Source organism: Amblyomma maculatum, chromosome 1 (genome assembly GCF_055883805.1).
Source record: "Amblyomma maculatum isolate TAMU_Amacu chromosome 1, ASM5588380v1, whole genome shotgun sequence".
Taxonomy (NCBI): domain Eukaryota; kingdom Metazoa; phylum Arthropoda; class Arachnida; order Ixodida; family Ixodidae; genus Amblyomma; species Amblyomma maculatum.
The window spans coordinates 494,111,022-494,183,110 of record NC_139344.1 but is presented as its reverse complement, the minus strand read 5'-3'; positions in this window follow the sequence as shown (position 1 = coordinate 494,183,110).

Below are 72,089 nucleotides of genomic sequence, written 5' to 3'. Positions count from 1 at the left end.
GGCATGATGTGCAAATAGGTGTCACTCAAGATTGCGCGGGTTAGGCTCAGAACTGCGATTCAAGATAGCACATAGCGGCTAAAACGAATCGCAACAAGATAATACACACAACGCCTTACAGGCACTTTTAGGCATGATGTGCAAATAGGGGTCAATCAAGCTTGCGCGCGTTAGGCTCAGAAATGCGATTCAAGTTTGCACATAGCGGCTAAAGAATCGCAACAAGTTAATACACCCTAAACCTTACAGGCAATTTTAGGCATGATGTGCAAATAGGTGTCACTCAAGCTTGCGCCGGATTAGGCCCAGAACTGCGATTCAAGATTGCACATAGCGGCTAAAACGAATCGCAACAAGTAATACACACAACGCCTTACAGGCACTTTTAGGCATGATGTGCAAATAGGGGTCACTCAAGCTTGCGCGGGTTAGGCTCAGAAATGCGATTCAAGTTTGCACATAGCGGCTTAAGAATCGCAACAAGTTAATACACACAACGCCTTACAGGCACTTTTAGGCATGAATGGCAAATAGGTGTCACTCAAGCTTGCGCAGGTTAGGCTCACAACAATACACACAAAGCCTTACAGGTACTTTTAGGCATGATGTGCAAATAGGCGTCACTCAAGCTTGCGAGCGTTAGGCTCGGAACTGCGATTCAAGTTTGCACACGGCGGCTAAAACGAATCGCAACAAGTTAATACACGAAAAGCCTTACAGGCACTTTTAGGCATGATGTGCAAATAGGTATCACTCAAGCTTGCGCGGGTTAGGCTCAGAACTGCGATTCAAGTTTGCACACGGCGGCTAAAACGAATCGCAACAAGTTAATACACGAAAAGCCTTACAGGCACTTTTAGGCATGATGTGCAAATAGGTGTCACTCAAGCTTGCGCGGGTTAGGCTCACAACTGCGATTCAAGTTTGCACATAGCGGCTAAAACGAATCGCAACAAGTTAATGCACACAACGCCTTACAGGCACTTTTAGGCGTGATGTGCAAATAGGTGTCAAACAAGCTTGCGCGGGTTAGGCTCTGAAATGCGATTCGAGTTTGCACATAGCGGCTAAAACGAATCGCGAATCGCAATACACACAACAACTTAGAGGCACTTTTAGGCATGATGTGCTAATAGGGGTCACTCAAGATTGCGCGTGTTAGGCTCAGAAATGCGATTCAAGTTTGCACATAGCGGCTAAAGAATCGCAACAAGTTAATACACACAACGCCTTACAGGCAATTTTAGGCATGATGTGCAAATAGGTGTCACTCAAGCTTGAGCGGGTTAGGCTCAGAAATGCGATTCAAGTTTGCACATAGCTGCTAAAGAATCTCAACAAGTTAATACACACAACGCCTTACAGGCACTTTTATTCATGAATGGCAAATAGGTGTCACTCAAGCTTGAGCAGGTTAGGCTCACAACAATACACACAAAGCCTTACAGGCACTTTTAGGCATGATGTGCAAATAGGCGTCACTCAAGCTTGCGCGCGTTAGGCTCAGAAATGCGATTCAAGTTTGCACATAGCGGCTAAAGAATCGAAACAAGTTACTACACCCTACACCTTACAGGCACTTTTAGGGATGATGTGCAAATAGGTGTCACTCAAGCTTGCGCGGATTAGGCCCAGAACTGCGATTCAAGATTACACATAGCGGCTAAAACGAATCGCAACAAGTTAATACACACAACGCCTTACAGGCACTTTTAGGCATGATGTGCAAATAGGGGTCACTCAAGCTTGCGCGGGTTAGGTTCAGAAATGCGATTCAAGTTTGCACATAGCGGCTTAAGAATCGCAACAAGTTATTACACACAACGTCTTACAGGCACTTTTAGGCATGAATGGCAAATAGGTGTCACTCAATCTTGCGCGGGTTAGGCTCACAACTGCGATTCAAGTTTGCACATAGCGGCTAAAAAGAATCGCAACAATTTAATACACACAACGACTTACAGGCACTTTTAGGCATGATGTGCAAACAGGGGTCTCAAGCTTGCGGCGTTAGGCTCAGAAATGCGATTCAAGTTTGCACATAGCGGCTAAAGAATCGCAACAAGTTAATACACACAACGGCTTACAGGCACTTTTAGGCATGAATGGCAAATAGGTGTCACTCAAGATTGCGCAGGTTAGGCTCACAACAATACACACAAAGCCTTACAGGTACTTTTAGGCATGATGTGCAAATAGGCGTCACTCAAGCTTGCGCGCGTTAGGCTCGGAACTGCGATTCAAGATTGCACATAGCGGCTAAAACGAATCGCAACAAGTTAATACACGCAACGCCTTACAGGCACTTTTAGGCATGATGTGCAAATAGGTGTCACTCAAGCTTGCGCGGGTTAGGCTCACAACTGCGATTCAAGTTTGCACATAGCGGCTAAAACGAATCGCAACAAGTTAATACACACAACGCCTTACAGGAACTTTTAGGCATGATGTGCAAATAGGTGTCAAACAAGCTTGCGCGGGTTAGGCTCAGAAATGCGATTCGAGTTCGCACATAGCGGCTAAAACGAATCGCAAAGGGTTAATACACACAACAACTTAGAGGCACTTTTAGGCATGATGTGCTAATAGGGGTCACTCAAGATTGCGCGTGTTAGGCTCAGAAATGCGATTCAAGTTTGCACATAGCGGCTAAAGAATCGCAAAAAGTTAATACACACAACGCCTTACAGGCACGTTTAGGCATGATGTGCAAATAGGTATCACTCAAGCTTGCGCGGGTTAGGCTCAGAAATGCGATTCAAGTTTGCACATAGCTGCTAAAGAGTCGCAACAAGTTAATACACACAACGCCTTACAGGCACTTTTAGGCATGAATGGCAAATAGGTGTCACTCAAGCTTGCGCAGGTTAGGCTCACAACAATACACACAAAGCCTTACAGGTACTTTTAGGCATGATGTGCAAATAGGCGTCACTCAAGCTTGCGCGCGTTAGGCTCGGAACTGCGATTCAAGATTGCACAGAGCGGCTAAAACGAATCGCAACAAGTTAATACACGCAACGCCTTACAGGCACTTTTAGGCATGATGTGCAAATAGGTGTCACTCAAGCTTGCGCGGGTTAGGCTCACAACTGCGATTCAAGTTTGCACATAGCGGCTAAAACGAATCGCAACAAGTTAATACACACAACGCCTTACAGGAACTTTTAGGCATGATGTGCAAATAGGTGTCAAACAAGCTTGCGCGGGTTAGGCTCAGAAATGCGATTCGAGTTCGCACATAGCGGCTAAAACGAATCGCAAAGGGTTAATACACACAACAACTTAGAGGCACTTTTAGGCATGATGTGCTAATAGGGGTCACTCAAGATTGCGCGTGTTAGGCTCAGAAATGCGATTCAAGTTTGCACATAGCGGCTAAAGAATCGCAACAAGTTAATACACACAACGCCTTACAGGCAATTTTAGGCATGATGTGCAAATAGGTATCACTCAAGCTTGCGCGGGTTAGGCTCAGAAATGCGATTCAAGTTTGCACATAGCTGCTAAAGAGTCGCAACAAGTTAATACACACAACGCCTTACAGGCACTTTTAGGCATGAATGGCAAATAGGTGTCACTCAAGCTTGCGCAGGTTAGGCTCACAACAATACACACAAAGCCTTACAGGCACTTTTAGGCATGATGTGCAAATAGGCGTCACTCAAGCTTGCGCGGGTTAGGCTCAGAACTGCGATTCAAGATAGCACATAGCGGCTAAAACGAATCGCAACAAGTTAATACACACAAGGCCTTACAGGCACTTTTAGGCATGATGTGCAAATAGGGGTCAATCAAGCTTGCGCGCGTTAGGCTCAGAAATGCGATTCAAGTTTGCACATAGCGGCTAAAGAATCGCAACAAGTTAATACACCCTACACCTTACAGGCACTTTTAGGCATGATGTGCAAATAGGTGTCACTCAAGCTTGCGCGGATTAGGCCCAGAACTGCGATTCAAGTTTGCACATAGCGGCTAAAATGAATCGCAACAAGTTAATACACACAACGCCTTACAGGCACTTTTAGGCATGATGTGCAAATTGGGGTCACTCAAGCTTGCGCTGGTTAGGCTCAGAAATGCGATTCAAGTTTGCACATAGCGGCTTAAGAATCGCAACAAGTTAATACACATAACGACTTACAGGCACTTTTAGGCATGATGTGCAAATAGGGGTCTCAAGCTTGCGGTGTTAGGCTCAGAAATGCGATTCAAGTTTGCACATAGCGGCTAAAGAGTCGCAACAAGTTAATACACATAACACCTTACAGGCACTTTTAGGCATGAATGGCAAATAGGTGTCACTCAAGCTTGCGCGGGTTAGGCTCACAACAATACACACAAAGCCTTACAGGCACTTTTAGGCATGATGTCCAAATCGGTGTCACTCAATGTTGCGCGGGTTAGGCTCAGAAATGCGATTCAAGTTTGCACATAGCTGCTAAAGAATCGCAACAAGTTAATACGCACAACGCCTTACAGGCACTTTTAGGCATGATGTGCAAATAGGTATCACACAAGCTTGTGCGGGTTAGGCTCAGAACTGCGATTCAAATTTGCATATAGTGGCTAAAACGAATCGCAACAAGTTAACACACAACACCTTTCAGGCACTTTTAGGCATGATGTGCAAATAGGGGTCACTCAAGCTTGCGCGCGTTAGGCTCAGAATTGCGATTCAAGTTTGCACATAGCGGCTAAAGAATCGCAACAAGTTAATACACACAACGCCTTACAGGCACTTTTAGGCATGATATGCAAATAGGTGTCACTCAAGCTTGCGCGGGTTAGGCTCAGAAATGCGATTCAAGTTTGCACATAGCTGCTAAAGAATTGCAACAAGTTAATACACACAATGCCTTACAGGCACTTTTAGGCATGAATGGCAAATAGGTGTCACTCAAGCTTGCGCAGGTTAGGCTCACAACAATGCACACAAAGCCTTACAGGTACTTTTAGGCATGATGTGCAAATAGGCATCACTCAAGCTTGCGCACGTTAGGCTCGGAACTGCGATTCAAGATTGCACATAGCGACTAAAACGAATCGCAACAAGTTAATACACGCAACGCCTTACAGGCACTTTTAGGCATGATGTGCAAATAGGTGTCACTCAAGATTGCGCGGGTTAGGCTCAGAACTGCGATTCAAGATAGCACATAGCGGCTAAAACGAATCGCAACAAGATAATACACACAACGCCTTACAGGCACTTTTAGGCATGATGTGCAAATAGGGGTCAATCAAGCTTGCGCGCGTTAGGCTCAGAAATGCGATTCAAGTTTGCACATAGCGGCTAAAGAATCGCAACAAGTTAATACACCCTAAACCTTACAGGCAATTTTAGGCATGATGTGCAAATAGGTGTCACTCAAGCTTGCGCCGGATTAGGCCCAGAACTGCGATTCAAGATTGCACATAGCGGCTAAAACGAATCGCAACAAGTAATACACACAACGCCTTACAGGCACTTTTAGGCATGATGTGCAAATAGGGGTCACTCAAGCTTGCGCGGGTTAGGCTCAGAAATGCGATTCAAGTTTGCACATAGCGGCTTAAGAATCGCAACAAGTTAATACACACAACGCCTTACAGGCACTTTTAGGCATGAATGGCAAATAGGTGTCACTCAAGCTTGCGCAGGTTAGGCTCACAACAATACACACAAAGCCTTACAGGTACTTTTAGGCATGATGTGCAAATAGGCGTCACTCAAGCTTGCGAGCGTTAGGCTCGGAACTGCGATTCAAGTTTGCACACGGCGGCTAAAACGAATCGCAACAAGTTAATACACGAAAAGCCTTACAGGCACTTTTAGGCATGATGTGCAAATAGGTATCACTCAAGCTTGCGCGGGTTAGGCTCAGAACTGCGATTCAAGTTTGCACACGGCGGCTAAAACGAATCGCAACAAGTTAATACACGAAAAGCCTTACAGGCACTTTTAGGCATGATGTGCAAATAGGTGTCACTCAAGCTTGCGCGGGTTAGGCTCACAACTGCGATTCAAGTTTGCACATAGCGGCTAAAACGAATCGCAACAAGTTAATGCACACAACGCCTTACAGGCACTTTTAGGCATGATGTGCAAATAGGTGTCAAACAAGCTTGCGCGGGTTAGGCTCTGAAATGCGATTCGAGTTTGCACATAGCGGCTAAAACGAATCGCGAATCGCAATACACACAACAACTTAGAGGCACTTTTAGGCATGATGTGCTAATAGGGGTCACTCAAGATTGCGCGTGTTAGGCTCAGAAATGCGATTCAAGTTTGCACATAGCGGCTAAAGAATCGCAACAAGTTAATACACACAACGCCTTACAGGCAATTTTAGGCATGATGTGCAAATAGGTGTCACTCAAGCTTGAGCGGGTTAGGCTCAGAAATGCGATTCAAGTTTGCACATAGCTGCTAAAGAATCTCAACAAGTTAATACACACAACGCCTTACAGGCACTTTTATTCATGAATGGCAAATAGGTGTCACTCAAGCTTGAGCAGGTTAGGCTCACAACAATACACACAAAGCCTTACAGGCACTTTTAGGCATGATGTGCAAATAGGCGTCACTCAAGCTTGCGCGCGTTAGGCTCAGAAATGCGATTCAAGTTTGCACATAGCGGCTAAAGAATCGAAACAAGTTACTACACCCTACACCTTACAGGCACTTTTAGGGATGATGTGCAAATAGGTGTCACTCAAGCTTGCGCGGATTAGGCCCAGAACTGCGATTCAAGATTACACATAGCGGCTAAAACGAATCGCAACAAGTTAATACACACAACGCCTTACAGGCACTTTTAGGCATGATGTGCAAATAGGGGTCACTCAAGCTTGCGCGGGTTAGGTTCAGAAATGCGATTCAAGTTTGCACATAGCGGCTTAAGAATCGCAACAAGTTATTACACACAACGTCTTACAGGCACTTTTAGGCATGAATGGCAAATAGGTGTCACTCAATCTTGCGCGGGTTAGGCTCACAACTGCGATTCAAGTTTGCACATAGCGGCTAAAAAGAATCGCAACAATTTAATACACACAACGACTTACAGGCACTTTTAGGCATGATGTGCAAACAGGGGTCTCAAGCTTGCGGCGTTAGGCTCAGAAATGCGATTCAAGTTTGCACATAGCGGCTAAAGAATCGCAACAAGTTAATACACACAACGGCTTACAGGCACTTTTAGGCATGAATGGCAAATAGGTGTCACTCAAGATTGCGCAGGTTAGGCTCACAACAATACACACAAAGCCTTACAGGTACTTTTAGGCATGATGTGCAAATAGGCGTCACTCAAGCTTGCGCGCGTTAGGCTCGGAACTGCGATTCAAGATTGCACATAGCGGCTAAAACGAATCGCAACAAGTTAATACACGCAACGCCTTACAGGCACTTTTAGGCATGATGTGCAAATAGGTGTCACTCAAGCTTGCGCGGGTTAGGCTCACAACTGCGATTCAAGTTTGCACATAGCGGCTAAAACGAATCGCAACAAGTTAATACACACAACGCCTTACAGGAACTTTTAGGCATGATGTGCAAATAGGTGTCAAACAAGCTTGCGCGGGTTAGGCTCAGAAATGCGATTCGAGTTCGCACATAGCGGCTAAAACGAATCGCAAAGGGTTAATACACACAACAACTTAGAGGCACTTTTAGGCATGATGTGCTAATAGGGGTCACTCAAGATTGCGCGTGTTAGGCTCAGAAATGCGATTCAAGTTTGCACATAGCGGCTAAAGAATCGCAAAAAGTTAATACACACAACGCCTTACAGGCACTTTTAGGCATGAATGGCAAATAGGTGTCACTCAAGCTTGCGCAGGTTAGGCTCACAACAATACACACAAAGCCTTACAGGTACTTTTAGGCATGATGTGCAAATAGGCGTCACTCAAGCTTGCGCGCGTTAGGCTCGGAACTGCGATTCAAGATTGCACATAGCGGCTAAAACGAATCGCAACAAGTTAATACACGCAACGCCTTACAGGCACTTTTAGGCATGATGTGCAAATAGGTGTCACTCAAGCTTGCGCGGGTTAGGCTCACAACTGCGATTCAAGTTTGCACATAGCGGCTAAAACGAATCGCAACAAGTTAATACACACAACGCCTTACAGGAACTTTTAGGCATGATGTGCAAATAGGTGTCAAACAAGCTTGCGCGGGTTAGGCTCAGAAATGCGATTCGAGTTCGCACATAGCGGCTAAAACGAATCGCAAAGGGTTAATACACACAACAACTTAGAGGCACTTTTAGGCATGATGTGCTAATAGGGGTCACTCAAGATTGCGCGTGTTAGGCTCAGAAATGCGATTCAAGTTTGCACATAGCGGCTAAAGAATCGCAACAAGTTAATACACACAACGCCTTACAGGCAATTTTAGGCATGATGTGCAAATAGGTATCACTCAAGCTTGCGCGGGTTAGGCTCAGAAATGCGATTCAAGTTTGCACATAGCTGCTAAAGAGTCGCAACAAGTTAATACACACAACGCCTTACAGGCACTTTTAGGCATGAATGGCAAATAGGTGTCACTCAAGCTTGCGCAGGTTAGGCTCACAACAATACACACAAAGCCTTACAGGCACTTTTAGGCATGATGTGCAAATAGGCGTCACTCAGGCTTGCGCGGGTTAGGCTCAGAACTGCGATTCAAGATAGCACATAGCGGCTAAAACGAATCGCAACAAGTTAATACACACAAGGCCTTACAGGCACTTTTAGGCATGATGTGCAAATAGGGGTCAATCAAGCTTGCGCGCGTTAGGCTCAGAAATGCGATTCAAGTTTGCACATAGCGGCTTAAGAATCGCAACAAGTTAATACACATAACGACTTACAGGCACTTTTAGGCATGATGTGCAAATAGGGGTCTCAAGCTTGCGGTGTTAGGCTCAGAAATGCGATTCAAGTTTGCACATAGCGGCTAAAGAGTCGCAACAAGTTAATACACATAACACCTTACAGGCACTTTTAGGCATGAATGGCAAATAGGTGTCACTCAAGCTTGCGCGGGTTAGGCTCACAACAATACACACAAAGCCTTACAGGCACTTTTAGGCATGATGTCCAAATCGGTGTCACTCAATGTTGCGCGGGTTAGGCTCAGAAATGCGATTCAAGTTTGCACATAGCTGCTAAAGAATCGCAACAAGTTAATACGCACAACGCCTTACAGGCACTTTTAGGCATGATGTGCAAATAGGTGTCACACAAGCTTGTGCGGGTTAGGCTCAGAACTGCGATTCAAATTTGCATATAGTGGCTAAAACGAATCGCAACAAGTTAACACACAACACCTTACAGGCACTTTTAGGCATGATGTGCAAATAGGGGTCACTCAAGCTTGCGCGCGTTAGGCTCAGAATTGCGATTCAAGTTTGCACATAGCGGCTAAAGAATCGCAACAAGTTAATACACACAACGCCTTACAGGCACTTTTAGGCATGATATGCAAATAGGTGTCACTCAAGCTTGCGCGGGTTAGGCTCAGAAATGCGATTCAAGTTTGCACATAGCTGCTAAAGAATTGCAACAAGTTAATACACACAATGCCTTACAGGCACTTTTAGGCATGAATGGCAAATAGGTGTCACTCAAGCTTGCGCAGGTTAGGCTCACAACAATGCACACAAAGCCTTACAGGTACTTTTAGGCATGATGTGCAAATAGGCATCACTCAAGCTTGCGCACGTTAGGCTCGGAACTGCGATTCAAGATTGCACATAGCGACTAAAACGAATCGCAACAAGTTAATACACGCAACGCCTTACAGGCACTTTTAGGCATGATGTGCAAATAGGTGTCACTCAAGATTGCGCGGGTTAGGCTCAGAACTGCGATTCAAGATAGCACATAGCGGCTAAAACGAATCGCAACAAGATAATACACACAACGCCTTACAGGCACTTTTAGGCATGATGTGCAAATAGGGGTCAATCAAGCTTGCGCGCGTTAGGCTCAGAAATGCGATTCAAGTTTGCACATAGCGGCTAAAGAATCGCAACAAGTTAATACACCCTAAACCTTACAGGCAATTTTAGGCATGATGTGCAAATAGGTGTCACTCAAGCTTGCGCCGGATTAGGCCCAGAACTGCGATTCAAGATTGCACATAGCGGCTAAAACGAATCGCAACAAGTAATACACACAACGCCTTACAGGCACTTTTAGGCATGATGTGCAAATAGGGGTCACTCAAGCTTGCGCGGGTTAGGCTCAGAAATGCGATTCAAGTTTGCACATAGCGGCTTAAGAATCGCAACAAGTTAATACACACAACGCCTTACAGGCACTTTTAGGCATGAATGGCAAATAGGTGTCACTCAAGCTTGCGCAGGTTAGGCTCACAACAATACACACAAAGCCTTACAGGTACTTTTAGGCATGATGTGCAAATAGGCGTCACTCAAGCTTGCGAGCGTTAGGCTCGGAACTGCGATTCAAGTTTGCACACGGCGGCTAAAACGAATCGCAACAAGTTAATACACGAAAAGCCTTACAGGCACTTTTAGGCATGATGTGCAAATAGGTATCACTCAAGCTTGCGCGGGTTAGGCTCAGAACTGCGATTCAAGTTTGCACACGGCGGCTAAAACGAATCGCAACAAGTTAATACACGAAAAGCCTTACAGGCACTTTTAGGCATGATGTGCAAATAGGTGTCACTCAAGCTTGCGCGGGTTAGGCTCACAACTGCGATTCAAGTTTGCACATAGCGGCTAAAACGAATCGCAACAAGTTAATGCACACAACGCCTTACAGGCACTTTTAGGCATGATGTGCAAATAGGTGTCAAACAAGCTTGCGCGGGTTAGGCTCTGAAATGCGATTCGAGTTTGCACATAGCGGCTAAAACGAATCGCGAATCGCAATACACACAACAACTTAGAGGCACTTTTAGGCATGATGTGCTAATAGGGGTCACTCAAGATTGCGCGTGTTAGGCTCAGAAATGCGATTCAAGTTTGCACATAGCGGCTAAAGAATCGCAACAAGTTAATACACACAACGCCTTACAGGCAATTTTAGGCATGATGTGCAAATAGGTGTCACTCAAGCTTGAGCGGGTTAGGCTCAGAAATGCGATTCAAGTTTGCACATAGCTGCTAAAGAATCTCAACAAGTTAATACACACAACGCCTTACAGGCACTTTTATTCATGAATGGCAAATAGGTGTCACTCAAGCTTGAGCAGGTTAGGCTCACAACAATACACACAAAGCCTTACAGGCACTTTTAGGCATGATGTGCAAATAGGCGTCACTCAAGCTTGCGCGCGTTAGGCTCAGAAATGCGATTCAAGTTTGCACATAGCGGCTTAAGAATCGCAACAAGTTATTACACACAACGTCTTACAGGCACTTTTAGGCATGAATGGCAAATAGGTGTCACTCAATCTTGCGCGGGTTAGGCTCACAACTGCGATTCAAGTTTGCACATAGCGGCTAAAAAGAATCGCAACAATTTAATACACACAACGACTTACAGGCACTTTTAGGCATGATGTGCAAACAGGGGTCTCAAGCTTGCGGCGTTAGGCTCAGAAATGCGATTCAAGTTTGCACATAGCGGCTAAAGAATCGCAACAAGTTAATACACACAACGGCTTACAGGCACTTTTAGGCATGAATGGCAAATAGGTGTCACTCAAGATTGCGCAGGTTAGGCTCACAACAATACACACAAAGCCTTACAGGTACTTTTAGGCATGATGTGCAAATAGGCGTCACTCAAGCTTGCGCGCGTTAGGCTCGGAACTGCGATTCAAGATTGCACATAGCGGCTAAAACGAATCGCAACAAGTTAATACACGCAACGCCTTACAGGCACTTTTAGGCATGATGTGCAAATAGGTGTCACTCAAGCTTGCGCGGGTTAGGCTCACAACTGCGATTCAAGTTTGCACATAGCGGCTAAAACGAATCGCAACAAGTTAATACACACAACGCCTTACAGGAACTTTTAGGCATGATGTGCAAATAGGTGTCAAACAAGCTTGCGCGGGTTAGGCTCAGAAATGCGATTCGAGTTCGCACATAGCGGCTAAAACGAATCGCAAAGGGTTAATACACACAACAACTTAGAGGCACTTTTAGGCATGATGTGCTAATAGGGGTCACTCAAGATTGCGCGTGTTAGGCTCAGAAATGCGATTCAAGTTTGCACATAGCGGCTAAAGAATCGCAAAAAGTTAATACACACAACGCCTTACAGGCACGTTTAGGCATGATGTGCAAATAGGTATCACTCAAGCTTGCGCGGGTTAGGCTCAGAAATGCGATTCAAGTTTGCACATAGCTGCTAAAGAGTCGCAACAAGTTAATACACACAACGCCTTACAGGCACTTTTAGGCATGAATGGCAAATAGGTGTCACTCAAGCTTGCGCAGGTTAGGCTCACAACAATACACACAAAGCCTTACAGGTACTTTTAGGCATGATGTGCAAATAGGCGTCACTCAAGCTTGCGCGCGTTAGGCTCGGAACTGCGATTCAAGATTGCACATAGCGGCTAAAACGAATCGCAACAAGTTAATACACGCAACGCCTTACAGGCACTTTTAGGCATGATGTGCAAATAGGTGTCACTCAAGCTTGCGCGGGTTAGGCTCACAACTGCGATTCAAGTTTGCACATAGCGGCTAAAACGAATCGCAACAAGTTAATACACACAACGCCTTACAGGAACTTTTAGGCATGATGTGCAAATAGGTGTCAAACAAGCTTGCGCGGGTTAGGCTCAGAAATGCGATTCGAGTTCGCACATAGCGGCTAAAACGAATCGCAAAGGGTTAATACACACAACAACTTAGAGGCACTTTTAGGCATGATGTGCTAATAGGGGTCACTCAAGATTGCGCGTGTTAGGCTCAGAAATGCGATTCAAGTTTGCACATAGCGGCTAAAGAATCGCAACAAGTTAATACACACAACGCCTTACAGGCAATTTTAGGCATGATGTGCAAATAGGTATCACTCAAGCTTGCGCGGGTTAGGCTCAGAAATGCGATTCAAGTTTGCACATAGCTGCTAAAGAGTCGCAACAAGTTAATACACACAACGCCTTACAGGCACTTTTAGGCATGAATGGCAAATAGGTGTCACTCAAGCTTGCGCAGGTTAGGCTCACAACAATACACACAAAGCCTTACAGGCACTTTTAGGCATGATGTGCAAATAGGCGTCACTCAAGCTTGCGCGGGTTAGGCTCAGAACTGCGATTCAAGATAGCACATAGCGGCTAAAACGAATCGCAACAAGTTAATACACACAAGGCCTTACAGGCACTTTTAGGCATGATGTGCAAATAGGGGTCAATCAAGCTTGCGCGCGTTAGGCTCAGAAATGCGATTCAAGTTTGCACATAGCGGCTAAAGAATCGCAACAAGTTAATACACCCTACACCTTACAGGCACTTTTAGGCATGATGTGCAAATAGGTGTCACTCAAGCTTGCGCGGATTAGGCCCAGAACTGCGATTCAAGTTTGCACATAGCGGCTAAAATGAATCGCAACAAGTTAATACACACAACGCCTTACAGGCACTTTTAGGCATGATGTGCAAATTGGGGTCACTCAAGCTTGCGCTGGTTAGGCTCAGAAATGCGATTCAAGTTTGCACATAGCGGCTTAAGAATCGCAACAAGTTAATACACATAACGACTTACAGGCACTTTTAGGCATGATGTGCAAATAGGGGTCTCAAGCTTGCGGTGTTAGGCTCAGAAATGCGATTCAAGTTTGCACATAGCGGCTAAAGAGTCGCAACAAGTTAATACACATAACACCTTACAGGCACTTTTAGGCATGAATGGCAAATAGGTGTCACTCAAGCTTGCGCGGGTTAGGCTCACAACAATACACACAAAGCCTTACAGGCACTTTTAGGCATGATGTCCAAATCGGTGTCACTCAATGTTGCGCGGGTTAGGCTCAGAAATGCGATTCAAGTTTGCACATAGCTGCTAAAGAATCGCAACAAGTTAATACGCACAACGCCTTACAGGCACTTTTAGGCATGATGTGCAAATAGGTGTCACACAAGCTTGTGCGGGTTAGGCTCAGAACTGCGATTCAAATTTGCATATAGTGGCTAAAACGAATCGCAACAAGTTAACACACAACACCTTACAGGCACTTTTAGGCATGATGTGCAAATAGGGGTCACTCAAGCTTGCGCGCGTTAGGCTCAGAATTGCGATTCAAGTTTGCACATAGCGGCTAAAGAATCGCAACAAGTTAATACACACAACGCCTTACAGGCACTTTTAGGCATGATATGCAAATAGGTGTCACTCAAGCTTGCGCGGGTTAGGCTCAGAAATGCGATTCAAGTTTGCACATAGCTGCTAAAGAATTGCAACAAGTTAATACACACAATGCCTTACAGGCACTTTTAGGCATGAATGGCAAATAGGTGTCACTCAAGCTTGCGCAGGTTAGGCTCACAACAATGCACACAAAGCCTTACAGGTACTTTTAGGCATGATGTGCAAATAGGCATCACTCAAGCTTGCGCACGTTAGGCTCGGAACTGCGATTCAAGATTGCACATAGCGACTAAAACGAATCGCAACAAGTTAATACACGCAACGCCTTACAGGCACTTTTAGGCATGATGTGCAAATAGGTGTCACTCAAGATTGCGCGGGTTAGGCTCAGAACTGCGATTCAAGATAGCACATAGCGGCTAAAACGAATCGCAACAAGATAATACACACAACGCCTTACAGGCACTTTTAGGCATGATGTGCAAATAGGGGTCAATCAAGCTTGCGCGCGTTAGGCTCAGAAATGCGATTCAAGTTTGCACATAGCGGCTAAAGAATCGCAACAAGTTAATACACCCTAAACCTTACAGGCAATTTTAGGCATGATGTGCAAATAGGTGTCACTCAAGCTTGCGCCGGATTAGGCCCAGAACTGCGATTCAAGATTGCACATAGCGGCTAAAACGAATCGCAACAAGTAATACACACAACGCCTTACAGGCACTTTTAGGCATGATGTGCAAATAGGGGTCACTCAAGCTTGCGCGGGTTAGGCTCAGAAATGCGATTCAAGTTTGCACATAGCGGCTTAAGAATCGCAACAAGTTAATACACACAACGCCTTACAGGCACTTTTAGGCATGAATGGCAAATAGGTGTCACTCAAGCTTGCGCAGGTTAGGCTCACAACAATACACACAAAGCCTTACAGGTACTTTTAGGCATGATGTGCAAATAGGCGTCACTCAAGCTTGCGAGCGTTAGGCTCGGAACTGCGATTCAAGTTTGCACACGGCGGCTAAAACGAATCGCAACAAGTTAATACACGAAAAGCCTTACAGGCACTTTTAGGCATGATGTGCAAATAGGTATCACTCAAGCTTGCGCGGGTTAGGCTCAGAACTGCGATTCAAGTTTGCACACGGCGGCTAAAACGAATCGCAACAAGTTAATACACGAAAAGCCTTACAGGCACTTTTAGGCATGATGTGCAAATAGGTGTCACTCAAGCTTGCGCGGGTTAGGCTCACAACTGCGATTCAAGTTTGCACATAACGGCTAAAACGAATCGCAACAAGTTAATGCACACAACGCCTTACAGGCACTTTTAGGCATGATGTGCAAATAGGTGTCAAACAAGCTTGCGCGGGTTAGGCTCTGAAATGCGATTCGAGTTTGCACATAGCGGCTAAAACGAATCGCGAATCGCAATACACACAACAACTTAGAGGCACTTTTAGGCATGATGTGCTAATAGGGGTCACTCAAGATTGCGCGTGTTAGGCTCAGAAATGCGATTCAAGTTTGCACATAGCGGCTAAAGAATCGCAACAAGTTAATACACACAACGCCTTACAGGCAATTTTAGGCATGATGTGCAAATAGGTGTCACTCAAGCTTGAGCGGGTTAGGCTCAGAAATGCGATTCAAGTTTGCACATAGCTGCTAAATAATCGCAACAAGTTAATACACACAACGCCTTACAGGCACTTTTAGGCATGAATGGCAAATAGGTGTCACTCAAGCTTGTGCAGGTTAGGCTCACAACAATACACACAAAGCCTTACAGGCACTTTTAGGCATGAAGTGCAAATAGGCGTCACTCAAGCTTGCGCGCGTTAAGCTCGGAACTGCGATTCAAGATTGCACATAGCGGCTAAAACGAATCGTAACAAGTTAATACACGCAACGCCTTACAGGCACTTTTAGGCATGATGTGCAAATAGGTGTCACTCAAGCTTGCGCGGGTTAGGCTCAGAACTGCGATTCAAGATAGCACATAGCGGCTAAAACGAATCGCAACAAGTTAATACTGTGAGACAGCACTTGCACAAAACGTCTGTTCTATTCCAGAGCCAGCTGGCACACAGCGCGCGACGCTCCGAGCAGCAGTCAGCGATGATGATGATAATGATGATGGATCTATACAGATGAAAGAGGTGAAAGTTCACGCGTTGCGCTCACACAAATCCCCCCGACAAAAGAGCGGCCACCCTGGTCGCTGATTACAGGGATGAGGGACGACGGGCATAGGGCTTCATGCGCGAGGCGTGGACGATCTCTTCGGAGCGACGACGTCGATCTGCGACGGTGTGCGAGGGAATAACGCGATAGTTCACCGGAGACGTTTGTTGGAGTACTGTATAAGGGCCAATGTAACGATGGAGAAACTTCTCACATAGACCAGGAATGCGGATTGGTGTCCACAGGAGAACTTCATCACCGGGGTAAAAGCAGGGAGTTCGATGGCGTTGATCATACAGGGCTTTGCGTTCCTGTTGAGCATCTTCAGTGTTCAAACGGGCAAGTTGGCGACACTGGGCCATACGAGTGGCAAACTCTTCGCCCAGAGATTCAGACGTAGAGGGAGCAGAGAAGAAAGTAGTGTCCAGTACTGTCGATGGTTGACGGCCATAAACTAAAAAGAAAGGGCTATAACCAGTAGTGCGCTGAACAGCGGAATTGTAGGCGTAGGTGACGAAAGGTAAAACGTTGTCCCAGTTCCGGTGATCAGGAGCGATATACATGGATATCATGTCGGACAAAGTGCGATGAAACCGCTCGATGAGTCCGTTGGTCTGAGGGTGGTAGCTAGAAGAAGTCTTATGGACGGTGTTGGCTGCGCGCAGTACTTCCTCAAGGACTTGAGAAAGAAATGTCTTTCCACGGTCGCTAATGAGAATACGAGGAGCACCATGACGCAAAACTATCGCACGCAGGAAAAAATCGGCGACTTCAGAGGCGGCACCGGAGCGAAGAGGTGCGGTTTCAGCGTACCGCGTTAGATGGTCGATGGCAGTGACAACAAAACGGTTGCCGTCTGACGTCAAAGGGAGAGGACCAAATAAGTCAATGGCGACCGTGTCAAAAGGCACAGATGGGCAAGGTAGAGGTTGCAGTAGGCCAGCAGGAGGGGATGTTGAACGCTTGCGATGCTGGCAAGACGGACATGATGAAATGTATTTGGCGACGCTGGCAGAAAGCCCAGGCCAGAAGTAGCGGCTCTTGATACGGTCGTAAGTTTTAAAGTGGCCTAAATGTCCAGCAGTGGGGTCGTCGTGGTAAGCCTCCATAATTTTAAAACGAAGGGAGCGAGGGGCAACGGGTACCCAGCGTTGACCCGTAGGGTGATAAACGTCGCGGTAAAGTGTTCCATGGTGAAATCGGAACCGACGAAGCTGACGGCGCAAGCGACTGTTTGGGACAACTGATTCTCCACGGAGGCGAGCGATGATTGTGCGGCAGTAAGGGTCAGTCAGCTGCAGGGACGAGAAATCAGCATTGTTGTCGAGTGGAGCTATAGTGATGGGTGCAACATTCAGGTGGCCAGAAGAAGGCTGACTCGGATGGCAGCAGGGAGAGGAGACCGTATGTGGGGCCGCGTCAGTAGGTAGCAATGGGCAGCGGGAGAGGGCGTCAGCGTCGAGGTGTTTTCGCCCAGATTTATAAGTGATGGTGAAGGTGTATTCTTGAAGACGTAGTACCCAGCGACCCAGTCGACCCGATAAGTTCTTCAGCGATGACAGCCAACAGAGTGCGTGATGGTCTGTGACAATGGTGAAGTGGCGGCCATACAAATAAGGTCGAAATTTTTGAACCGACCAAACAACAGCGAGGCACTCTTGCTCGGTAATAGTATAATTACGCTCAGCTGCAGTAAGCGTACGACTGGCGTATGCGACGACTTGCTCTTCAGACACTGCGTTGCGTTGCAAGAGAACCGCGCCAATACCGTGGCCACTGGCGTCTGTGTGAAGTATGGTGGGCGCGTCAGCGTCAAAATGGCGAAGCACAGGGGTGGAAGTGAGTGCCTGCTTGAGAGCTTTGAAGGCGTCTTCACATTCAGTGGACCAGGTGTAAACCACTTGGGAAGACACGAGCTTGTGTAGCGGGGCAGCAATTGTTGCAAAGTTCCGAATAAAACGGCGGAAGTAGGAGGCTAAGCCAAGGAAGCTGCGAAGATCTTTCTGACGTTGGGGCCGAGGAAAATTAACGACAGCCGTAATTTTTTCGGGATCAGGCTGGATTCCTGCCTTACTGACGACATGGCCGAGTACTTTGATGGTCTTACTGGCAAAGTGGCACTTCTTGGTATTCAGCTGAAGCCCCGCCTGGGCAAGGGACGTGAGGACATCAGTGAGACGCTGCAAGTGCTGAGTGAAGTTTGACGAGAAGACAATGATGTCGTCGAGATAACATAGGCATGTTTTCCATTTCATGCCGCGAAGCACGGTATCAATCATGCGCTCAAAGGTGGCCGGCGCATTGCAGAGTCCGAAAGGCATCACGTTAAATTCGTAGAGACCGTCGGGGGTAGAAAAGGCAGTCTTGTCCTTGTCTGCATCGTGCATAGGAATTTGCCAGTATCCCGAGCGGAGATCGAGACTGGAGAAATACTCAGCGCCTTGAAGACAGTCTAATGCGTCATCAATACGAGGCAAAGGGTAAACATCCTTGCGCGTGATCTTGTTAAGTGCCCGGTAATCCACGCAGAAGCGGACTGAGCCATCTTTTTTGCGAACGAGGACCACAGGTGAGGACCAAGAGCTCGTGGATGGTCGGATGACATTTCGAGCAAGCATGTCAGCAACTTGCTCCTCAATGATTTTGCGTTCTGCTGCTGAAACGCGATACGGCCTTCGTCGAACAATAGCAGAGCCGTCCGTCTCTATGCGATGAGAGGTGACGGAGGTCTTCCCCAACGCTGAGGCGCACACATCAAAAGACTCTCGGTGCCGCAGGAGGACGTCTAGCAGAGCTGTGGACTGCTCGGATGTAAGGTCAGGGCTGATGGCGGCTGCGAGCGCAGAGGATGTCGGAAATTGAGGCTTGGCAGGAGGCGGTGGTGCGCTGGAAAGTGTGTTGAGGGGAACGGGATCGCAGTCAAAAATAAACCCAACTGTGGCTCCTCTGGGCAGTAAGAACGGCTGGAGAGTTGTATTAAGGGCCGCAACGACCGCGCAACCGCGGGTGAAGGAGGTGAGGCACGAGGCAAGAGCTAGGCCGTCGGAGGTCCACCGAGGAGCGGGCATAACGAAGGCTTCGCCATCGAGAGGGTAGTCCAATGCCACGATGATCAGCTGCTCGCGTCCTGGGGGCAAAACGAAATCAACTGCTGCGAACACGTGTGGTGGTGAACAATCAGAAGTCGGTAATGTATCGGGGTCCGCAAGATGAATAAGGCGCTCACGGCAAGAGATGAGGGCGGACGCCGACGATAAGAAATCCCACCCCAATATCATGAGATGAACGCACGTGGGGAGCACAATAAATTCGATATGGTGCCGCTGGTTATCGATGAGGACACGTGCTGTGCATTGGCCGGTGGGTTTCATAAGAGTTCCATTAGCTCCACGAAGTGGCGGACCGATGTATGGCGTTATAACTTTGCGCAGATGAGAACACAGAGAGAAATGCATGACGGAATAAGCGGCGCCGGTGTCGATGAGGGCCTCAACGTACAATCCTTCAACAATCACTACTAACATATTCGACGGTCGCCCAGGAGGAATTGTAGATTTCGAACTCGAAGCAGCTTTCCCTCCAAAAACTGCTTCGGTTAGTTTTCCGTTATAGGTTGGAAGGGTTGCGAGGCAGGACGAAGCGGTGACGTGCGGCGAAAAGGCGAAGGGGATCGGCGTCGGGAAGGACGCGAGGGCCGTGAAACATTGGTGGAATTCGGAGGAGAGGAAGAACGCCGGTAAAAGTCTGAGTAGGGCAGTGCAGAATCATCAGGCTGGCGCACGCGGGCACGTTCAAAGGGAGCATAACCCCGTTGCTCGTCTTGTTGGCGGCGGCGACAGACACGGGCAATGTGGCCACGTATCCCACAATAGTAGCACACAGGGCGGGAGGGGCGCCAGGCTGTAACAGGACGATGCACTGTAGGATATGGTGCCATTGCCGCGACGTGACCGCACACGGGTGCCGAACAAGTCGGGGAAGGCGGAGTGGGTTGCCGTGAAGTAATCTCGGCATAGGTTGGCAAGGAATGTTGGGGGGCGTTGGGAGGCGGCGAGGGAGGTTGGGAGGCAATGGGAGGTGGGGCAGGTGCCACAGTGCAGTTGAAATTCGTCAGTTCGTCTTTGATGATGCTGCGCAAATTCACCGTTGCTGGCGGAAGAGTTGGAGATACTGCAGAGGGGTTGGTGAGGCCGTAGAGCTCCTCCCGGATCATGGTGCGGATTAGGGACCGCAAATTTCCATCTATGAGGGAGCCACCATCACTGGGGTCTTGCACGAGGCGGCAGGACTGTAGCTGGTCCAGACGTTGACATGTGGATGTGATGTCAGATACGGACGACGGGTTTTTAAACACGAAGGCATTGATAGCAGCAGTGTTGATGCCCTTAATTAAGTGGCGAACACGCTCAGATTCAGGCATAGCAGCGTCGACACGGCGACAAAGGGCCAGAACGTCCTCGATGTACGACGTATAGGACTCGCCGGGCTGCTGGAGACGAGCTTCAAGTTTTTTCTTTGCCTGCTCTGAGCGACCAGCCGGAGTGCCGAAAATTTTCTTTAGCTGGTCCGTGAATGTAGGCCAGTCAGCGATGTCATCCTCGTGATTGAGGAACCAGGTTTTGGCGACGTCAGCCAAGTAGAAGACGACGTTTAGCAGTTTATGAGCGTCATCCCAGCGGTTAAATGCACTGACCCTGTTGTAGTTGTCGAGCCAGTCGTCGACATCTTCACCGCGAAGGCCAGCAAAGATTTGGGGATCGCGCTGGCGGCTGGTGACAGTCCAGGCAGGGGCAGCCGCAGTAGGAGGAGGAGACGCCGGGGGTGAGCGAGCACCGTTGCCCTCATCCATAGCACAGGACCGTGGACGCAAGCGAAGGCCTGAACGGAGCTCCAGGGAGAACGGTAGGCGGGTCTAAAGCGAGAGGTGGGGAATACGAATCGCACCTCCGCCACTTGTGAGACAGCACTTGCACAAAACGTCTGTTCTATTCCAGAGCCAGCTGGCACACAGCGCGCGACGCTCCGAGCAGCAGTCAGCGATGATGATGATAATGATGATGGATCTATACAGATGAAAGAGGTGAAAGTTCACGCGTTGCGCTCACAATACACACAATGCCTTACAGGCACTTTTAGGCGTGATGTGCAAATAGGGGTCAATCAAGCTTGCGCGCGCTAGGCTCAGAAATGCGATTCAAGTTTGCACATAGCGGCTAAAGAATCGCAACAAGTTAATACACCCTACACCTTACAGGCACTTTTAGGCATGATGTGCAAATAGGTGTCACTCAAGCTTGCGCGGGTTAGGCCCAGAACTGCGATTCAAGATTGCACATAGCGGCTAAAACGAATCGCAACAAGTTAATACACACAACGCCTTACAGGCACTTTTAGGCATGATGTGCAAATAGGGGTCACACAAGCTTGCGCGGGTTAGGCTCAGAAATGCGATTCAAGTTTGCACATAGCGGCTTAAGAATCGCAACAAGTTAATACACACAACGCCTTACAGGCACTTTTAGGCATGATGTGCAAATAGGTGTCACTCAAGCTTGCGCGGGTTAGGCTCACAACTGCGATTCAAGTTTGCACATAGCGGCTAAAACGAATCGCAACAAGTTAATACACACAACGCCTTACAGGCACTTTTAGGCATGATGTGCAAATAGGTGTCAAACAAGCTTGCGCGGGTTAGGCTCAGAAATGCGATTCGAGTTTGCACATAGCGGCTAAAACGAATCGCAAAGGGTTAATACACACAACAACTTAGAGGCACTTTTAGGCATGATGTGCTAATAGGGGTCACCCAAGATTGCGCGTGTTAGGCTCAGAAATGCGATTCAAGTTTGCACATAGCGGCTAAAGAATCGCAACAAGTTAATACACACAACGCCTTACAGGCAATTTTAGGCATGATGTGCAAATAGGTATCACTCAAGCTTGCGCGGGTTAGGCTCAGAAATGCGATTCAAGTTTGCACATAGCTGCTAAAGAGTCGCAACAAGTTAATACACACAACGCCTTACAGGCACTTTTAGGCATGAATGGCAAACAGGTGTCACTCAAGCTTGCGCAGGTTAGGCTCACAACAATACACAAAAAGCCTTACAGGCACTTTTAGGCATGATGTGCAAATAGGGGTCAATCAAGCTTGCGCGCGTTAGGCTCAGAAATGCGATTCAAGTTTGCACATAGCGGCTAAAGAATCGCAACAAGTTAATACACCCTACACCTTACAGGCACTTTTAGGCATGATGTGCAAATAGGTGTCACTCAAGCTTGCGCGGATTAGGCCCAGAACTGCGATTCAAGATTGCACATAGCGGCTAAAATGAATCGCAACAAGTTAATACACACAACGCCTTACAGGCACTTTTAGGCATGATGTGCAAATTGGGGTCACTCAAGCTTGCGCTGGTTAGGCTCAGAAATGCGATTCAAGTTTGCACATAGCGGCTTAAGAATCGCAACAAGTTAATACACATAACGACTTACAGGCACTTTTAGGCATGATGTGCAAATAGGGGTCTCAAGCTTGCGGTGTTAGGCTCAGAAATGCGATTCAAGTTTGCACATAGCGGCTAAAGAGTCGCAACAAGTTAATACACATAACACCTTACAGGCACTTTTAGGCATGAATGGCAAATAGGTGTCACTCAAGCTTGCGCGGGTTAGGCTCACAACAATACACACAAAGCCTTACAGGCACTTTTAGGCATGATGTCCAAATCGGTGTCACTCAAGCTTGCGCGGGTTAGGCTCAGAACTGCGATTCAAATTTGCATATAGCGGCTAAAACGAATCGCAACAAGTTAACACACAACACCTTACAGGCACTTTTAGGCATGATGTGCAAATAGGGGTCACTCAAGCTTGCGCGCGTTAGGCTCAGAAATGCGATTCAAATTTGCATATAGCGGCTAAAACGAATCGCAACAAGTTAACACACAACACCTTACAGGCACTTTTAGGCATGATGTGCAAATAGGGGTCACTCAAGCTTGCGCGCGTTAGGCTCAGAAATGCGATTCAAGTTTGCACATAGCGGCTAAAGAATCGCAACAAGTTAATACACACAACGCCTTACAGGCACTTTTAGGCATGATGTGCAAATAGGTGTCACTCAAGCTTGCGCGGGTTAGGCTCAGAAATGCGATTCAAGTTTGCACATAGCTGCTAAAGAATCGCAACAAGTTAATACACACAATGCCTTACAGGCACCTTTAGGCATGAATGGCAAATAGGTGTCACTCAAGCTTCCGCAGGTTAGGCTCACAACAATACACACAAAGCCTTACAGGTACTTTTAGGCATGATGTGCAAATAGGCGTCACTCAAGCTTGCGCGCGTTAGGCTCAGAAATGCGATTCAAGTTTGCACATAGCGGCTAAAACGAATCGCAACAAGTTAATACACACAACGCCTTACAGACACTTTTAGGCATGATGTGCAAATAGGGGTCAATCAAGCTTGCGCGCGTTAGGCTCAGAAATGCGATTCAAGTTTGCACATAGCGGCTAAAGAATCGCAACAAGTTAATACACCCTACACCTTACAGGCACTTTTAGGCATGATGTGCAATAGGTGTCACTCAAGCTTGCGCGGATTAGGCCCAGAACTGCGATTCAAGATTGCACATAGCGGCTAAAATGAATCGCAACAAGTTAATACACACAACGCCTTACAGGCACTTTTAGGCATGATGTGCAAATTGGGGTCACTCAAGCTTGCGCTGGTTAGGCTCAGAAATGCGATTCAAGTTTGCACATAGCGGCTTAAGAATCGCAACAAGTTAATACACATAACGACTTACAGGCACTTTTAGGCATGATGTGCAAATAGGGGTCTCAAGCTTGCGGTGTTAGGCTCAGAAATGCGATTCAAGTTTGCACATAGCGGCTAAAGAGTCGCAACAAGTTAATACACATAACACCTTACAGGCACTTTTAGGCATGAATGGCAAATAGGTGTCACTCAAGCTTGCGCGGGTTAGGCTCACAACAATACACACAAAGCCTTACAGGCACTTTTAGGCATGATGTCCAAATCGGTGTCACTCAAGCTTGCGCGGGTTAGGCTCAGAACTGCGATTCAAATTTGCATATAGCGGCTAAAACGAATCGCAACAAGTTAACACACAACACCTTACAGGCACTTTTAGGCATGATGTGCAAATAGGGGTCACTCAAGCTTGCGCGCGTTAGGCTCAGAAATGCGATTCAAATTTGCATATAGCGGCTAAAACGAATCGCAACAAGTTAACACACAACACCTTACAGGCACTTTTAGGCATGATGTGCAAATAGGGGTCACTCAAGCTTGCGCGCGTTAGGCTCAGAAATGCGATTCAAGTTTGCACATAGCTGCTAAATAATCGCAACAAGTTAATACACACAACGCCTTACAGGCACTTTTAGGCATGAATGGCAAATAGGTGTCACTCAAGCTTGTGCAGGTTAGGCTCACAACAATACACACAAAGCCTTACAGGCACTTTTAGGCATGAAGTGCAAATAGGCGTCACTCAAGCTTGCGCGCGTTAAGCTCGGAACTGCGATTCAAGATTGCACATAGCGGCTAAAACGAATCGTAACAAGTTAATACACGCAACGCCTTACAGGCACTTTTAGGCATGATGTGCAAATAGGTGTCACTCAAGCTTGCGCGGGTTAGGCTCAGAACTGCGATTCAAGATAGCACATAGCGGCTAAAACGAATCGCAACAAGTTAATACACACAATGCCTTACAGGCACTTTTAGGCGTGATGTGCAAATAGGGGTCAATCAAGCTTGCGCGCGCTAGGCTCAGAAATGCGATTCAAGTTTGCACATAGCGGCTAAAGAGTCGCAACAAGTTAATACACATAACACCTTACAGGCACTTTTAGGCATGAATGGCAAATAGGTGTCACTCAAGCTTGCGCGGGTTAGGCTCAAAACAATACACACAAAGCCTTACAGGCACTTTTAGGCATGATGTCCAAATCGGTGTCACTCAATGTTGCGCGGGTTAGGCTCAGAAATGCGATTCAAGTTTGCACATAGCTGCTAAAGAATCGCAACAAGTTAATACGCACAACGCCTTACAGGCACTTTTAGGCATGATGTGCAAATAGGTGTCACACAAGCTTGTGCGGGTTAGGCTCAGAACTGCGATTCAAATTTGCATATAGTGGCTAAAACGAATCGCAACAAGTTAACACACAACACCTTACAGGCACTTTTAGGCATGATGTGCAAATAGGGGTCACTCAAGCTTGCGCGCGTTAGGCTCAGAATTGCGATTCAAGTTTGCACATAGCGGCTAAAGAATCGCAACAAGTTAATACACACAACGCCTTACAGGCACTTTTAGGCATGATATGCAAATCGGTGTCACTCAAGCTTGCGCGGGTTAGGCTCAGAAATGCGATTCAAGTTTGCACATAGCTGCTAAAGAATTGCAACAAGTTAATACACACAATGCCTTACAGGCACTTTTAGGCATGAATGGCAAATAGGTGTCACTCAAGCTTGCGCAGGTTAGGCTCACAACAATGCACACAAAGCCTTACAGGTACTTTTAGGCATGATGTGCAAATAGGCATCACTCAAGCTTGCGCACGTTAGGCTCGGAACTGCGATTCAAGATTGCACATAGCGACTAAAACGAATCGCAACAAGTTAATACACGCAACGCCTTACAGGCACTTTTAGGCATGATGTGCAAATAGGTGTCACTCAAGATTGCGCGGGTTAGGCTCAGAACTGCGATTCAAGATAGCACATAGCGGCTAAAACGAATCGCAACAAGATAATACACACAACGCCTTACAGGCACTTTTAGGCATGATGTGCAAATAGGGGTCAATCAAGCTTGCGCGCGTTAGGCTCAGAAATGCGATTCAAGTTTGCACATAGCGGCTAAAGAATCGCAACAAGTTAATACACCCTAAACCTTACAGGCAATTTTAGGCATGATGTGCAAATAGGTGTCACTCAAGCTTGCGCCGGATTAGGCCCAGAACTGCGATTCAAGATTGCACATAGCGGCTAAAACGAATCGCAACAAGTAATACACACAACGCCTTACAGGCACTTTTAGGCATGATGTGCAAATAGGGGTCACTCAAGCTTGCGCGGGTTAGGCTCAGAAATGCGATTCAAGTTTGCACATAGCGGCTTAAGAATCGCAACAAGTTAATACACACAACGCCTTACAGGCACTTTTAGGCATGAATGGCAAATAGGTGTCACTCAAGCTTGCGCAGGTTAGGCTCACAACAATACACACAAAGCCTTACAGGTACTTTTAGGCATGATGTGCAAATAGGCGTCACTCAAGCTTGCGAGCGTTAGGCTCGGAACTGCGATTCAAGTTTGCACACGGCGGCTAAAACGAATCGCAACAAGTTAATACACGAAAAGCCTTACAGGCACTTTTAGGCATGATGTGCAAATAGGTGTCACTCAAGCTTGCGCGGGTTAGGCTCAGAACTGCGATTCAAGTTTGCACACGGCGGCTAAAACGAATCGCAACAAGTTAATACACGAAAAGCCTTACAGGCACTTTTAGGCATGATGTGCAAATAGGTGTCACTCAAGCTTGCGCGGGTTAGGCTCACAACTGCGATTCAAGTTTGCACATAGCGGCTAAAACGAATCGCAACAAGTTAATGCACACAACGCCTTACAGGCACTTTTAGGCATGATGTGCAAATAGGTGTCAAACAAGCTTGCGCGGGTTAGGCTCTGAAATGCGATTCGAGTTTGCACATAGCGGCTAAAACGAATCGCGAATCGCAATACACACAACAACTTAGAGGCACTTTTAGGCATGATGTGCTAATAGGGGTCACTCAAGATTGCGCGTGTTAGGCTCAGAAATGCGATTCAAGTTTGCACATAGCGGCTAAAGAATCGCAACAAGTTAATACACACAACGCCTTACAGGCAATTTTAGGCATGATGTGCAAATAGGTGTCACTCAAGCTTGAGCGGGTTAGGCTCAGAAATGCGATTCAAGTTTGCACATAGCTGCTAAAGAATCTCAACAAGTTAATACACACAACGCCTTACAGGCACTTTTATTCATGAATGGCAAATAGGTGTCACTCAAGCTTGAGCAGGTTAGGCTCACAACAATACACACAAAGCCTTACAGGCACTTTTAGGCATGATGTGCAAATAGGCGTCACTCAAGCTTGCGCGCGTTAGGCTCAGAAATGCGATTCAAGTTTGCACATAGCGGCTAAAGAATCGAAACAAGTTACTACACCCTACACCTTACAGGCACTTTTAGGGATGATGTGCAAATAGGTGTCACTCAAGCTTGCGCGGATTAGGCCCAGAACTGCGATTCAAGATTACACATAGCGGCTAAAACGAATCGCAACAAGTTAATACACACAACGCCTTACAGGCACTTTTAGGCATGATGTGCAAATAGGGGTCACTCAAGCTTGCGCGGGTTAGGTTCAGAAATGCGATTCAAGTTTGCACATAGCGGCTTAAGAATCGCAACAAGTTATTACACACAACGTCTTACAGGCACTTTTAGGCATGAATGGCAAATAGGTGTCACTCAATCTTGCGCGGGTTAGGCTCACAACTGCGATTCAAGTTTGCACATAGCGGCTAAAAAGAATCGCAACAATTTAATACACACAACGACTTACAGGCACTTTTAGGCATGATGTGCAAACAGGGGTCTCAAGCTTGCGGCGTTAGGCTCAGAAATGCGATTCAAGTTTGCACATAGCGGCTAAAGAATCGCAACAAGTTAATACACACAACGGCTTACAGGCACTTTTAGGCATGAATGGCAAATAGGTGTCACTCAAGATTGCGCAGGTTAGGCTCACAACAATACACACAAAGCCTTACAGGTACTTTTAGGCATGATGTGCAAATAGGCGTCACTCAAGCTTGCGCGCGTTAGGCTCGGAACTGCGATTCAAGATTGCACATAGCGGCTAAAACGAATCGCAACAAGTTAATACACGCAACGCCTTACAGGCACTTTTAGGCATGATGTGCAAATAGGTGTCACTCAAGCTTGCGCGGGTTAGGCTCACAACTGCGATTCAAGTTTGCACATAGCGGCTAAAACGAATCGCAACAAGTTAATACACACAACGCCTTACAGGAACTTTTAGGCATGATGTGCAAATAGGTGTCAAACAAGCTTGCGCGGGTTAGGCTCAGAAATGCGATTCGAGTTCGCACATAGCGGCTAAAACGAATCGCAAAGGGTTAATACACACAACAACTTAGAGGCACTTTTAGGCATGATGTGCTAATAGGGGTCACTCAAGATTGCGCGTGTTAGGCTCAGAAATGCGATTCAAGTTTGCACATAGCGGCTAAAGAATCGCAAAAAGTTAATACACACAACGCCTTACAGGCACTTTTAGGCATGAATGGCAAATAGGTGTCACTCAAGCTTGTGCAGGTTAGGCTCACAACAATACACACAAAGCCTTACAGGCACTTTTAGGCATGAAGTGCAAATAGGCGTCACTCAAGCTTGCGCGCGTTAAGCTCGGAACTGCGATTCAAGATTGCACATAGCGGCTAAAACGAATCGTAACAAGTTAATACACGCAACGCCTTACAGGCACTTTTAGGCATGATGTGCAAATAGGTGTCACTCAAGCTTGCGCGGGTTAGGCTCAGAACTGCGATTCAAGATAGCACATAGCGGCTAAAACGAATCGCAACAAGTTAATACACACAATGCCTTACAGGCACTTTTAGGCATGATGTGCAAATAGGGGTCAATCAAGCTTGCGCGCGCTAGGCTCAGAAATGCGATTCAAGTTTGCACATAGCGGCTAAAGAATCGCAACAAGTTAATACACCCTACACCTTACAGGCACTTTTAGGCATGATGTGCAAATAGGTGTCACTCAAGCTTGCGCGGGTTAGGCCCAGAACTGCGATTCAAGATTGCACATAGCGGCTAAAACGAATCGCAACAAGTTAATACACACAACGCCTTACAGGCACTTTTAGGCATGATGTGCAAATAGGGGTCACACAAGCTTGCGCGGGTTAGGCTCAGAAATGCGATTCAAGTTTGCACATAGCGGCTTAAGAATCGCAACAAGTTAATACACACAACGCCTTACAGGCACTTTTAGGCATGAATGGCAAATAGGTGTCACTCAAGCTTGCGCAGGTTAGGCTCACAACAATACACACAAAGCCTTACAGGTACTTTTAGGCATGATGTGCAAATAGGCGTCACTCAAGCTTGCGAGCGTTAGGCTCGGAACTGCGATTCAAGTTTGCACACGGCGGCTAAAACGAATCGCAACAAGTTAATACACGAAAAGCCTTACAGGCACTTTTAGGCATGATGTGCAAATAGGTGTCACTCAAGCTTGCGCGGGTTAGGCTCAGAACTGCGATTCAAGTTTGCACACGGCGGCTAAAACGAATCGCAACAAGTTAATACACGAAAAGCCTTACAGGCACTTTTAGGCATGATGTGCAAATAGGTGTCACTCAAGCTTGCGCGGGTTAGGCTCACAACTGCGATTCAAGTTTGCACATAGCGGCTAAAACGAATCGCAACAAGTTAATGCACACAACGCCTTACAGGCACTTTTAGGCATGATGTGCAAATAGGTGTCAAACAAGCTTGCGCGGGTTAGGCTCTGAAATGCGATTCGAGTTTGCACATAGCGGCTAAAACGAATCGCGAATCGCAATACACACAACAACTTAGAGGCACTTTTAGGCATGATGTGCTAATAGGGGTCACTCAAGATTGCGCGTGTTAGGCTCAGAAATGCGATTCAAGTTTGCACATAGCGGCTAAAGAATCGCAACAAGTTAATACACACAACGCCTTACAGGCAATTTTAGGCATGATGTGCAAATAGGTGTCACTCAAGCTTGAGCGGGTTAGGCTCAGAAATGCGATTAAGTTTGCACATAGCTGCTAAAGAATCTCAACAAGTTAATACACACAACGCCTTACAGGCACTTTTATTCATGAATGGCAAATAGGTGTCACTCAAGCTTGAGCAGGTTAGGCTCACAACAATACACACAAAGCCTTACAGGCACTTTTAGGCATGATGTGCAAATAGGCGTCACTCAAGCTTGCGCGCGTTAGGCTCAGAAATGCGATTCAAGTTTGCACATAGCGGCTAAAGAATCGAAACAAGTTACTACACCCTACACCTTACAGGCACTTTTAGGGATGATGTGCAAATAGGTGTCACTCAAGCTTGCGCGGATTAGGCCCAGAACTGCGATTCAAGATTACACATAGCGGCTAAAACGAATCGCAACAAGTTAATACACACAACGCCTTACAGGCACTTTTAGGCATGATGTGCAAATAGGGGTCACTCAAGCTTGCGCGGGTTAGGTTCAGAAATGCGATTCAAGTTTGCACATAGCGGCTTAAGAATCGCAACAAGTTATTACACACAACGTCTTACAGGCACTTTTAGGCATGAATGGCAAATAGGTGTCACTCAATCTTGCGCGGGTTAGGCTCACAACTGCGATTCAAGTTTGCACATAGCGGCTAAAAAGAATCGCAACAATTTAATACACACAACGACTTACAGGCACTTTTAGGCATGATGTGCAAACAGGGGTCTCAAGCTTGCGGCGTTAGGCTCAGAAATGCGATTCAAGTTTGCACATAGCGGCTAAAGAATCGCAACAAGTTAATACACACAACGGCTTACAGGCACTTTTAGGCATGAATGGCAAATAGGTGTCACTCAAGATTGCGCAGGTTAGGCTCACAGCAATACACACAAAGCCTTACAGGTACTTTTAGGCATGATGTGCAAATAGGCGTCACTCAAGCTTGCGCGCGTTAGGCTCGGAACTGCGATTCAAGATTGCACATAGCGGCTAAAACGAATCGCAACAAGTTAATACACGCAACGCCTTACAGGCACTTTTAGGCATGATGTGCAAATAGGTGTCACTCAAGCTTGCGCGGGTTAGGCTCACAACTGCGATTCAAGTTTGCACATAGCGGCTAAAACGAATCGCAACAAGTTAATACACACAACGCCTTACAGGAACTTTTAGGCATGATGTGCAAATAGGTGTCAAACAAGCTTGCGCGGGTTAGGCTCAGAAATGCGATTCGAGTTCGCACATAGCGGCTAAAACGAATCGCAAAGGGTTAATACACACAACAACTTAGAGGCACTTTTAGGCATGATGTGCTAATAGGGGTCACTCAAGATTGCGCGTGTTAGGCTCAGAAATGCGATTCAAGTTTGCACATAGCGGCTAAAGAATCGCAAAAAGTTAATACACACAACGCCTTACAGGCACGTTTAGGCATGATGTGCAAATAGGTGTCACTCAAGCTTGCGCGGGTTAGGCTCAGAAATGCGATTCAAGTTTGCACATAGCTGCTAAATAATCGCAACAAGTTAATACACACAACGCCTTACAGGCACTTTTAGGCATGAATGGCAAATAGGTGTCACTCAAGCTTGTGCAGGTTAGGCTCACAACAATACACACAAAGCCTTACAGGCACTTTTAGGCATGAAGTGCAAATAGGCGTCACTCAAGCTTGCGCGCGTTAAGCTCGGAACTGCGATTCAAGATTGCACATAGCGGCTAAAACGAATCGTAACAAGTTAATACACGCAACGCCTTACAGGCACTTTTAGGCATGATGTGCAAATAGGTGTCACTCAAGCTTGCGCGGGTTAGGCTCAGAACTGCGATTCAAGATAGCACATAGCGGCTAAAACGAATCGCAACAAGTTAATACACACAATGCCTTACAGGCACTTTTAGGCGTGATGTGCAAATAGGGGTCAATCAAGCTTGCGCGCGCTAGGCTCAGAAATGCGATTCAAGTTTGCACATAGCGGCTAAAGAATCGCAACAAGTTAATACACCCTACACCTTACAGGCACTTTTAGGCATGATGTGCAAATAGGTGTCACTCAAGCTTGCGCGGGTTAGGCCCAGAACTGCGATTCAAGATTGCACATAGCGGCTAAAACGAATCGCAACAAGTTAATACACACAACGCCTTACAGGCACTTTTAGGCATGATGTGCAAATAGGGGTCACACAAGCTTGCGCGGGTTAGGCTCAGAAATGCGATTCAAGTTTGCACATAGCGGCTTAAGAATCGCAACAAGTTAATACACACAACGCCTTACAGGCACTTTTAGGCATGATGTGCAAATAGGTGTCACTCAAGCTTGCGCGGGTTAGGCTCACAACTGCGATTCAAGTTTGCACATAGCGGCTAAAACGAATCGCAACAAGTTAATACACACAACGCCTTACAGGCACTTTTAGGCATGATGTGCAAATAGGTGTCAAACAAGCTTGCGCGGGTTAGGCTCAGAAATGCGATTCGAGTTTGCACATAGCGGCTAAAACGAATCGCAAAGGGTTAATACACACAACAACTTAGAGGCACTTTTAGGCATGATGTGCTAATAGGGGTCACCCAAGATTGCGCGTGTTAGGCTCAGAAATGCGATTCAAGTTTGCACATAGCGGCTAAAGAATCGCAACAAGTTAATACACACAACGCCTTACAGGCAATTTTAGGCATGATGTGCAAATAGGTATCACTCAAGCTTGCGCGGGTTAGGCTCAGAAATGCGATTCAAGTTTGCACATAGCTGCTAAAGAGTCGCAACAAGTTAATACACACAACGCCTTACAGGCACTTTTAGGCATGAATGGCAAACAGGTGTCACTCAAGCTTGCGCAGGTTAGGCTCACAACAATACACAAAAAGCCTTACAGGCACTTTTAGGCATGATGTGCAAATAGGCGTCACTCAAGCTTGCGCGGGTTAGGCTCAGAACTGCGATTCAAGATAGCACATAGCGGCTAAAACGAATCGCAACAAGTTAATACACACAAGGCCTTACAGGCACTTTTAGGCATGATGTGCAAATAGGGGTCAATCAAGCTTGCGCGCGTTAGGCTCAGAAATGCGATTCAAGTTTGCACATAGCGGCTAAAGAATCGCAACAAGTTAATACACCCTACACCTTACAGGCACTTTTAGGCATGATGTGCAAATAGGTGTCACTCAAGCTTGCGCGGATTAGGCCCAGAACTGCGATTCAAGATTGCACATAGCGGCTAAAATGAATCGCAACAAGTTAATACACACAACGCCTTACAGGCACTTTTAGGCATGATGTGCAAATTGGGGTCACTCAAGCTTGCGCTGGTTAGGCTCAGAAATGCGATTCAAGTTTGCACATAGCGGCTTAAGAATCGCAACAAGTTAATACACATAACGACTTACAGGCACTTTTAGGCATGATGTGCAAATAGGGGTCTCAAGCTTGCGGTGTTAGGCTCAGAAATGCGATTCAAGTTTGCACATAGCGGCTAAAGAGTCGCAACAAGTTAATACACATAACACCTTACAGGCACTTTTAGGCATGAATGGCAAATAGGTGTCACTCAAGCTTGCGCGGGTTAGGCTCACAACAATACACACAAAGCCTTACAGGCACTTTTAGGCATGATGTCCAAATCGGTGTCACTCAAGCTTGCGCGGGTTAGGCTCAGAACTGCGATTCAAATTTGCATATAGCGGCTAAAACGAATCGCAACAAGTTAACACACAACACCTTACAGGCACTTTTAGGCATGATGTGCAAATAGGGGTCACTCAAGCTTGCGCGCGTTAGGCTCAGAAATGCGATTCAAATTTGCATATAGCGGCTAAAACGAATCGCAACAAGTTAACACACAACACCTTACAGGCACTTTTAGGCATGATGTGCAAATAGGGGTCACTCAAGCTTGCGCGCGTTAGGCTCAGAAATGCGATTCAAGTTTGCACATAGCGGCTAAAGAATCGCAACAAGTTAATACACACAACGCCTTACAGGCACTTTTAGGCATGATGTGCAAATAGGTGTCACTCAAGCTTGCGCGGGTTAGGCTCAGAAATGCGATTCAAGTTTGCACATAGCTGCTAAAGAATCGCAACAAGTTAATACACACAATGCCTTACAGGCACCTTTAGGCATGAATGGCAAATAGGTGTCACTCAAGCTTCCGCAGGTTAGGCTCACAACAATACACACAAAGCCTTACAGGTACTTTTAGGCATGATGTGCAAATAGGCGTCACTCAAGCTTGCGCGCGTTAGGCTCAGAAATGCGATTCAAGTTTGCACATAGCGGCTAAAACGAATCGCAACAAGTTAATACACACAACGCCTTACAGACACTTTTAGGCATGATGTGCAAATAGGGGTCAATCAAGCTTGCGCGCGTTAGGCTCAGAAATGCGATTCAAGTTTGCACATAGCGGCTAAAGAATCGCAACAAGTTAATACACCCTACACCTTACAGGCACTTTTAGGCATGATGTGCAATAGGTGTCACTCAAGCTTGCGCGGATTAGGCCCAGAACTGCGATTCAAGATTGCACATAGCGGCTAAAATGAATCGCAACAAGTTAATACACACAACGCCTTACAGGCACTTTTAGGCATGATGTGCAAATTGGGGTCACTCAAGCTTGCGCTGGTTAGGCTCAGAAATGCGATTCAAGTTTGCACATAGCGGCTTAAGAATCGCAACAAGTTAATACACATAACGACTTACAGGCACTTTTAGGCATGATGTGCAAATAGGGGTCTCAAGCTTGCGGTGTTAGGCTCAGAAATGCGATTCAAGTTTGCACATAGCGGCTAAAGAGTCGCAACAAGTTAATACACATAACACCTTACAGGCACTTTTAGGCATGAATGGCAAATAGGTGTCACTCAAGCTTGCGCGGGTTAGGCTCACAACAATACACACAAAGCCTTACAGGCACTTTTAGGCATGATGTCCAAATCGGTGTCACTCAAGCTTGCGCGCGTTAAGCTCGGAACTGCGATTCAAGATTGCACATAGCGGCTAAAACGAATCGTAACAAGTTAATACACGCAACGCCTTACAGGCACTTTTAGGCATGATGTGCAAATAGGTGTCACTCAAGCTTGCGCGGGTTAGGCTCAGAACTGCGATTCAAGATAGCACATAGCGGCTAAAACGAATCGCAACAAGTTAATACACACAATGCCTTACAGGCACTTTTAGGCGTGATGTGCAAATAGGGGTCAATCAAGCTTGCGCGCGCTAGGCTCAGAAATGCGATTCAAGTTTGCACATAGCGGCTAAAGAATCGCAACAAGTTAATACACCCTACACCTTACAGGCACTTTTAGGCATGATGTGCAAATAGGTGTCACTCAAGCTTGCGCGGGTTAGGCTCAGAACTGCGATTCAAATTTGCATATAGCGGCTAAAACGAATCGCAACAAGTTAACACACAACACCTTACAGGCACTTTTAGGCATGATGTGCAAATAGGGGTCACTCAAGCTTGCGCGCGTTAGGCTCAGAAATGCGATTCAAATTTGCATATAGCGGCTAAAACGAATCGCAACAAGTTAACACACAACACCTTACAGGCACTTTTAGGCATGATGTGCAAATAGGGGTCACTCAAGCTTGCGCGCGTTAGGCTCAGAAATGCGATTCAAGTTTGCACATAGCTGCTAAATAATCGCAACAAGTTAATACACACAACGCCTTACAGGCACTTTTAGGCATGAATGGCAAATAGGTGTCACTCAAGCTTGTGCAGGTTAGGCTCACAACAATACACACAAAGCCTTACAGGCACTTTTAGGCATGAAGTGCAAATAGGCGTCACTCAAGCTTGCGCGCGTTAAGCTCGGAACTGCGATTCAAGATTGCACATAGCGGCTAAAACGAATCGTAACAAGTTAATACACGCAACGCCTTACAGGCACTTTTAGGCATGATGTGCAAATAGGTGTCACTCAAGCTTGCGCGGGTTAGGCTCAGAACTGCGATTCAAGATAGCACATAGCGGCTAAAACGAATCGCAACAAGTTAATACACACAATGCCTTACAGGCACTTTTAGGCGTGATGTGCAAATAGGGGTCAATCAAGCTTGCGCGCGCTAGGCTCAGAAATGCGATTCAAGTTTGCACATAGCGGCTAAAGAATCGCAACAAGTTAATACACCCTACACCTTACAGGCACTTTTAGGCATGATGTGCAAATAGGTGTCACTCAAGCTTGCGCGGGTTAGGCCCAGAACTGCGATTCAAGATTGCACATAGCGGCTAAAACGAATCGCAACAAGTTAATACACACAACGCCTTACAGGCACTTTTAGGCATGATGTGCAAATAGGGGTCACACAAGCTTGCGCGGGTTAGGCTCAGAAATGCGATTCAAGTTTGCACATAGCGGCTTAAGAATCGCAACAAGTTAATACACACAACGCCTTACAGGCACTTTTAGGCATGATGTGCAAATAGGTGTCACTCAAGCTTGCGCGGGTTAGGCTCACAACTGCGATTCAAGTTTGCACATAGCGGCTAAAACGAATCGCAACAAGTTAATACACACAACGCCTTACAGGCACTTTTAGGCATGATGTGCAAATAGGTGTCAAACAAGCTTGCGCGGGTTAGGCTCAGAAATGCGATTCGAGTTTGCACATAGCGGCTAAAACGAATCGCAAAGGGTTAATACACACAACAACTTAGAGGCACTTTTAGGCATGATGTGCTAATAGGGGTCACCCAAGATTGCGCGTGTTAGGCTCAGAAATGCGATTCAAGTTTGCACATAGCGGCTAAAGAATCGCAACAAGTTAATACACACAACGCCTTACAGGCAATTTTAGGCATGATGTGCAAATAGGTATCACTCAAGCTTGCGCGGGTTAGGCTCAGAAATGCGATTCAAGTTTGCACATAGCTGCTAAAGAGTCGCAACAAGTTAATACACACAACGCCTTACAGGCACTTTTAGGCATGAATGGCAAACAGGTGTCACTCAAGCTTGCGCAGGTTAGGCTCACAACAATACACAAAAAGCCTTACAGGCACTTTCAGGCATGATGTGCAAATAGGCGTCACTCAAGCTTGCGCGGGTTAGGCTCAGAACTGCGATTCAAGATAGCACATAGCGGCTAAAACGAATCGCAACAAGTTAATACACACAAGGCCTTACAGGCACTTTTAGGCATGATGTGCAAATAGGGGTCAATCAAGCTTGCGCGCGTTAGGCTCAGAAATGCGATTCAAGTTTGCACATAGCGGCTAAAGAATCGCAACAAGTTAATACACCCTACACCTTACAGGCACTTTTAGGCATGATGTGCAAATAGGTGTCACTCAAGCTTGCGCGGATTAGGCCCAGAACTGCGATTCAAGATTGCACATAGCGACTAAAATGAATCGCAACAAGTTAATACACACAACGCCTTACAGGCACTTTTAGGCATGATGTGCAAATTGGGGTCACTCAAGCTTGCGCTGGTTAGGCTCAGAAATGCGATTCAAGTTTGCACATAGCGGCTTAAGAATCGCAACAAGTTAATACACATAACGACTTACAGGCACTTTTAGGCATGATGTGCAAATAGGGGTCTCAAGCTTGCGGTGTTAGGCTCAGAAATGCGATTCAAGTTTGCACATAGCGGCTAAAGAGTCGCAACAAGTTAATACACATAACACCTTACAGGCACTTTTAGGCATGAATGGCAAATAGGTGTCACTCAAGCTTGCGCGGGTTAGGCTCACAACAATACACACAAAGCCTTACAGGCACTTTTAGGCATGATGTCCAAATCGGTGTCACTCAAGCTTGCGCGGGTTAGGCTCAGAACTGCGATTCAAATTTGCATATAGCGGCTAAAACGAATCGCAGCAAGTTAACACACAACACCTTACAGGCACTTTTAGGCATGATGTGCAAATAGGGGTCACTCAAGCTTGCGCGCGTTAGGCTCAGAAATGCGATTCAAATTTGCATATAGCGGCTAAAACGAATCGCAACAAGTTAACACACAACACCTTACAGGCACTTTTAGGCATGATGTGCAAATAGGGGTCACTCAAGCTTGCGCGCGTTAGGCTCAGAAATGCGATTCAAGTTTGCACATAGCGGCTAAAGAATCGCAACAAGTTAATACACACAACGCCTTACAGGCACTTTTAGGCATGATGTGCAAATAGGTGTCACTCAAGCTTGCGCGGGTTAGGCTCAGAAATGCGATTCAAGTTTGCACATAGCTGCTAAAGAATCGCAACAAGTTAATACACACAATGCCTTACAGGCACCTTTAGGCATGAATGGCAAATAGGTGTCACTCAAGCTTCCGCAGGTTAGGCTCACAACAATACACACAAAGCCTTACAGGTACTTTTAGGCATGATGTGCAAATAGGCGTCACTCAAGCTTGCGCGCGTTAGGCTCAGAAATGCGATTCAAGTTTGCACATAGCGGCTAAAACGAATCGCAACAAGTTAATACACACAACGCCTTACAGACACTTTTAGGCATGATGTGCAAATAGGGGTCAATCAAGCTTGCGCGCGTTAGGCTCAGAAATGCGATTCAAGTTTGCACATAGCGGCTAAAGAATCGCAACAAGTTAATACACCCTACACCTTACAGGCACTTTTAGGCATGATGTGCAAATAGGTGTCACTCAAGCTTGCGCGGATTAGGCCCAGAACTGCGATTCAAGATTGCACATAGCGGCTAAAATGAATCGCAACAAGTTAATACACACAACGCCTTACAGGCGCTTTTAGGCATGATGTGCAAATTGGGGTCACTCAAGCTTGCGCTGGTTAGGCTCAGAAATGCGATTCAAGTTTGCACATAGCGGCTTAAGAATCGCAACAAGTTAATACACATAACGACTTACAGGCACTTTTAGGCATGATGTGCAAATAGGGGTCTCAAGCTTGCGGTGTTAGGCTCAGAAATGCGATTCAAGTTTGCACATAGCGGCTAAAGAGTCGCAACAAGTTAATACACATAACACCTTACAGGCACTTTTAGGCATGAATGGCAAATAGGTGTCACTCAAGCTTGCGCGGGTTAGGCTCACAACAATACACACAAAGCCTTACAGGCACTTTTAGGCATGATGTCCAAATCGGTGTCACTCAATGTTGCGCGGGTTAGGCTCAGAAATGCGATTCAAGTTTGCACATAGCTGCTAAAGAATCGCAACAAGTTAATACACACAATGCCTTACAAACACTTTTAGGCATGAATGGCAAATAGGTGTCACTCAAGCTCTCGCGGGTTAGGCTCAGAACTGCGATTCAAATTTGCATATAGCGGCTAAAACGAATCGCAACAAGTTAACACACAACACCTTACAGGCACTTTTAGGCATGATGTGCAAATAGGGGTCACTCAAGCTTGCGCGCGTTAGGCTCAGAAATGCGATTCAAGTTTGCACATAGCGGCTAAAGAATCGCAACAAGTTAATACACACAACGCCTTACAGGCACTTTTAGGCATGATGTGCAAATAGGTGTCACTCAAGCTTGCGCGGGTTAGGCTCAGAAATGCGATTCAAGTTTGCACATAGCTGCTAAAGAATCGCAACAAGTTAATACACACAATGCCTTACAGGCACCTTTAGGCATGAATGGCAAATAGGTGTCACTCAAGCTTCCGCAGGTTAGGCTCACAACAATACACACAAAGCCTTACAGGTACTTTTATGCATGATGTGCAAATAGGCGTCACTCAAGCTTGCGCGCGTTAGGCTCAGAAATGCGATTCAAGTTTGCACATAGCGGCTAAAACGAATCGCAACAAGTTAATACACACAACGCCTTACAGACACTTTTAGGCATGATGTGCAAATAGGGGTCACTCAAGCTTGCGCGGGTTAGGCTCAGAAATGCGATTCAAGTTTGCACATAGCTGCTAAAGAATCGCAACAAGTTAATACACACAACGCCTTACAGGCACTTTTAGGCATGAATGGCAAATAGGTGTCACTCAAGCTTGCGCGGGTTAGGCTCACAACAATACACACAAAGCCTTACAGGCACTTTTAGGCATGATGTACAAATAGGCGTCACCCAAGCTTGCGCGCGTTAGGCTCGGAACTGCGATTCAAGATTGCATATAGCGGCTAAAACGAATCGCAACAAGTTAATACACGGAACGCCTTACAGGCACTTTTAGGCATGATGTGCAAATAGGTGTCAATGTTGCGCGGGTTAGGCTCAGAAATGCGATTCAAGTTTGCACATAGCTGCTAAAGAATCGCAACAAGTTAATACACACAATGCCTTACAGGCACTTTTAGGCATGAATGGCAAATAGGTGTCACTCAAGCTTGCGCGGGTTAGGCTCAGAACTGCGATACAAATTTGCATATAGCGGCTAAAACGAATCGCAACAAGTTAACACACAACACCTTACAGGCACTTTAGGCATGATGTGCAAATAGGGGTCACTCAAGCTTGCGCGCGTTAGGCTCAGAAATGCGATTCAAGTTTGCACATAGCGGCTAAAGAATCGCAACAAGTTAATACACACAACGCCTTACAGGCACTTTTAGGCATGATGTGCAAATAGGTGTCACTCAAGCTTGCGCGGGTTAGGCTCAGAAATGCGATTCAAGTTTGCACGTAGCTGCTAAAGAATCGCAACAAGTTAGTACACACAATGCCTTACAGGCACCTTCAGGCATGAATGGCAAAAAGGTGTCACTCAAGCTTCCGCAGGTTAGGCTCACAACAATACACACAAAGCCTTACAGGTACTTTTAGGCATGATGTGCAAATAGGCGTCACTCAAGCTTGCGCGCGTTAGGCTCAGAAATGCGATTCAAGTTTGCACATAGCGGCTAAAACGAATCGCAACAAGTTAATACACACAACGACCTACAGGCACTTTTAGGCATGATGTGCAAATAGGTGTCACTCAAGCTTGCGCGGGTTAGGCTCACAACTGCGATTCAAGTTTGCACATAGCGGCTAAAACGAATCGCAACAAGTTAATACACACAACGCCTTACAGGCACTTTTAGGCATGATGTGCAAATAGGTGTCAAACAAGCTTGCGCGGGTTAGGCTCTGAAATGCGATTCGAGTTTGCACATAGCGGCTAAAACGAATCGCGAATCGCAATACACACAACAACTTAGAGGCATTTTTAGGCATGATGTGCTAATAGGGGTCACTCAAGATTGCGCGTGTTAGGCTCAGAAATGCGATTCAAGTTTGCACATAGCGGCTAAAGAATCGCAACAAGTTAATACACACAACGCCTTACAGGCAATTTTAGGCATGATGTGCAAATAGGTGTCACTCAAGCTTGAGCGGGTTAGGCTCAGAAATGCGATTCAAGTTTGCACATAGCTGCTAAAGAATCTCAACAAGTTAATACACACAACGCCTTACAGGCACTTTTATTCATGAATGGCAAATAGGTGTCACTCAAGCTTGAGCAGGTTAGGCTCACAACAATACACACAAAGCCTTACAGGCACTTTTAGGCATGATGTGCAAATAGGCGTCACTCAAGCTTGCGCGCGTTAGGCTCAGAAATGCGATTCAAGTTTGCACATAGCGGCTAAAGAATCGAAACAAGTTACTACACCCTACACCTTACAGGCACTTTTAGGGATGATGTGCAAATAGGTGTCACTCAAGCTTGCGCGGATTAGGCCCAGAACTGCGATTCAAGATTACACATAGCGGCTAAAACGAATCGCAACAAGTTAATACACACAACGCCTTACAGGCACTTTTAGGCATGATGTGCAAATAGGGGTCACTCAAGCTTGCGCGGGTTAGGTTCAGAAATGCGATTCAAGTTTGCACATAGCGGCTTAAGAATCGCAACAAGTTATTACACACAACGTCTTACAGGCACTTTTAGGCATGAATGGCAAATAGGTGTCACTCAATCTTGCGCGGGTTAGGCTCACAACTGCGATTCAAGTTTGCACATAGCGGCTAAAAAGAATCGCAACAATTTAATACACACAACGACTTACAGGCACTTTTAGGCATGATGTGCAAACAGGGGTCTCAAGCTTGCGGCGTTAGGCTCAGAAATGCGATTCAAGTTTGCACATAGCGGCTAAAGAATCGCAACAAGTTAATACACACAACGGCTTACAGGCACTTTTAGGCATGAATGGCAAATAGGTGTCACTCAAGATTGCGCAGGTTAGGCTCACAACAATACACACAAAGCCTTACAGGTACTTTTAGGCATGATGTGCAAATAGGCGTCACTCAAGCTTGCGCGCGTTAGGCTCGGAACTGCGATTCAAGATTGCACATAGCGGCTAAAACGAATCGCAACAAGTTAATACACGCAACGCCTTACAGGCACTTTTAGGCATGATGTGCAAATAGGTGTCACTCAAGCTTGCGCGGGTTAGGCTCACAACTGCGATTCAAGTTTGCACATAGCGGCTAAAACGAATCGCAACAAGTTAATACACACAACGCCTTACAGGAACTTTTAGGCATGATGTGCAAATAGGTGTCAAACAAGCTTGCGCGGGTTAGGCTCAGAAATGCGATTCGAGTTCGCACATAGCGGCTAAAACGAATCGCAAAGGGTTAATACACACAACAACTTAGAGGCACTTTTAGGCATGATGTGCTAATAGGGGTCACTCAAGATTGCGCGTGTTAGGCTCAGAAATGCGATTCAAGTTTGCACATAGCGGCTAAAGAATCGCAAAAAGTTAATACACACAACGCCTTACAGGCACGTTTAGGCATGATGTGCAAATAGGTGTCACTCAAGCTTGCGCGGGTTAGGCTCAGAAATGCGATTCAAGTTTGCACATAGCTGCTAAATAATCGCAACAAGTTAATACACACAACGCCTTACAGGCACTTTTAGGCATGAATGGCAAATAGGTGTCACTCAAGCTTGTGCAGGTTAGGCTCACAACAATACACACAAAGCCTTACAGGCACTTTTAGGCATGAAGTGCAAATAGGCGTCACTCAAGCTTGCGCGCGTTAAGCTCGGAACTGCGATTCAAGATTGCACATAGCGGCTAAAACGAATCGTAACAAGTTAATACACGCAACGCCTTACAGGCACTTTTAGGCATGATGTGCAAATAGGTGTCACTCAAGCTTGCGCGGGTTAGGCTCAGAACTGCGATTCAAGATAGCACATAGCGGCTAAAACGAATCGCAACAAGTTAATACACACAATGCCTTACAGGCACTTTTAGGCGTGATGTGCAAATAGGGGTCAATCAAGCTTGCGCGCGCTAGGCTCAGAAATGCGATTCAAGTTTGCACATAGCGGCTAAAGAATCGCAACAAGTTAATACACCCTACACCTTACAGGCACTTTTAGGCATGATGTGCAAATAGGTGTCACTCAAGCTTGCGCGGGTTAGGCCCAGAACTGCGATTCAAGATTGCACATAGCGGCTAAAACGAATCGCAACAAGTTAATACACACAACGCCTTACAGGCACTTTTAGGCATGATGTGCAAATAGGGGTCACACAAGCTTGCGCGGGTTAGGCTCAGAAATGCGATTCAAGTTTGCACATAGCGGCTTAAGAATCGCAACAAGTTAATACACACAACGCCTTACAGGCACTTTTAGGCATGATGTGCAAATAGGTGTCACTCAAGCTTGCGCGGGTTAGGCTCACAACTGCGATTCAAGTTTGCACATAGCGGCTAAAACGAATCGCAACAAGTTAATACACACAACGCCTTACAGGCACTTTTAGGCATGATGTGCAAATAGGTGTCAAACAAGCTTGCGCGGGTTAGGCTCAGAAATGCGATTCGAGTTTGCACATAGCGGCTAAAACGAATCGCAAAGGGTTAATACACACAACAACTTAGAGGCACTTTTAGGCATGATGTGCTAATAGGGGTCACCCAAGATTGCGCGTGTTAGGCTCAGAAATGCGATTCAAGTTTGCACATAGCGGCTAAAGAATCGCAACAAGTTAATACACACAACGCCTTACAGGCAATTTTAGGCATGATGTGCAAATAGGTATCACTCAAGCTTGCGCGGGTTAGGCTCAGAAATGCGATTCAAGTTTGCACATAGCTGCTAAAGAGTCGCAACAAGTTAATACACACAACGCCTTACAGGCACTTTTAGGCATGAATGGCAAACAGGTGTCACTCAAGCTTGCGCAGGTTAGGCTCACAACAATACACAAAAAGCCTTACAGGCACTTTTAGGCATGATGTGCAAATAGGCGTCACCCAAGCTTGCGCGGGTTAGGCTCAGAACTGCGATTCAAGATAGCACATAGCGGCTAAAACGAATCGCAACAAGTTAATACACACAAGGCCTTACAGGCACTTTTAGGCATGATGTGCAAATAGGGGTCAATCAAGCTTGCGCGCGTTAGGCTCAGAAATGCGATTCAAGTTTGCACATAGCGGCTAAAGAATCGCAACAAGTTAATACACCCTACACCTTACAGGCACTTTTAGGCATGATGTGCAAATAGGTGTCACTCAAGCTTGCGCGGATTAGGCCCAGAACTGCGATTCAAGATTGCACATAGCGGCTAAAATGAATCGCAACAAGTTAATACACACAACGCCTTACAGGCACTTTTAGGCATGATGTGCAAATTGGGGTCACTCAAGCTTGCGCTGGTTAGGCTCAGAAATGCGATTCAAGTTTGCACATAGCGGCTTAAGAATCGCAACAAGTTAATACACATAACGACTTACAGGCACTTTTAGGCATGATGTGCAAATAGGGGTCTCAAGCTTGCGGTGTTAGGCTCAGAAATGCGATTCAAGTTTGCACATAGCGGCTAAAGAGTCGCAACAAGTTAATACACATAACACCTTACAGGCACTTTTAGGCATGAATGGCAAATAGGTGTCACTCAAGCTTGCGCGGGTTAGGCTCACAACAATACACACAAAGCCTTACAGGCACTTTTAGGCATGATGTCCAAATCGGTGTCACTCAAGCTTGCGCGGGTTAGGCTCAGAACTGCGATTCAAATTTGCATATAGCGGCTAAAACGAATCGCAACAAGTTAACACACAACACCTTACAGGCACTTTTAGGCATGATGTGCAAATAGGGGTCACTCAAGCTTGCGCGCGTTAGGCTCAGAAATGCGATTCAAATTTGCATATAGCGGCTAAAACGAATTGCAACAAGTTAACACACAACACCTTACAGGCACTTTTAGGCATGATGTGCAAATAGGGGTCACTCAAGCTTGCGCGCGTTAGGCTCAGAAATGCGATTCAAGTTTGCACATAGCGGCTAAAGAATCGCAACAAGTTAATACACACAACACCTTACAGGCACTTTTAGGCATGATGTGCAAATAGGTGTCACTCAAGCTTGCGCGGGTTAGGCTCAGAAATGCGATTCAAGTTTGCACATAGCTGCTAAAGAATCGCAACAAGTTAATACACACAATGCCTTACAGGCACCTTTAGGCATGAATGGCAAATAGGTGTCACTCAAGCTTCCGCAGGTTAGGCTCACAACAATACACACAAAGCCTTACAGGTACTTTTAGGCATGATGTGCAAATAGGCGTCACTCAAGCTTGCGCGCGTTAGGCTCAGAAATGCGATTCAAGTTTGCACATAGCGGCTTAAGAATCGCAACAAGTTAATACACACAACGCCTTACAGACACTTTTAGGCATGATGTGCAAATAGGGGTCAATCAAGCTTGCGCGCGTTAGGCTCAGAAATGCGATTCAAGTTTGCACATAGCGGCTAAAGAATCGCAACAAGTTAATACACCCTACACCTTACAGGCACTTTTAGGCATGATGTGCAAATAGGTGTCACTCAAGCTTGCGCGGATTAGGCCCAGAACTGCGATTCAAGATTGCACATAGCGGCTAAAATGAATCGCAACAAGTTAATACACACAACGCCTTACAGGCGCTTTTAGGCATGATGTGCAAATTGGGGTCACTCAAGCTTGCGCTGGTTAGGCTCAGAAATGCGATTCAAGTTTGCACATAGCGGCTTAAGAATCGCAACAAGTTAATACACATAACGACTTACAGGCACTTTTAGGCATGATGTGCAAATAGGGGTCTCAAGCTTGCGGTGTTAGGCTCAGAAATGCGATTCAAGTTTGCACATAGCGGCTAAAGAGTCGCAACAAGTTAATACACATAACACCTTACAGGCACTTTTAGGCATGAATGGCAAATAGGTGTCACTCAAGCTTGCGCGGGTTAGGCTCACAACAATACACACAAAGCCTTACAGGCACTTTTAGGCATGATGTCCAAATCGGTGTCACTCAATGTTGCGCGGGTTAGGCTCAGAAATGCGATTCAAGTTTGCACATAGCTGCTAAAGAATCGCAACAAGTTAATACACACAATGCCTTACAAACACTTTTAGGCATGAATGGCAAATAGGTGTCACTCAAGCTCTCGCGGGTTAGGCTCAGAACTGCGATTCAAATTTGCATATAGCGGCTAAAACGAATCGCAACAAGTTAACACACAACACCTTACAGGCACTTTTAGGCATGATGTGCAAATAGGGGTCACTCAAGCTTGCGCGCGTTAGGCTCAGAAATGCGATTCAAGTTTGCACATAGCGGCTAAAGAATCGCAACAAGTTAATACACACAACGCCTTACAGGCACTTTTAGGCATGATGTGCAAATAGGTGTCACTCAAGCTTGCGCGGGTTAGGCTCAGAAATGCGATTCAAGTTTGCACATAGCTGCTAAAGAATCGCAACAAGTTAATACACACAATGCCTTACAGGCACCTTTAGGCATGAATGGCAAATAGGTGTCACTCAAGCTTCCGCAGGTTAGGCTCACAACAATACACACAAAGCCTTACAGGTACTTTTATGCATGATGTGCAAATAGGCGTCACTCAAGCTTGCGCGCGTTAGGCTCAGAAATGCGATTCAAGTTTGCACATAGCGGCTAAAACGAATCGCAACAAGTTAATACACACAACGCCTTACAGGCACTTTTAGGCATGAATGGCAAATAGGTGTCACTCAAGCTTGCGCGGGTTAGGCTCACAACAATACACACAAAGCCTTACAGGCACTTTTAGGCATGATGTACAAATAGGCGTCACCCAAGCTTGCGCGCGTTAGGCTCGGAACTGCGATTCAAGATTGCATATAGCGGCTAAAACGAATCGCAACAAGTTAATACACGGAACGCCTTACAGGCACTTTTAGGCATGATGTGCAAATAGGTGTCAATGTTGCGCGGGTTAGGCTCAGAAATGCGATTCAAGTTTGCACATAGCTGCTAAAGAATCGCAACAAGTTAATACACACAATGCCTTACAGGCACTTTTAGGCATGAATGGCAAATAGGTGTCACTCAAGCTTGCGCGGGTTAGGCTCAGAACTGCGATACAAATTTGCATATAGCGGCTAAAACGAATCGCAACAAGTTAACACACAACACCTTACAGGCACTTTAGGCATGATGTGCAAATAGGGGTCACTCAAGCTTGCGCGCGTTAGGCTCAGAAATGCGATTCAAGTTTGCACATAGCGGCTAAAGAATCGCAACAAGTTAATACACACAACGCCTTACAGGCACTTTTAGGCATGATGTGCAAATAGGTGTCACTCAAGCTTGCGCGGGTTAGGCTCAGAAATGCGATTCAAGTTTGCACGTAGCTGCTAAAGAATCGCAACAAGTTAGTACACACAATGCCTTACAGGCACCTTCAGGCATGAATGGCAAAAAGGTGTCACTCAAGCTTCCGCAGGTTAGGCTCACAACAATACACACAAAGCCTTACAGGTACTTTTAGGCATGATGTGCAAATAGGCGTCACTCAAGCTTGCGCGCGTTAGGCTCAGAAATGCGATTCAAGTTTGCACATAGCGGCTAAAACGAATCGCAACAAGTTAATACACACAACGACCTACAGGCACTTTTAGGCATGATGTGCAAATAGGTGTCACTCAAGCTTGCGCGGGTTAGGCTCACAACTGCGATTCAAGTTTGCACATAGCGGCTAAAACGAATCGCAACAAGTTAATACACACAACGCCTTACAGGCACTTTTAGGCATGATGTGCAAATAGGTGTCAAACAAGCTTGCGCGGGTTAGGCTCTGAAATGCGATTCGAGTTTGCACATAGCGGCTAAAACGAATCGCGAATCGCAATACACACAACAACTTAGAGGCATTTTTAGGCATGATGTGCTAATAGGGGTCACTCAAGATTGCGCGTGTTAGGCTCAGAAATGCGATTCAAGTTTGCACATAGCGGCTAAAGAATCGCAACAAGTTAATACACACAACGCCTTACAGGCAATTTTAGGCATGATGTGCAAATAGGTGTCACTCAAGCTTGAGCGGGTTAGGCTCAGAAATGCGATTCAAGTTTGCACATAGCTGCTAAAGAATCTCAACAAGTTAATACACACAACGCCTTACAGGCACTTTTATTCATGAATGGCAAATAGGTGTCACTCAAGCTTGAGCAGGTTAGGCTCACAACAATACACACAAAGCCTTACAGGCACTTTTAGGCATGATGTGCAAATAGGCGTCACTCAAGCTTGCGCGCGTTAGGCTCAGAAATGCGATTCAAGTTTGCACATAGCGGCTAAAGAATCGAAACAAGTTACTACACCCTACACCTTACAGGCACTTTTAGGGATGATGTGCAAATAGGTGTCACTCAAGCTTGCGCGGATTAGGCCCAGAACTGCGATTCAAGATTACACATAGCGGCTAAAACGAATCGCAACAAGTTAATACACACAACGCCTTACAGGCACTTTTAGGCATGATGTGCAAATAGGGGTCACTCAAGCTTGCGCGGGTTAGGTTCAGAAATGCGATTCAAGTTTGCACATAGCGGCTTAAGAATCGCAACAAGTTATTACACACAACGTCTTACAGGCACTTTTAGGCATGAATGGCAAATAGGTGTCACTCAATCTTGCGCGGGTTAGGCTCACAACTGCGATTCAAGTTTGCACATAGCGGCTAAAAAGAATCGCAACAATTTAATACACACAACGACTTACAGGCACTTTTAGGCATGATGTGCAAACAGGGGTCTCAAGCTTGCGGCGTTAGGCTCAGAAATGCGATTCAAGTTTGCACATAGCGGCTAAAGAATCGCAACAAGTTAATACACACAACGGCTTACAGGCACTTTTAGGCATGAATGGCAAATAGGTGTCACTCAAGATTGCGCAGGTTAGGCTCACAACAATACACACAAAGCCTTACAGGTACTTTTAGGCATGATGTGCAAATAGGCGTCACTCAAGCTTGCGCGCGTTAGGCTCGGAACTGCGATTCAAGATTGCACATAGCGGCTAAAACGAATCGCAACAAGTTAATACACGCAACGCCTTACAGGCACTTTTAGGCATGATGTGCAAATAGGTGTCACTCAAGCTTGCGCGGGTTAGGCTCACAACTGCGATTCAAGTTTGCACATAGCGGCTAAAACGAATCGCAACAAGTTAATACACACAACGCCTTACAGGAACTTTTAGGCATGATGTGCAAATAGGTGTCAAACAAGCTTGCGCGGGTTAGGCTCAGAAATGCGATTCGAGTTCGCACATAGCGGCTAAAACGAATCGCAAAGGGTTAATACACACAACAACTTAGAGGCACTTTTAGGCATGATGTGCTAATAGGGGTCACTCAAGATTGCGCGTGTTAGGCTCAGAAATGCGATTCAAGTTTGCACATAGCGGCTAAAGAATCGCAAAAAGTTAATACACACAACGCCTTACAGGCACGTTTAGGCATGATGTGCAAATAGGTGTCACTCAAGCTTGCGCGGGTTAGGCTCAGAAATGCGATTCAAGTTTGCACATAGCTGCTAAATAATCGCAACAAGTTAATACACACAACGCCTTACAGGCACTTTTAGGCATGAATGGCAAATAGGTGTCACTCAAGCTTGTGCAGGTTAGGCTCACAACAATACACACAAAGCCTTACAGGCACTTTTAGGCATGAAGTGCAAATAGGCGTCACTCAAGCTTGCGCGCGTTAAGCTCGGAACTGCGATTCAAGATTGCACATAGCGGCTAAAACGAATCGTAACAAGTTAATACACGCAACGCCTTACAGGCACTTTTAGGCATGATGTGCAAATAGGTGTCACTCAAGCTTGCGCGGGTTAGGCTCAGAACTGCGATTCAAGATAGCACATAGCGGCTAAAACGAATCGCAACAAGTTAATACACACAATGCCTTACAGGCACTTTTAGGCGTGATGTGCAAATAGGGGTCAATCAAGCTTGCGCGCGCTAGGCTCAGAAATGCGATTCAAGTTTGCACATAGCGGCTAAAGAATCGCAACAAGTTAATACACCCTACACCTTACAGGCACTTTTAGGCATGATGTGCAAATAGGTGTCACTCAAGCTTGCGCGGGTTAGGCCCAGAACTGCGATTCAAGATTGCACATAGCGGCTAAAACGAATCGCAACAAGTTAATACACACAACGCCTTACAGGCACTTTTAGGCATGATGTGCAAATAGGGGTCACACAAGCTTGCGCGGGTTAGGCTCAGAAATGCGATTCAAGTTTGCACATAGCGGCTTAAGAATCGCAACAAGTTAATACACACAACGCCTTACAGGCACTTTTAGGCATGATGTGCAAATAGGTGTCACTCAAGCTTGCGCGGGTTAGGCTCACAACTGCGATTCAAGTTTGCACATAGCGGCTAAAACGAATCGCAACAAGTTAATACACACAACGCCTTACAGGCACTTTTAGGCATGATGTGCAAATAGGTGTCAAACAAGCTTGCGCGGGTTAGGCTCAGAAATGCGATTCGAGTTTGCACATAGCGGCTAAAACGAATCGCAAAGGGTTAATACACACAACAACTTAGAGGCACTTTTAGGCATGATGTGCTAATAGGGGTCACCCAAGATTGCGCGTGTTAGGCTCAGAAATGCGATTCAAGTTTGCACATAGCGGCTAAAGAATCGCAACAAGTTAATACACACAACGCCTTACAGGCAATTTTAGGCATGATGTGCAAATAGGTATCACTCAAGCTTGCGCGGGTTAGGCTCAGAAATGCGATTCAAGTTTGCACATAGCTGCTAAAGAGTCGCAACAAGTTAATACACACAACGCCTTACAGGCACTTTTAGGCATGAATGGCAAACAGGTGTCACTCAAGCTTGCGCAGGTTAGGCTCACAACAATACACAAAAAGCCTTACAGGCACTTTTAGGCATGATGTGCAAATAGGCGTCACCCAAGCTTGCGCGGGTTAGGCTCAGAACTGCGATTCAAGATAGCACATAGCGGCTAAAACGAATCGCAACAAGTTAATACACACAAGGCCTTACAGGCACTTTTAGGCATGATGTGCAAATAGGGGTCAATCAAGCTTGCGCGCGTTAGGCTCAGAAATGCGATTCAAGTTTGCACATAGCGGCTAAAGAATCGCAACAAGTTAATACACCCTACACCTTACAGGCACTTTTAGGCATGATGTGCAAATAGGTGTCACTCAAGCTTGCGCGGATTAGGCCCAGAACTGCGATTCAAGATTGCACATAGCGGCTAAAATGAATCGCAACAAGTTAATACACACAACGCCTTACAGGCACTTTTAGGCATGATGTGCAAATTGGGGTCACTCAAGCTTGCGCTGGTTAGGCTCAGAAATGCGATTCAAGTTTGCACATAGCGGCTTAAGAATCGCAACAAGTTAATACACATAACGACTTACAGGCACTTTTAGGCATGATGTGCAAATAGGGGTCTCAAGCTTGCGGTGTTAGGCTCAGAAATGCGATTCAAGTTTGCACATAGCGGCTAAAGAGTCGCAACAAGTTAATACACATAACACCTTACAGGCACTTTTAGGCATGAATGGCAAATAGGTGTCACTCAAGCTTGCGCGGGTTAGGCTCACAACAATACACACAAAGCCTTACAGGCACTTTTAGGCATGATGTCCAAATCGGTGTCACTCAAGCTTGCGCGGGTTAGGCTCAGAACTGCGATTCAAATTTGCATATAGCGGCTAAAACGAATCGCAACAAGTTAACACACAACACCTTACAGGCACTTTTAGGCATGATGTGCAAATAGGGGTCACTCAAGCTTGCGCGCGTTAGGCTCAGAAATGCGATTCAAATTTGCATATAGCGGCTAAAACGAATCGCAACAAGTTAACACACAACACCTTACAGGCACTTTTAGGCATGATGTGCAAATAGGGGTCACTCAAGCTTGCGCGCGTTAGGCTCAGAAATGCGATTCAAGTTTGCACATAGCGGCTAAAGAATCGCAACAAGTTAATACACACAACACCTTACAGGCACTTTTAGGCATGATGTGCAAATAGGTGTCACTCAAGCTTGCGCGGGTTAGGCTCAGAAATGCGATTCAAGTTTGCACATAGCTGCTAAAGAATCGCAACAAGTTAATACACACAATGCCTTACAGGCACCTTTAGGCATGAATGGCAAATAGGTGTCACTCAAGCTTCCGCAGGTTAGGCTCACAACAATACACACAAAGCCTTACAGGTACTTTTAGGCATGATGTGCAAATAGGCGTCACTCAAGCTTGCGCGCGTTAGGCTCAGAAATGCGATTCAAGTTTGCACATAGCGGCTAAAACGAATCGCAACAAGTTAATACACACAACGCCTTACAGACACTTTTAGGCATGATGTGCAAATAGGGGTCAATCAAGCTTGCGCGCGTTAGGCTCAGAAATGCGATTCAAGTTTGCACATAGCGGCTAAAGAATCGCAACAAGTTAATACACCCTACACCTTACAGGCACTTTTAGGCATGATGTGCAATAGGTGTCACTCAAGCTTGCGCGGATTAGGCCCAGAACTGCGATTCAAGATTGCACATAGCGGCTAAAATGAATCGCAACAAGTTAATACACACAACACCTTACAGGCACTTTTAGGCATGATGTGCAAATTGGGGTCACTCAAGCTTGCGCTGGTTAGGCTCAGAAATGCGATTCAAGTTTGCACATAGCGGCTTAAGAATCGCAACAAGTTAATACACATAACGACTTACAGGCACTTTTAGGCATGATGTGCAAATAGGGGTCTCAAGCTTGCGGTGTTAGGCTCAGAAATGCGATTCAAGTTTGCACATAGCGGCTAAAGAGTCGCAACAAGTTAATACACATAACACCTTACAGGCACTTTTAGGCATGAATGGCAAATAGGTGTCACTCAAGCTTGCGCGGGTTAGGCTCACAACAATACACACAAAGCCTTACAGGCACTTTTAGGCATGATGTCCAAATCGGTGTCACTCAAGCTTGCGCGGGTTAGGCTCAGAACTGCGATTCAAATTTGCATATAGCGGCTAAAACGAATCGCAACAAGTTAACACACAACACCTTACAGGCACTTTTAGGCATGATGTGCAAATAGGGGTCACTCAAGCTTGCGCGCGTTAGGCTCAGAAATGCGATTCAAATTTGCATATAGCGGCTAAAACGAATCGCAACAAGTTAACACACAACACCTTACAGGCACTTTTAGGCATGATGTGCAAATAGGGGTCACTCAAGCTTGCGCGCGTTAGGCTCAGAAATGCGATTCAAGTTTGCACATAGCTGCTAAATAATCGCAACAAGTTAATACACACAACGCCTTACAGGCACTTTTAGGCATGAATGGCAAATAGGTGTCACTCAAGCTTGTGCAGGTTAGGCTCACAACAATACACACAAAGCCTTACAGGCACTTTTAGGCATGAAGTGCAAATAGGCGTCACTCAAGCTTGCGCGCGTTAAGCTCGGAACTGCGATTCAAGATTGCACATAGCGGCTAAAACGAATCGTAACAAGTTAATACACGCAACGCCTTACAGGCACTTTTAGGCATGATGTGCAAATAGGTGTCACTCAAGCTTGCGCGGGTTAGGCTCAGAACTGCGATTCAAGATAGCACATAGCGGCTAAAACGAATCGCAACAAGTTAATACACACAATGCCTTACAGGCACTTTTAGGCGTGATGTGCAAATAGGGGTCAATCAAGCTTGCGCGCGCTAGGCTCAGAAATGCGATTCAAGTTTGCACATAGCGGCTAAAGAATCGCAACAAGTTAATACACCCTACACCTTACAGGCACTTTTAGGCATGATGTGCAAATAGGTGTCACTCAAGCTTGCGCGGGTTAGGCCCAGAACTGCGATTCAAGATTGCACATAGCGGCTAAAACGAATCGCAACAAGTTAATACACACAACGCCTTACAGGCACTTTTAGGCATGATGTGCAAATAGGGGTCACACAAGCTTGCGCGGGTTAGGCTCAGAAATGCGATTCAAGTTTGCACATAGCGGCTTAAGAATCGCAACAAGTTAATACACACAACGCCTTACAGGCACTTTTAGGCATGATGTGCAAATAGGTGTCACTCAAGCTTGCGCGGGTTAGGCTCACAACTGCGATTCAAGTTTGCACATAGCGGCTAAAACGAATCGCAACAAGTTAATACACACAACGCCTTACAGGCACTTTTAGGCATGATGTGCAAATAGGTGTCAAACAAGCTTGCGCGGGTTAGGCTCAGAAATGCGATTCGAGTTTGCACATAGCGGCTAAAACGAATCGCAAAGGGTTAATACACACAACAACTTAGAGGCACTTTTAGGCATGATGTGCTAATAGGGGTCACCCAAGATTGCGCGTGTTAGGCTCAGAAATGCGATTCAAGTTTGCACATAGCGGCTAAAGAATCGCAACAAGTTAATACACACAACGCCTTACAGGCAATTTTAGGCATGATGTGCAAATAGGTATCACTCAAGCTTGCGCGGGTTAGGCTCAGAAATGCGATTCAAGTTTGCACATAGCTGCTAAAGAGTCGCAACAAGTTAATACACACAACGCCTTACAGGCACTTTTAGGCATGAATGGCAAACAGGTGTCACTCAAGCTTGCGCAGGTTAGGCTCACAACAATACACAAAAAGCCTTACAGGCACTTTCAGGCATGATGTGCAAATAGGCGTCACTCAAGCTTGCGCGGGTTAGGCTCAGAACTGCGATTCAAGATAGCACATAGCGGCTAAAACGAATCGCAACAAGTTAATACACACAAGGCCTTACAGGCACTTTTAGGCATGATGTGCAAATAGGGGTCAATCAAGCTTGCGCGCGTTAGGCTCAGAAATGCGATTCAAGTTTGCACATAGCGGCTAAAGAATCGCAACAAGTTAATACACCCTACACCTTACAGGCACTTTTAGGCATGATGTGCAAATAGGTGTCACTCAAGCTTGCGCGGATTAGGCCCAGAACTGCGATTCAAGATTGCACATAGCGGCTAAAATGAATCGCAACAAGTTAATACACACAACGCCTTACAGGCACTTTTAGGCATGATGTGCAAATTGGGGTCACTCAAGCTTGCGCTGGTTAGGCTCAGAAATGCGATTCAAGTTTGCACATAGCGGCTTAAGAATCGCAACAAGTTAATACACATAACGACTTACAGGCACTTTTAGGCATGATGTGCAAATAGGGGTCTCAAGCTTGCGGTGTTAGGCTCAGAAATGCGATTCAAGTTTGCACATAGCGGCTAAAGAGTCGCAACAAGTTAATACACATAACACCTTACAGGCACTTTTAGGCATGAATGGCAAATAGGTGTCACTCAAGCTTGCGCGGGTTAGGCTCACAACAATACACACAAAGCCTTACAGGCACTTTTAGGCATGATGTCCAAATCGGTGTCACTCAAGCTTGCGCGGGTTAGGCTCAGAACTGCGATTCAAATTTGCATATAGCGGCTAAAACGAATCGCAACAAGTTAACACACAACACCTTACAGGCACTTTTAGGCATGATGTGCAAATAGGGGTCACTCAAGCTTGCGCGCGTTAGGCTCAGAAATGCGATTCAAATTTGCATATAGCGGCTAAAACGAATCGCAACAAGTTAACACACAACACCTTACAGGCACTTTTAGGCATGATGTGCAAATAGGGGTCACTCAAGCTTGCGCGCGTTAGGCTCAGAAATGCGATTCAAGTTTGCACATAGCGGCTAAAGAATCGCAACAAGTTAATACACACAACGCCTTACAGGCACTTTTAGGCATGATGTGCAAATAGGTGTCACTCAAGCTTGCGCGGGTTAGGCTCAGAAATGCGATTCAAGTTTGCACATAGCTGCTAAAGAATCGCAACAAGTTAATACACACAATGCCTTACAGGCACCTTTAGGCATGAATGGCAAATAGGTGTCACTCAAGCTTCCGCAGGTTAGGCTCACAACAATACACACAAAGCCTTACAGGTACTTTTAGGCATGATGTGCAAATAGGCGTCACTCAAGCTTGCGCGCGTTAGGCTCAGAAATGCGATTCAAGTTTGCACATAGCGGCTAAAACGAATCGCAACAAGTTAATACACACAACGCCTTACAGACACTTTTAGGCATGATGTGCAAATAGGGGTCAATCAAGCTTGCGCGCGTTAGGCTCAGAAATGCGATTCAAGTTTGCACATAGCGGCTAAAGAATCGCAACAAGTTAATACACCCTACACCTTACAGGCACTTTTAGGCATGATGTGCAAATAGGTGTCACTCAAGCTTGCGCGGATTAGGCCCAGAACTGCGATTCAAGATTGCACATAGCGGCTAAAATGAATCGCAACAAGTTAATACACACAACGCCTTACAGGCACTTTTAGGCATGATGTGCAAATTGGGGTCACTCAAGCTTGCGCTGGTTAGGCTCAGAAATGCGATTCAAGTTTGCACATAGCGGCTTAAGAATCGCAACAAGTTAATACACATAACGACTTACAGGCACTTTTAGGCATGATGTGCAAATAGGGGTCTCAAGCTTGCGGTGTTAGGCTCAGAAATGCGATTCAAGTTTGCACATAGCGGCTAAAGAATCGCAACAAGTTAATACACCCTACACCTTACAGGCACTTTTAGGCATGATGTGCAATAGGTGTCACTCAAGCTTGCGCGGATTAGGCCCAGAACTGCGATTCAAGATTGCACATAGCGGCTAAAATGAATCGCAACAAGTTAATACACACAACACCTTACAGGCACTTTTAGGCATGATGTGCAAATTGGGGTCACTCAAGCTTGCGCTGGTTAGGCTCAGAAATGCGATTCAAGTTTGCACATAGCGGCTTAAGAATCGCAACAAGTTAATACACATAACGACTTACAGGCACTTTTAGGCATGATGTGCAAATAGGGGTCTCAAGCTTGCGGTGTTAGGCTCAGAAATGCGATTCAAGTTTGCACATAGCGGCTAAAGAGTCGCAACAAGTTAATACACATAACACCTTACAGGCACTTTTAGGCATGAATGGCAAATAGGTGTCACTCAAGCTTGCGCGGGTTAGGCTCACAACAATACACACAAAGCCTTACAGGCACTTTTAGGCATGATGTCCAAATCGGTGTCACTCAAGCTTGCGCGGGTTAGGCTCAGAACTGCGATTCAAATTTGCATATAGCGGCTAAAACGAATCGCAACAAGTTAACACACAACACCTTACAGGCACTTTTAGGCATGATGTGCAAATAGGGGTCACTCAAGCTTGCGCGCGTTAGGCTCAGAAATGCGATTCAAATTTGCATATAGCGGCTAAAACGAATCGCAACAAGTTAACACACAACACCTTACAGGCACTTTTAGGCATGATGTGCAAATAGGGGTCACTCAAGCTTGCGCGCGTTAGGCTCAGAAATGCGATTCAAGTTTGCACATAGCTGCTAAATAATCGCAACAAGTTAATACACACAACGCCTTACAGGCACTTTTAGGCATGAATGGCAAATAGGTGTCACTCAAGCTTGTGCAGGTTAGGCTCACAACAATACACACAAAGCCTTACAGGCACTTTTAGGCATGAAGTGCAAATAGGCGTCACTCAAGCTTGCGCGCGTTAAGCTCGGAACTGCGATTCAAGATTGCACATAGCGGCTAAAACGAATCGTAACAAGTTAATACACGCAACGCCTTACAGGCACTTTTAGGCATGATGTGCAAATAGGTGTCACTCAAGCTTGCGCGGGTTAGGCTCAGAACTGCGATTCAAGATAGCACATAGCGGCTAAAACGAATCGCAACAAGTTAATACACACAATGCCTTACAGGCACTTTTAGGCGTGATGTGCAAATAGGGGTCAATCAAGCTTGCGCGCGCTAGGCTCAGAAATGCGATTCAAGTTTGCACATAGCGGCTAAAGAATCGCAACAAGTTAATACACCCTACACCTTACAGGCACTTTTAGGCATGATGTGCAAATAGGTGTCACTCAAGCTTGCGCGGGTTAGGCCCAGAACTGCGATTCAAGATTGCACATAGCGGCTAAAACGAATCGCAACAAGTTAATACACACAACGCCTTACAGGCACTTTTAGGCATGATGTGCAAATAGGGGTCACACAAGCTTGCGCGGGTTAGGCTCAGAAATGCGATTCAAGTTTGCACATAGCGGCTTAAGAATCGCAACAAGTTAATACACACAACGCCTTACAGGCACTTTTAGGCATGATGTGCAAATAGGTGTCACTCAAGCTTGCGCGGGTTAGGCTCACAACTGCGATTCAAGTTTGCACATAGCGGCTAAAACGAATCGCAACAAGTTAATACACACAACGCCTTACAGGCACTTTTAGGCATGATGTGCAAATAGGTGTCAAACAAGCTTGCGCGGGTTAGGCTCAGAAATGCGATTCGAGTTTGCACATAGCGGCTAAAACGAATCGCAAAGGGTTAATACACACAACAACTTAGAGGCACTTTTAGGCATGATGTGCTAATAGGGGTCACCCAAGATTGCGCGTGTTAGGCTCAGAAATGCGATTCAAGTTTGCACATAGCGGCTAAAGAATCGCAACAAGTTAATACACACAACGCCTTACAGGCAATTTTAGGCATGATGTGCAAATAGGTATCACTCAAGCTTGCGCGGGTTAGGCTCAGAAATGCGATTCAAGTTTGCACATAGCTGCTAAAGAGTCGCAACAAGTTAATACACACAACGCCTTACAGGCACTTTTAGGCATGAATGGCAAACAGGTGTCACTCAAGCTTGCGCAGGTTAGGCTCACAACAATACACAAAAAGCCTTACAGGCACTTTCAGGCATGATGTGCAAATAGGCGTCACTCAAGCTTGCGCGGGTTAGGCTCAGAACTGCGATTCAAGATAGCACATAGCGGCTAAAACGAATCGCAACAAGTTAATACACACAAGGCCTTACAGGCACTTTTAGGCATGATGTGCAAATAGGGGTCAATCAAGCTTGCGCGCGTTAGGCTCAGAAATGCGATTCAAGTTTGCACATAGCGGCTAAAGAATCGCAACAAGTTAATACACCCTACACCTTACAGGCACTTTTAGGCATGATGTGCAAATAGGTGTCACTCAAGCTTGCGCGGATTAGGCCCAGAACTGCGATTCAAGATTGCACATAGCGGCTAAAATGAATCGCAACAAGTTAATACACACAACGCCTTACAGGCACTTTTAGGCATGATGTGCAAATTGGGGTCACTCAAGCTTGCGCTGGTTAGGCTCAGAAATGCGATTCAAGTTTGCACATAGCGGCTTAAGAATCGCAACAAGTTAATACACATAACGACTTACAGGCACTTTTAGGCATGATGTGCAAATAGGGGTCTCAAGCTTGCGGTGTTAGGCTCAGAAATGCGATTCAAGTTTGCACATAGCGGCTAAAGAGTCGCAACAAGTTAATACACATAACACCTTACAGGCACTTTTAGGCATGAATGGCAAATAGGTGTCACTCAAGCTTGCGCGGGTTAGGCTCACAACAATACACACAAAGCCTTACAGGCACTTTTAGGCATGATGTCCAAATCGGTGTCACTCAAGCTTGCGCGGGTTAGGCTCAGAACTGCGATTCAAATTTGCATATAGCGGCTAAAACGAATCGCAACAAGTTAACACACAACACCTTACAGGCACTTTTAGGCATGATGTGCAAATAGGGGTCACTCAAGCTTGCGCGCGTTAGGCTCAGAAATGCGATTCAAATTTGCATATAGCGGCTAAAACGAATCGCAACAAGTTAACACACAACACCTTACAGGCACTTTTAGGCATGATGTGCAAATAGGGGTCACTCAAGCTTGCGCGCGTTAGGCTCAGAAATGCGATTCAAGTTTGCACATAGCGGCTAAAGAATCGCAACAAGTTAATACACACAACGCCTTACAGGCACTTTTAGGCATGATGTGCAAATAGGTGTCACTCAAGCTTGCGCGGGTTAGGCTCAGAAATGCGATTCAAGTTTGCACATAGCTGCTAAAGAATCGCAACAAGTTAATACACACAATGCCTTACAGGCACCTTTAGGCATGAATGGCAAATAGGTGTCACTCAAGCTTCCGCAGGTTAGGCTCACAACAATACACACAAAGCCTTACAGGTACTTTTAGGCATGATGTGCAAATAGGCGTCACTCAAGCTTGCGCGCGTTAGGCTCAGAAATGCGATTCAAGTTTGCACATAGCGGCTAAAACGAATCGCAACAAGTTAATACACACAACGCCTTACAGACACTTTTAGGCATGATGTGCAAATAGGGGTCAATCAAGCTTGCGCGCGTTAGGCTCAGAAATGCGATTCAAGTTTGCACATAGCGGCTAAAGAATCGCAACAAGTTAATACACCCTACACCTTACAGGCACTTTTAGGCATGATGTGCAAATAGGTGTCACTCAAGCTTGCGCGGATTAGGCCCAGAACTGCGATTCAAGATTGCACATAGCGGCTAAAATGAATCGCAACAAGTTAATACACACAACGCCTTACAGGCACTTTTAGGCATGATGTGCAAATTGGGGTCACTCAAGCTTGCGCTGGTTAGGCTCAGAAATGCGATTCAAGTTTGCACATAGCGGCTTAAGAATCGCAACAAGTTAATACACATAACGACTTACAGGCACTTTTAGGCATGATGTGCAAATAGGGGTCTCAAGCTTGCGGTGTTAGGCTCAGAAATGCGATTCAAGTTTGCACATAGCGGCTAAAGAGTCGCAACAAGTTAATACACATAACACCTTACAGGCACTTTTAGGCATGAATGGCAAATAGGTGTCACTCAAGCTTGCGCGGGTTAGGCTCACAACAATACACACAAAGCCTTACAGGCACTTTTAGGCATGATGTCCAAATCGGTGTCACTCAATGTTGCGCGGGTTAGGCTCAGAAATGCGATTCAAGTTTGCACATAGCTGCTAAAGAATCGCAACAAGTTAATACACACAATGCCTTACAAACACTTTTAGGCATGAATGGCAAATAGGTGTCACTCAAGCTCTCGCGGGTTAGGCTCAGAACTGCGATTCAAATTTGCATATAGCGGCTAAAACGAATCGCAACAAGTTAACACACAACACCTTACAGGCACTTTTAGGCATGATGTGCAAATAGGGGTCACTCAAGCTTGCGCGCGTTAGGCTCAGAAATGCGATTCAAGTTTGCACATAGCGGCTAAAGAATCGCAACAAGTTAATACACACAACGCCTTACAGGCACTTTTAGGCATGATGTGCAAATAGGTGTCACTCAAGCTTGCGCGGGTTAGGCTCAGAAATGCGATTCAAGTTTGCACATAGCTGCTAAAGAATCGCAACAAGTTAATACACACAATGCCTTACAGGCACCTTTAGGCATGAATGGCAAATAGGTGTCACTCAAGCTTCCGCAGGTTAGGCTCACAACAATACACACAAAGCCTTACAGGTACTTTTATGCATGATGTGCAAATAGGCGTCACTCAAGCTTGCGCGCGTTAGGCTCAGAAATGCGATTCAAGTTTGCACATAGCGGCTAAAACGAATCGCAACAAGTTAATACACACAACGCCTTACAGACACTTTTAGGCATGATGTGCAAATAGGGGTCACTCAAGCTTGCGCGGGTTAGGCTCAGAAATGCGATTCAAGTTTGCACATAGCTGCTAAAGAATCGCAACAAGTTAATACACACAACGCCTTACAGGCACTTTTAGGCATGAATGGCAAATAGGTGTCACTCAAGCTTGCGCGGGTTAGGCTCACAACAATACACACAAAGCCTTACAGGCACTTTTAGGCATGATGTACAAATAGGCGTCACCCAAGCTTGCGCGCGTTAGGCTCGGAACTGCGATTCAAGATTGCATATAGCGGCTAAAACGAATCGCAACAAGTTAATACACGGAACGCCTTACAGGCACTTTTAGGCATGATGTGCAAATAGGTGTCAATGTTGCGCGGGTTAGGCTCAGAAATGCGATTCAAGTTTGCACATAGCTGCTAAAGAATCGCAACAAGTTAATACACACAATGCCTTACAGGCACTTTTAGGCATGAATGGCAAATAGGTGTCACTCAAGCTTGCGCGGGTTAGGCTCAGAACTGCGATACAAATTTGCATATAGCGGCTAAAACGAATCGCAACAAGTTAACACACAACACCTTACAGGCACTTTAGGCATGATGTGCAAATAGGGGTCACTCAAGCTTGCGCGCGTTAGGCTCAGAAATGCGATTCAAGTTTGCACATAGCGGCTAAAGAATCGCAACAAGTTAATACACACAACGCCTTACAGGCACTTTTAGGCATGATGTGCAAATAGGTGTCACTCAAGCTTGCGCGGGTTAGGCTCAGAAATGCGATTCAAGTTTGCACGTAGCTGCTAAAGAATCGCAACAAGTTAGTACACACAATGCCTTACAGGCACCTTCAGGCATGAATGGCAAAAAGGTGTCACTCAAGCTTCCGCAGGTTAGGCTCACAACAATACACACAAAGCCTTACAGGTACTTTTAGGCATGATGTGCAAATAGGCGTCACTCAAGCTTGCGCGCGTTAGGCTCAGAAATGCGATTCAAGTTTGCACATAGCGGCTAAAACGAATCGCAACAAGTTAATACACACAACGACCTACAGGCACTTTTAGGCATGATGTGCAAATAGGTGTCACTCAAGCTTGCGCGGGTTAGGCTCACAACTGCGATTCAAGTTTGCACGTAGCGGCTAAAACGAATCGCAACAAGTTAATACACACAATGCCTTACAGGCACTTTTAGGCATGATGTGCAAATAGGTGTCAAACAAGCTTGCGCGGGTTAGGCTCAGAAATGCGATTCGAGTTTGCACATAGCGGCTAAAACGAATCGCAAAGGGTTAATACACACAACAACTTAGAGGCACTTTTAGGCATGATGTGCTAATAGGGGTCACTCAAGATTGCGCGTGTTAGGCTCAGAAATGCGATTCAAGTTTGCACATAGCGGCTAAAGAATCGCAACAAGTTAATACACACAACGCCTTACAGGCAATTTTAGGCATGATGTGCAAATAGGTGTCACTCAAGCTTGCGCGGGTTAGGCTCAGAAATGCGATTCAAGTTTGCACATAGCTGCTAAAGAGTCGCAACAAGTTAATACACACAACGCATTACAGGCACTTTTAGGCATGAATGGCAAATAGGTGTCACTCAAGCTTGCGCAGGTTAGGCTCACAACAATACACACAAAGCCTTACAGGCACTTTTAGGCATGATGTGCAAATAGGCGTCACTCAAGCTTGCGCGCGTTAGGCTCGGAACTGCGATTCAGGATTGCATATAGCGGCTAAAACGAATCGCAACAAGTTAATACACGGAACGCCTTACAGGCACTTTTAGGCATGATGTGCAAATAGGTGTCACTCAATGTTGCGCGGGTTAGGCTCAGAAATGCGATTCAAGTTTGCACATAGCTGCTAAAGAATCGCAACAAGTTAATACACACAATGCCTTACAGGCACTTTTAGGCATGAATGGCAAATAGGTGTCAAACAAGCTTGCGCGGGTTAGGCTCAGAAATGCGATTCGAGTTTGCACATAGCGGCTAAAACGAATCGCAAAGGGTTAATACACACAACAACTTAGAGGCACTTTTATTCATGATGTGCTAATAGGGGTCACTCAAGATTGCGCGTGTTAGGCTCAGAAATGCGATTCAAGTTTGCACATAGCGGCTAAAGAATCGCAACAAGTTAATACACACAACGCCTTACAGGCAATTTTAGGCATGATGTGCAAATAGGTGTCACTCAAGCTTGCGCGGGTTAGGCTCAGAAATGCGATTCAAGTTTGCACATAGCTGCTAAAGAGTCGCAACAAGTTAATACACACAACGCATTACAGGCACTTTTAGGCATGAATGGCAAATAGGTGTCACTCAAGCTTGCGCAGGTTAGGCTCACAACAATACACACAAAGCCTTACAGGCACTTTTAGGCATGATGTGCAAATAGGCGTCACTCAAGCTTGCGCGGGTTAGGCTCAGAACTGCGATTCAAGATAGCACATAGCGGCTAAAACGAATCGCAACAAGTTAATGCACACAACGCCTTACAGGCACTTTTAGGCATGATGTGCAAATAGGGGTCAATCAAGCTTGCGCGCGTTAGGCTCAGAAATGCGATTCAAGTTTGCACATAGCGGCTAAAGAATCGCAACAAGTTAATACACCCTACACCTTACAGGAACTTTTAGGCATGATGTGCAAATAGGTGTCACTCAAGCTTGCGCGGATTAGGCCCAGAACTGCGATTCAAGATTGCACATAGCGGCTAAAACGAATCGCAACAAGTTAATACACACAACGCCTTACAGGCACTTTTAGGCATGATGTGCAAATAGGGGTCACTCAAGCTTGCGCGGGTTAGGCTCAGAAATGCGATTCAAGTTTGCACATAGCGGCTTAAGAATCGCAACAAGTTATTACACACAACGTCTTACAGGCACTTTCAGGCATGAATGGCAAATAGGTGTCACTCAATCTTGCGCGGGTTAGGCTCACAACTGCGATTCAAGTTTGCACATAGCGGCTAAAAAGAATCGCAACAAGTTAATACACACAACGCCTTACAGGCACTTTTAGGCATGAATGGCAAATAGGTGTCACTCAAGCTTGCGCGGGTTAGGCTCACAACAATACACACAAAGCCTTACAGGTACTTTCAGGCATGATGTGCAAATAGGCGTCACTCAAGCTTGCGCGCGTTAGGCTCGGAACTGCGATTCAAGATTGCACATAGCGGCTAAAACGAATCGCAACAAGTTAATACACGCAACGCCTTACAGGCACTTTTAGGCATGGTGTGCAAATAGGTGTCACTCAAGCTTGCGCGGGTTAGGCTCAGAACTGCGATTCAAGTTTGCACACGGCGGCTAAAACGAATCGCAACAAGTTAATACACGAAAAGCCTTACAGGCACTTTTAGGCATGATGTGCAAATAGGTGTCACTCAAGCTTGCGCGGGTTAGGCTCACAACTGCGATTCAAGTTTGCACATAGCGGCTAAAACGAATCGCAACAAGTTAATACACACAACACCTTACAGGCACTATTAGGCATGATGTCCAAATCGGTGTCACTCAAGCTTGCGCGGGTTAGGCTCAGAACTGCGATTCAAGATTGCACATAGCGGCTAAAACGAATCGCAACAAGTTAATACACACAACGCCTTACAGGCACTTTTAGGCATGATGTGCAAATAGGGGTCACTCAAGCTTGCGCGGGTTAGGCTCAGAAATGCGATTCAAGTTTGCACAAAGCTGCTAAAGAATCGCAACAAGTTGATACACACAACGCCTTACAGGCACTTTTAGGCATGAATGGCAAATAGGTGTCACTCAAGCTTGCGCGGGTTAGGCTCACAACAATACACACAAAGCCTTACAGGCACTTTTAGGCATGATGCGCAAATAGGCGTCACCCAAGCTTGCGCGCGTTAGGCTCGGAACTGCGATTCAAGATTGCATATAGCGGCTAAAACGAATCGCAACACGTTAATACACGGAACACCTTACAGGCACTTTTAGGCATGATGTGCAAATAGGTGTCACTCAATGTTGCGCGGGTTAGGCTCAGAAATGCGATTCAAGTTTGCACATAGCTGCTAAAGAATCGCAACAAGTTATTACACACAATGCCTTACAGGCACTTTTAGGCATGAATGGCAAATAGGTGTCACTCAAGCTTGCGCGGGTTAGGCTCACAACAATACACACAAAGCCTTACAGGCACTTTTAGGCATGATGCGCAAATAGGCGTCACCCAAGCTTGCGCGCGTTAGGCTCGGAACTGCGATTCAAGATTGCATATAGCGGCTAAAACGAATCGCAACACGTTAATACACGGAACACCTTACAGGCACTTTTAGGCATGATGTGCAAATAGGTGTCACTCAATGTTGCGCGGGTTAGGCTCAGAAATGCGATTCAAGTTTGCACATAGCTGCTAAAGAATCGCAACAAGTTATTACACACAATGCCTTACAGGCACTTTTAGGCATGAATGGCAAATAGGTGTCACTCAAGCTTGCGCGGGTTAGGCTCACAACAATACACACAAAGCCTTACATGCACTTTTAGGCATGATGTCCAAATCGGTGCCACTCAAGCTTGTGCGCGTTAGGCTCAGAAATGCGATTCAAGTTTGCACGTAGCGGCTAAAACGAATCGCAACAAGTTAATACACGCAACGCCTTACAGGCACTTTTAGGCATGATGTGCAAATAGGTGTCACTCAAGCTTGCGCGGGTTAGGCTCAGAACTGCGATTCAAATTTGCATATAGCGGCTAAAACGAATCGCATCAAGTTAACACACAACACCTTACAGGCACTTTTAGGCATGATGTGCAAATAGGTGTCACTCAATGTTGCGCGGGTTAGGCTCAGAAATGCGATTCAAGTTTGCACATAGCTGCTAAAGAATCGCAACAAGTTATTACACACAATGCCTTACAGGCACTTTTAGGCATGAATGGCAAATAGGTGTCACTCAAGCTTGCGCGGGTTAGGCTCACAACAATACACACAAAGCCTTACATGCACTTTTAGGCATGATGTCCAAATCGGTGCCACTCAAGCTTGTGCGCGTTAGGCTCAGAAATGCGATTCAAGTTTGCACATAGCGGCTAAAACGAATCGCAACAAGTTAATACACGCAACGCCTTACAGGCACTTTTAGGCATGATGTGCAAATAGGTGTCACTCAAGCTTGCGCGGGTTAGGCTCAGAACTGCGATTCAAATTTGCATATAGCGGCTAAAACGAATCGCATCAAGTTAACACACAACACCTTACAGGCACTTTTAGGCATGATGTGCAAATAGGGGTCACTCAAGCTTGCGCGGGTTAGGCTCAGAAATGCGATTCAAGTTTGCACATAGCGGCTTAAGAATCGCAACAAGTTATTACACACAACGTCTTACAGGCACTTTTAGGCATGAATGGCAAATAGGTGTCACTCAACATTGCGCGGGTTAGGCTCACAACTGCGATTCAAGTTTGCACATAGCGGCTAAAAAGAATCGCAACAAGTTAATACACACAACGCCTTACGGGCAATTTTAGGCATGATGTGCAAATAGGTGTCACTCAAGCTTGCGCGGGTTAGGCTCAGAAATGCGATTCAAGTTTGCACATAGCTGCTAAAGAGTCGCAACAAGTTAATACACACAACGCATTACAGGCACTTTTAGGCATGAATAGCAAATAGGTGTCACTCAAGCTTGCGCAGGTTAGGCTCACAACAATACACACAAAGCCTTACAGGCACTTTTAGGCATGATGTGCAAATAGGCGTCACTCAAGCTTGCGCGGGTTAGGCTCAGAACTGCGATTCAAGATAGCACATAGCGGCTAAAACGAATCGCAACAAGTTAATACACACAACGCCTTACAGGCACTTTTAGGCATGATGTGCAAATAAGGGTCAATCAAGCTTGCGCGCGTTAGGCTCAGAAATGCGATTCAAGTTTGCACATAGCGGCTAAAGAATCGCAACAAGTTAATACACCCTACACCTTACAGGCACTTTTAGGCATGATGTGCAAATAGGTGTCACTCAAGCTTGCGCGGATTAGGCCCAGAACTGCGATTCAAGATTGCACATAGCGGCTAAAACGAATCGCAACAAGTTAATACACACAACGCCTTACAGGCACTTTTAGGCATGATGTGCAAATAGGGGTCACTCAAGCTTGCGCGGGTTAGGCTCAGAAATGCGATTCAAGTTTGCACATAGCGGCTTAAGAATCGCAACAAGTTATTACACACAACGTCTTACAGGCACTTTCAGGCATGAATGGCAAATAGGTGTCACTCAATCTTGCGCGGGTTAGGCTCACAACTGCGATTCAAGTTTGCACATAGCGGCTAAAAAGAATCGCAACAAGTTAATACACACAACGCCTTACAGGCACTTTTAGGCATGAATGGCAAATAGGTGTCACTCAAGCTTGCGCGGGTTAGGCTCACAACAATACACACAAAGCCTTACAGGTACTTTCAGGCATGATGTGCAAATGGGCGTCACTCAAGCTTGCGCGCGTTAGGCTCGGAACTGCGATTCAAGATTGCACATAGCGGCTAAAACGAATCGCAACAAGTTGATACACGCAACGCCTTACAGGCACTTTTAGGCATGATGTGCAAATAGGTGTCACTCAAGCTTGCGCGGGTTAGGCTCAGAACTGCGATTCAAGTTTGCACACGGCGGCTAAAACGAATCGCAACAAGTTAATACACGAAAAGCCTTACAGGCACTTTTAGGCATGATGTGCAAATAGGTGTCACTCAAGCTTGCGCGGGTTAGGCTCACAACTGCGATTCAAGTTTGCACATAGCGGCTAAAACGAATCGCAACAAGTTAATACACACAACGCCTTACAGGCACTATTAGGCATGATGTCCAAATCGGTGTCACTCAAGCTTGCGCGGGTTAGGCTCAGAACTGCGATTCAAGATTGCACATAGCGGCTAAAACGAATCGCAACAAGTTAATACACACAACGCCTTACAGGCACTTTTAGGCATGATGTGCAAATAGGGGTCACTCAAGCTTGCGCGGGTTAGGCTCAGAAATGCGATTCAAGTTTGCACAAAGCTGCTAAAGAATCGCAACAAGTTAATACACACAACGCCTTACAGGCACTTTTAGGCATGAATGGCAAATAGGTGTCACTCAAGCTTGCGCGGGTTAGGCTCACAACAATACACACAAAGCCTTACAGGCACTTTTAGGCATGATGTGCAAATAGGCGTCACCCAAGCTTGCGCGCGTTAGGCTCGGAACTGCGATTCAAGATTGCATATAGCGGCTAAAACGAATCGCAATACGTTAATACACGGAACACCTTACAGGCACTTTTAGGCATGATGAGCAAATAGGTGTCACTCAATGTTGCGCGGGTTAGGCTCAGAAATGCGATTCAAGTTTGCACATAGCTGCTAAAGAATCGCAACAAGTTATTACACACAATGCCTTACAGGCACTTTTAGGCATGAATGGCAAATAGGTGTCACTCAAGCTTGCGCGGGTTAGGCTCACAACAATACACACAAAGCCTTACATGCACTTTTAGGCATGATGTCCAAATCGGTGTCACTCAAGCTTGCGCGCGTTAGGCTCAGAAATGCGATTCAAGTTTGCACATAGCGGCTAAAACGAATCGCAACAAGTTAATACACGCAACACCTTACAGGCACTTTTAGGCATGATGTGCAAATAGGTGTCACTCAAGCTTGCGCGGGTTAGGCTCAGAACTGCGATTCAAATTTGCATATAGCGGCTAAAACGAATCGCAACAAGTTAACACACAACACCTTACAGGCACTTTTAGGCATGATGTGCAAATAGGGGTCACTCAAGCTTGCGCGGGTTAGGCTCAGAAATGCGATTCAAGTTTGCACATAGCGGCTTAAGAATCGCAACAAGTTATTACACACAACGTCTTACAGGCACTTTTAGGCATGAATGGCAAATAGGTGTCACTCAATCTTGCGCGGGTTAGGCTCACAACTGCGATTCAAGTTTGCACATAGCGGCTAAAAAGAATCGCAACAAGTTAATACACACAACGACTTACAGGCACTTTTAGGCATGATGTGCAAATAGGGGTCTCAAGCTTGCGGTGTTAGGCTCAGAAATGCGATTCAAGTTTGCACAAAGCTGCTAAAGAATCGCAACAAGTTAATACACACAACGCCTTACAGGCACTTTTAGGCATGAATGGCAAATAGGTGTCACTCAAGCTTGCGCGGGTTAGGCTCACAACAATACACACAAAGCCTTACAGGCACTTTTAGGCATGATGCGCAAATAGGCGTCACCCAAGCTTGCGCGCGTTAGGCTCGGAACTGCGATTCAAGATTGCATATAGCGGCTAAAACGAATCGCAACACGTTAATACACGGAACACCTTACAGGCACTTTTAGGCATGATGTGCAAATAGGTGTCACTCAATGTTGCGCGGGTTAGGCTCAGAAATGCGATTCAAGTTTGCACATAGCTGCTAAAGAATCGCAACAAGTTATTACACACAATGCCTTACAGGCACTTTTAGGCATGAATGGCAAATAGGTGTCACTCAAGCTTGCGCGGGTTAGGCTCACAACAATACACACAAAGCCTTACATGCACTTTTAGGCATGATGTCCAAATCGGTGCCACTCAAGCTTGTGCGCGTTAGGCTCAGAAATGCGATTCAAGTTTGCACGTAGCGGCTAAAACGAATCGCAACAAGTTAATACACGCAACGCCTTACAGGCACTTTTAGGCATGATGTGCAAATAGGTGTCACTCAAGCTTGCGCGGGTTAGGCTCAGAACTGCGATTCAAATTTGCATATAGCGGCTAAAACGAATCGCATCAAGTTAACACACAACACCTTACAGGCACTTTTAGGCATGATGTGCAAATAGGTGTCACTCAATGTTGCGCGGGTTAGGCTCAGAAATGCGATTCAAGTTTGCACATAGCTGCTAAAGAATCGCAACAAGTTATTACACACAATGCCTTACAGGCACTTTTAGGCATGAATGGCAAATAGGTGTCACTCAAGCTTGCGCGGGTTAGGCTCACAACAATACACACAAAGCCTTACATGCACTTTTAGGCATGATGTCCAAATCGGTGCCACTCAAGCTTGTGCGCGTTAGGCTCAGAAATGCGATTCAAGTTTGCACATAGCGGCTAAAACGAATCGCAACAAGTTAATACACGCAACGCCTTACAGGCACTTTTAGGCATGATGTGCAAATAGGTGTCACTCAAGCTTGCGCGGGTTAGGCTCAGAACTGCGATTCAAATTTGCATATAGCGGCTAAAACGAATCGCATCAAGTTAACACACAACACCTTACAGGCACTTTTAGGCATGATGTGCAAATAGGGGTCACTCAAGCTTGCGCGGGTTAGGCTCAGAAATGCGATTCAAGTTTGCACATAGCGGCTTAAGAATCGCAACAAGTTATTACACACAACGTCTTACAGGCACTTTTAGGCATGAATGGCAAATAGGTGTCACTCAACATTGCGCGGGTTAGGCTCACAACTGCGATTCAAGTTTGCACATAGCGGCTAAAAAGAATCGCAACAAGTTAATACACACAACGCCTTACGGGCAATTTTAGGCATGATGTGCAAATAGGTGTCACTCAAGCTTGCGCGGGTTAGGCTCAGAAATGCGATTCAAGTTTGCACATAGCTGCTAAAGAGTCGCAACAAGTTAATACACACAACGCATTACAGGCACTTTTAGGCATGAATAGCAAATAGGTGTCACTCAAGCTTGCGCAGGTTAGGCTCACAACAATACACACAAAGCCTTACAGGCACTTTTAGGCATGATGTGCAAATAGGCGTCACTCAAGCTTGCGCGGGTTAGGCTCAGAACTGCGATTCAAGATAGCACATAGCGGCTAAAACGAATCGCAACAAGTTAATACACACAACGCCTTACAGGCACTTTTAGGCATGATGTGCAAATAGGGGTCAATC